Source organism: Arachis hypogaea, chromosome 13 (genome assembly GCF_003086295.3).
Source record: "Arachis hypogaea cultivar Tifrunner chromosome 13, arahy.Tifrunner.gnm2.J5K5, whole genome shotgun sequence".
Classification (NCBI taxonomy): Eukaryota; Viridiplantae; Streptophyta; class Magnoliopsida; order Fabales; family Fabaceae; genus Arachis; species Arachis hypogaea.
This window is the reverse complement of record NC_092048.1, coordinates 37,152,737-37,224,825: the sequence shown is the minus strand read 5'-3', so window position 1 is coordinate 37,224,825 and position 72,089 is coordinate 37,152,737. Positions and strand designations below refer to the sequence as shown.

General features: G+C 32.5%; 4 protein-coding genes and 1 non-coding gene across 6 annotated transcripts; 2 read left to right on the top strand and 3 right to left on the bottom strand.

The window, feature by feature from the left end:
• The first annotated feature begins 2,185 nt into the window (after positions 1-2,185).
• On the top strand, positions 2,186-4,038 carry LOC112738113 (indole-3-pyruvate monooxygenase YUCCA2-like). 2 transcript variants are annotated; one of them, XM_025788406.3, is made up of 3 exons: positions 2,186-3,181; positions 3,251-3,622; positions 3,729-4,038. In XM_025788406.3, the coding sequence occupies exons 1-3, from the start codon at positions 2,513-2,515 to the stop codon at positions 3,924-3,926; spliced, it is 1,239 nt and encodes a 412-aa protein (XP_025644191.1). In that variant the 5' UTR covers positions 2,186-2,512; the 3' UTR covers positions 3,927-4,038. The 2 variants fall into 2 exon arrangements, with proteins under 2 accessions (XP_025644191.1, XP_025644192.1); XM_025788407.3 differs by having other exon boundaries at positions 2,208-3,124.
• A 12,035-nt stretch (positions 4,039-16,073) lies between these two features.
• LOC112739163 (small nucleolar RNA R71) lies at positions 16,074-16,180 on the top strand. The gene has a single exon (XR_003170101.1). It is a non-coding gene; the product is annotated as a small nucleolar RNA R71 (small nucleolar RNA).
• Positions 16,181-37,415: 21,235 nt separating this feature from the next.
• On the bottom strand, positions 37,416-37,889 carry LOC112738112 (uncharacterized). Its single transcript, XM_025788405.3, has one exon. The coding sequence runs from the start codon at positions 37,887-37,889 to the stop codon at positions 37,416-37,418; it is 474 nt and encodes a 157-aa protein (XP_025644190.1).
• An 8,062-nt stretch (positions 37,890-45,951) lies between these two features.
• LOC112738110 (transcription repressor OFP8) lies at positions 45,952-47,171 on the bottom strand. The gene has a single exon (XM_025788404.3). It carries the CDS (start codon positions 47,096-47,098, stop codon positions 46,187-46,189), a length of 912 nt encoding a protein of 303 aa, XP_025644189.1. The 5' UTR covers positions 47,099-47,171; the 3' UTR covers positions 45,952-46,186.
• Positions 47,172-53,362: 6,191 nt separating this feature from the next.
• On the bottom strand, positions 53,363-55,354 carry LOC112738109 (probable polyol transporter 6). The gene is made up of 2 exons (XM_025788403.3): positions 54,861-55,354; positions 53,363-54,794 (listed from the first exon to the last, which is right to left on the bottom strand). The coding sequence occupies exons 1-2, from the start codon at positions 54,979-54,981 to the stop codon at positions 53,368-53,370; spliced, it is 1,548 nt and encodes a 515-aa protein (XP_025644188.1). The 5' UTR covers positions 54,982-55,354; the 3' UTR covers positions 53,363-53,367.
• Positions 55,355-72,089: the final 16,735 nt, after the last annotated feature.

Here is a 72,089-nt window from a genome sequence, read left to right as displayed (position 1 = left end):
TAAACATTTTTCCAAAATCTTAAACTGATTTTGGGGTTCACTTTAATAGTAACACTAATGGTTATATTTCTAATATTCCATAAACCTCCATTATACACATTGTACAAATATTTCATTGGCTCCTCATACTTTCCCTTATAGAATATAGTATAAAGGAATTTCATCTATTCTGTAGAATGTTACTAAATATAGTTACAAATGAATATGCTTATATGCACTTTCTGATTTCCGTCTCATGAGGCTGATGCTTTACTTTTTTTTAGGGAGTTTGAAACTTCAATTCCCTATTGGTATTGACTATGGTCAGTTTATTCCAGCCCTTGAACTCCGTAAACTGAAAGGTAAGAGTTACATTGCGCGAAAGTGCCATGATCAAACATTTTATAGTCACTGATTATTATTCCTTGATTTGTTGTTTCCGTTCTCTGTGCTTTGCTGATAAATGTGCATCACTGAGATCAGTTTATGCTATAATCTAATAATGGACATGTAATATTGAGTGTGATTGACTGTAGTCTTGATAAAGGAATTCCCCTCAAGATCTGGGCATTTGAAAAGTTCCTCGAGGAGAATCCACGTGGTAAAGTTGTCTTGCTGCATAAAATGTTGAAAGTTAACTTGATTAAAGAGAGATGAGTCATCATGAGTAATGAGACACAATTGATGATGAGGTTGCAATCAGATTCATGCATGCATGTATGACTTTTTATGCAAACAAAAGACCGTAGCATGCGCAGTTTAGGAGGTGAGCTATGCTATAGGAGTTATACTAATTAGCTAGCACATTGACAACGTCTAAAAGTTAGAGATACTACTATTGAAGGTCATGCGCGCTATACTATTGTATAATTCCAGAAAATCTATGACACATACGTGACTATATTATTGTCAAATTAAATAACTTGATGATTATGGAGGGATCTTTCTACTACCTTTTAATTAATAAAGCTACACCTGCATAGAATAGCCTTTGCATTTCACATATATGACTATACGAAATCCGCTAAAATTATAAGTAAAAACATTTAATACACCTCTGCCATCCAATTAGATGTGAGATCATAAAATAAAACTGAATATGTTCAATTAAAACTATGAAATTAATGACGGTGCTGATGGCTCCTCTCCATATATAGCTCTTATAATATTCATGATCTCTCTTTCTTTAACCTGAGTTGCGATCAGGGTAGAACTAGATTGAATTTTAGGAAAAGGTCAAAAATTAGTTTTGTAATAAAAAAAAGTAAAATAAAATTTTTAAGAGGAGCTAAACTAAAATTTGTACACAATTTATAAAAAAAAAAATTAAAGTTGTGGGCTTGCCCCCTTTGGTTACATGAGGCTCCGCCCCTAGTTGCGATTTGTTCTTAGTTTTAAGACTCGAAAGAATAATGTACAATTATCATATTACGCTAGATTGGCGTCCATTCCAGTGAAACTTTATTATGGTCATAAGTTCGTGTAGTGTATGTGTAATGCAGCAGCAGTGACTAAAATGATTAAAAAGCAGCTTAATATCTATTAGCACTGATTAACTTTGAATAATTCAATATCGTATCGGATATTATTCACATGTCCGTGGCGGATATTATCCAATTCGCAGAGCCATCAGATCGGATCAGATCCGATCTGTACTAGGATAGAATCGAATTGCGGATTTAATAGTAATATCCGCAGATCCGATCCGTAAATTCGCATATTCATACGTCTCATATAAATAACATAATTTAAGAAAGTAAACCTTAATGTGATATGAATTTTAGTATGTTATTTTATAAATTTTATAATATCTTGTTTTTAATTTTTTATGTTATACTTCAACTTAGAATAATTAAACTTAAATCTTGTGTTATTATTATTTTTTTTTTTGTTATTCAAGAGAACTTTTATTGATAATATTTTAAAAGTAAATAGACTCAAACAGGTAAAAAATGAATTTTATGGATATTTTTTGTAAAAATAGCTAAATAGAATCTTAAAATTTTTTTTTTAATTATGCGGATATACCCAATATTCGATCCGATCCGGCCTAAAAAAATGCGGATATCGTATCCGATCCGATCCGATGAGTACATTGCGGATCGGATAAAATTTTAGACTATATCCGATCCGATCCATATCGGCCTAGGCATCTCCATAGTCCATACAATATATACATAGTTAAATAATAAATACTAGCTAGATAGTCTAATTAAGCTAGAATGCGTGAGACGAGAGGGATGAAATGTTAGTTGTTGCCTTGTTGGTTAATTTTAGTTGTTATTTAACATAAAAGATATAGATGTCCCACGGCCACCACATAACCAAACTCCTTTAATTTGAGGCTTTTATTAACACATACACATCTTTAATTAATTAGCACTGGTCGATCATCATCAATACTCAGTACCCACAACACAACATACACTAGTACTACATACTAGTTCATAATCTCACTCTCTCTATATATATATTGGAACCCAGTAAGAGAGAGAGTGAGTGAGTACAATATAATATCCCTTTAACTTTAGAAATGAAGTACATGAAGGAAGTAGAAGGAAAAAGCATCCATGATTGGAGAATGAGGAGGAGAAGAAAGGAAAGTATATGGATTCCGGGAGCAGTGATAGTGGGAGGAGGGCCATCAGGGGTGGCAGCAGCGGCATGTCTGAAGCAGAAAGGTATCCCATCGGTGATTCTGGAAAGGGCTGATTGCTTGGCATCAATGTGGCAGCTCAAGACCTACGACCGCATGCGCCTTCATCTTCCTAAGCACTTGTGCCAGCTCCCTCTCATGCCATTCCCCTCCAACTTCCCCTCTTATCCAACCAAACACCAGTTTGTTTCTTACCTCAAGGCCTACGCTGATCATTTCGACATCAAGCCGTGCTTTGGAAAGACTGTGGTGAGTGCTGAGCTTGATGACAGAATTGGGCACTGGAGAGTGAAGACGGAGACGCAAGACGAGTACGTCAGCAAGTGGCTCATAGTGGCCAGCGGAGAGAACGCGGAGGAGGTGGTGCCTGAGGTCGAAGGGATGGATGAGTTTTCAGGACCCATACTTCACACAAGCTCGTATAAGAGCGGAGCCATGTTCAGTGGGAACAATGTTTTGGTGGTTGGTTGTGGAAACTCAGGAATGGAGGTTTGTTTGGATCTATGCGAACATAATGCTCGCCCATCCCTTGTCGTTAGAGATTCGGTAACTAATTAACTAACTAAATAACTACTATTCATAATTTGGATTTGCTAATTATATATGTATGTGCAGGTGCATATCTTGCCGCAGCAGATGTTTGGGAGATCAACATTTGGAGTGTCCATGGGGTTACTGAAATGGTTCCCAATAAACGTTGTGGATAAGTTCTTGCTTGTAATGTCGCACATCATGCTTGGGGACACTGCCCGATTCGGACTTCAACGTCCCAAACTTGGCCCTCTCCAGCTCAAGAACTTATGTGGAAAGACACCAGTCTTGGATGTTGGAACACTTGCTCACATCAAATCTCGAAAAATTAAGGTTTGCCGTGGAATCAAACGACTAACACGCCATGCGGTGGAGTTCGTTGATGGCAAAATAGAGAATTTTGACGCCATTATTCTCGCAACGGGATACAAAAGCAACGTACCCTTATGGTTAAAGGTGCTCAATTAATTAATTAAATTCATCTATCTGTTGCGTATGTATGTATATATGCTAATAACTAACTAGTTAAGTAATTAATTTAGCCTTAGTTTTTTATGATCAGGGAAGCGACATGTTTTGTGAGAAAGACGGGTTTCCGAGGAAGCCATTCCCAAATGGATGGAAAGGTGAAAATGGACTTTATGCCGTGGGTTTCACCAAACGTGGCCTTCTTGGTGCATCCATTGACGCTATCAGAATTGCACAGGATATTGCACATTCCTGGAAAAAAGAAGGATATTGTACCCTCCCAATTCCATGATTAATCTTGAATGTTTCACGCTCGGCTAGCTAGCAAGACAAAAATCATGTATATATATATATATTCCCACTTTCTATTTATACAAAATTAAATATACAGTTTTGTCTCCGTATACTATAGTCCAATTTCAACGTATACCGTAACTGCAGGCGCAGAAGAAAAGAAAAAGGCACAAATAAAATGCGTGCGCCACAGATCAGATCCCTTTGTACGTTGATCCATTCAAGAAAACATTGATTAGGGTTAAGTTAATTACTATTTACGTACTCTTAATTTGGTGGGTTGAGATTAAGTTAAATTAAGTCGGTGTTTAATTAACATATTACAATCAGTAGTTAGCTATTAGCTTGAATTCCATACATGTACATTATGATTGTCATATCTACCTAGCTGCTAGCTACTAACTAGCTAGGTTGGTAGTTGAATTTTTAATTAGGACAGAGGGGCTGCTATATAAGCTAGCTTCCTATATATGGTTCTCAATAGCCTCTGCTCATTGGTGCTTGCATGTATATACATTTTTTTTTTTTATTCCGTCATGAGAGACACACATCAATTTGACCTTCTTCTGCAAAATTTCTGGTTATAAATAATAATTCCGTGATTTGGTATATATCCTTGTAGTTAACTTGGAAGAGGTCGAGGGTGAGGGGGGGGGGGACCAAGAATGAAAAAGCTATTGTTGAAAACAATGATAAAGGTGGCAATTCGATCTATAAAATTGAATTAGGCATGTATGCTAATCTTGTCAATGGCATTTTACATGTTTGATGAAATAATTAATCGAATATATACTAACTTTAATAATATTATTGGGTGTCTTTTCCATCGTGCGTGGTCAGGAACTCGGACCACCTTGGTTTCTTCAAGGTCTACAACAAAATATGATTCAACTTTGCATTGCCAACGTACACTTGCATATTGGATGGATATAGATTGATATAAATAAATGATTGATAAGTTAGGGTTGAAAATTGAAGTTCATTGCACATGTATATGGATGCTGTGTAATTAGGACATCGATTTCAAACTTGAAGTGAAGTATAATTCAAAAATTAAGATAATCAAATTCAATGATGTAGGAGGACGAATCAAAGTTTTCAACTGGATTTGCTAGGACGATCGAGAAAACTGGACAAATACACACATTACTAGTTAACTAGCTAGGCATGCAAATTTTGACCCAAGTTGTCACACGCCGGGTGCTAATAAGTAAACATTCTCCTAACGAGATAATGTGGGGATTGTGAAAAATCTAATTGCTGATGACAGAATCTTCAAATATTGATAGTATTTGGAAAAACTAATCTCATAATAATGTTAAACGAAATTGTCTTAATCAATTATCCAATTATATTTTATTATATCAGTAGTTAAGATAGTTCTAGAAATATGATGTTAAAAATGCAGTGTAAATGTGTGAAATAATAGTAGATTAGTAGGTGCTAATTACTCTTTTATTCGTTATAGTTTAAAAATAATTAATATGTGAAATTAGTTAAATGATGAGTGTTTCAGTTTCATAATTAATGTTCTTAAGTTTAAATTTGTTAATAAAAAAAATTATCTAAAAAAATACATTTTTTATGAGATATCTAAATATATAGTATTCATTCTCCTCTATTTATAAAATTTACATTCTTCATTTCTATAAGATCAAAATAACATATTTTAGTATATTTGATCAAAATGCCATTTAATAATAATAATAATAATAATAATAATAATAATAATAATAAATATTATTATTATTATTATTATTATTATTATTATTATTATTATTATTATTATTATTATTATTATTATTATTATTATTATTATTATTATTTGATTGATTCAAATGATAATAATATTATAATATATATTTATTATATATTAATGTATTAGACTTTATTTATTTTTAATATTTTATTATTGATCATGAAATATACAAAAAAAATTAAATTAAATTTGACTAGCAAGTTAAAATACTTTATATTATATGACAAAATATTAAAATAAATAAAAATTATTACAAAATAGTAAATATATTATTATTTAATCTAATTAAATAATTATCATTAATTTATATATATATGATTCTAATGTTTATTGATAGTAATTTGATTAAATAGATTATAATGTATGTTATTTTAATTTTTAAAAAAAAAAAGAGTGCATATTTTATAAATAAAAATAAAAATATTATTTAAATATCTTACAAAAGAGAGGTGTTCTTTCTAAAAATAAAAAAGAAAATAAATCAAAGGAAAGAGGCGTTAGTGACCAAAACATGAATAATATATTAGAGAACAAAAGAACATTAAAATTACTATATGTATATATATGTTAGTTTGAATGAAATGTTATTAATTTCAGTATTAATAAGTACTAACAATGAGGTCCTGTAAAAAAATTGAAATCGTTGGCCTAAAATATTCTCGACCAAGAAAATTAAAGAGTTAGAAGAATTTTGAGCAAAGTTGACAAAATTCTCTTTAAACTTACAGAGTTGGGTAGTGAAATAGTGAAGTAAAAAGGAGATAGTTGAGGAATAAAATCACATTTTTTTGTTATTACGATACCATTATATATATATATATATATATTGAGTCTTAAACACCTATTCTCTAACAAACTTACCTTAATAATTTGTACACCAAAATCAGTCACTAAAATTAACCACCAATGTATTTATGTATAAATACATATGTGATTTAATTTATTTTTAATATGTATTTATATTCTAACATGTATTTTATACTGATGGTTGATTTTAGTGTACATGTAGCATAAGTGCATAACCCAATAAATTATATATATTAATTAATGAGACCAAATTTGTTATTGTAAGAGAAGAAATTTTTAGGTAAAGGTGACTTGATTAGGACATCAGCAATTTAGTTTGCTGAAGAAAGAAATTGGAAGGAACTTAATCGATCCTCCTGAATTCTATCACACAACTAGTATAAGAGTTAATCTCTATATGCTTAATCCTTTCGTAAAAGATTGTATTAGCAGTGATATAGAAAGTGGACTGATTGTCACAGTACATAACAATAGAACGAGAGAGAGGTATTCTAAAGTCCTTCAACAAGTAAAAAAGTCACATTCCCTTACAAGTGGACAAGAACTATTGCTTTCTATTCAATTTCAACCGAAAAACGAACTACAGTGTTACTTCTTACTTGGCCAAAAAATTGACGACTTCCCAAGAAAAAACCTAATTTCTAGATAGGCTCCATAATTTGAGTCAGAAAAAACCGTGAATGTGAGATTGCTGGAGTGAAAAATAAGATTTCTTTAGTCGAAACACCTTTAAGATGATGGACAATTCACCTTGCTTTGTGTTGAACAGATCCTCCTTAAGTTTAGCGATCTGAAATAGATCACCCTCATAGAATTAATGTTTGAGGTCCTCCCACAGTTCGTTTGTATTATCACACCACATACACTTTGCAAAATTTCTGGACTCAATTATCTATGTAGCCATGATAACACGAACGTGTTGCAATGGTCCTAGACATTATACGGATCAACTATTGGAGCTGGTTTGAGCAGTGTGCCATCAATGAATCTAATTTTTTCTGATTTCAGACAGATCCACACAGATCTGGACTAGATATAGTAGTTCAGGCATGGTCAGTTAATGCGTTCACAATGGAGGTTGCTGCATTTGTAATGGACGTGCATGTGGCGGAGGGAGGACACTACAGTCGCGAAGGGAAGGCACTGCGTTCACGAAGGAGGTTTGCGTGCAAGGGTGACGAAAAGAAGCAGGCATCCTTGGAAGAAACTAAGAAACTAATCAACGCCGGATTCATTAAAGAAATTCGGTTCACCACATGGTTGGCAAACGTCATAATGGTAAAGAAACACAACGGTAAATGGCGCATGTGCGTCAATTTCACAGATCTCAACAAGGCATGCCCAAAAGATGCATACCCACTGCCCTCAATTGACTGTCTTGTAGACAATGCTTCTGGTTATAAAATTTTGAGTTTCATGGATGCCTACTCTGGCTATAATCAGATTCTGATGCACCCCTCTGACCAAAATAAAACTGTTTTCATTACTACTTATGAAAATTACTGCTATAAGGTTGTACCTTTTGGACTTAAGAATGCAGAGGCAACATATCAATGGCTTATGGACAAAATGTTCGCATGCCAAATCGGCAAGAACTTGGAGGTTTATGTCGACGATATGGTAGCAAAGACTAAGCTCAGCGACAACCATCTTGAAGACCTCTTGGAGATCTTCAACCAACTCAAACAATACAATATGCGGTTAAACCCAGAAAAATGTGCTTTCGGAGTTCAAGGAGGAAAATTCCTTGGATTTATGCTTACAAACCGAGGAATTAAGGATAATCTAGAAAAGTGCCGAGTTATATTAGACATGGCCAGTCCACAGACAATCAAAGAAGTCCAAAGACTAACAGGGAGACTTGTTGTCCTATCCAGATTCTTACCATGCCTTGCTTCTAAATCATTCTGCTTTTTTCAAATGTTAAAAAAGAAAAACAATTTTATTTGGACTGATGAATGTGAAAAGGCCTTTTTGGAAATCAAAATGAATCTTTCAAAATCGTCAATTTTACAAAAACCCTTCCTTGGGAAAGAGCTTTATTTATATTTATCTGTTACTGACTGGGCAGTAAGTTCTGTCCTTGTTACAGAAAGGCAGAAAGCACAACAACCAATTTATTTCATTAGTAATTTCTTGCAGAACGCCGAGCTCTGTTACCCAAAAATTGAGAAGCTAGCACTGGCCTTGATCTTTTCAACTCGGCGCCTTCAGCCGTACTTTCAAAGTCATACCATCTACATCACAACCGATCAACCTTTGAGAGAAGTGCTACATAAACTAGAGTTGGCAGGCCGACTCATAAAGTGGTATGTCGAACTCTCCGAGTTCGATCTTAAGTACCAGAGCAGAGGCCCAATCAAGTCACAATACCTGGCAGATTTTAAAGCCGAGTTTACAAATCCAGGCTCAACAAGTCAATCAACTGAATGGACATTTTATGTGGACAGAGCTTCCAACCCTCAAGGGTGCGGAGCCGGAGTCATACTTGAAGATGGCAATGGTTTCATCTTGGAATAATTTCTACACCTATCATTCAAAGCCAGCAACAATCAAACTGAATACGAAGCTCGAATTGCCGGCCTAAAACTTGCAGCCGACCTAAATATTATCGAACTAAAGGTATATTATGACTCCTTACTAGTCGTGCAACAGGTAAATAACTTCTATCAGGTAAAAGATTCTTTATTATCAAAATACCTTGATATTGTCAAAAAATTAATTTCAAAATTTTCTAAGTTTGAAATACATCACATACATCGGCAAAATAATTACCGAACTGATATCTTGTCAAAACTTGCAAGCTCACAAACGCCTACTTCTTCTCTTTATCAATCTACAATTCTTACTCCAAGTGTAACTCTAACCGACATTTTAAGCTTAGCACAGGGCGAAGATTGGCGCACTCCTTACATAGAATATATCAAATTTGGAACCATCCCAGATGGAGTTCAAAATGTTCAGAAATTCCGACGTCAAGCGTCCTTTTTCACTGTCTACAATAACTTTTTATATAGACGAGGTTCTTCTTGTCCATTATTAAATTGTCTTTCCAGAGCTGAGGCCGACCTCGTACTCACTGAAGCTCATGAAGGCATATGTGGTTGGTGCGCAGAAATCGTGACTGTTCCATTCCTTAGTAACGGCGCTAAAAACTCAATACGCACGTTCATAATCTTAGTTCTTTGTCACAACTTCGCACAACTAACCAGCAAGTGCACTGGGTCGTCCAAGTAATAAACCTTACGTGAGTAAGGGTTGATCCCACGGAGATTGTCGGCTTGAAGCAAGCTATGGTCACCTTGTAAATCTCAGTCAAGCGGATTCAATTGATTATGGAGATTTAATAATAAAAAATATAAATAAAACGTAAAATAAAGATAGTGATACTTATGTAATTCATTGGTGAGAATTTCAGATAAGCGTATAGAGATGCGTTCGTTCCTCCTGAACCTCTGCTTTCCTATTGTCTTCATCCAATCATTCATACTCCTCTCTATGGCAACCTGTATGTTAGGCATCACCGTTGTCAATGGCTACATCCTGTCCTCTCAGTGAAAATGGTCCAATGCGTTGTCACTGCATGGCTAATCATCTGTCGGTTCTCGATCATGCTGGAATAGGATCCATTGATCCTTTTGCGTCTGTCACTACGCCCAGCACTCGCGAGTATGAAGCTTGTCGCAGCCATCCCTTCCCAAATCCTACTCGGAATACCACAGACAAGGTTTAGACTTTTCGGATCTCAAGAATGGCCGTCCATGGATTTTAACTTATACCACGAAGATTCTGATTAAGAAATCCCAGAGATACTCATTCAATCTAAGGTAGAACTGAAGTGGTTGTCAGGCATGCGTTCATAGGTTGGGAATGATGATGACTGTCACGATCATCACATTCATATTCAAGTGCGAATGAATATCTTAGAATCGGAATAAGCTTGAATTGAATAGAAAAACAATAGTACTTTGTATTAATTCGTGAGGAACAGCAGAGCTCCACACCTTAATCTATGGTGTGTAGAAACTCTACCGTTGAAAATACATAAGTGATGAAGGTTCAGGCATGGCCGAATGGCCAGCCCCCAAACATGATCAAAGGATCAAAAGATGTTCCAAAAGATGATCCAAAGATGCAAATACAATAGTAAAAAGTCCTATTTATACTAAACTAGTTACTAGGGTTTACAGAAATGAGTAAATGATGCAGAAATCTACTTCCGGGGCCTACTTGGTGTGTGCTTGGGCTAAGCATTGAGCTTTACACGTGTAGAGGCTTCTACTGGAGTTGAACGCCAGTTTGTAACCTGTTTCTGGCGTTTAACTCCACTTTGCAACCTGTTTCTGGCGTTTAACTCCAGAATGCAGCATAGAACTAGCGTTGAACGCCAGTTTGCATCATCTAAACTCGGGCAAAGTATAAAATATTATATATTGCTGGAAAGCCCTGGATGTCTACTTTCCAACGTAATTGAGAGCGCGCCATTTGGAGTTCTGTAGCTCTAGAAAATCCACTTTGAGTGCAGGGAGGTCAGAATCCAGCAGCATCTACAGTCCTTCTTCAACCTCTGAATCTGATTTTTGCTCAAGTCCCTCAATTTCAGCCAGAAAATATCTGAAATCACAGAAAAACACACAAACTCATAGTAAAGTCCAGAAATGTGATTTTTATTTAAAAACTAATAAAAATATACTAAAAACTAACTAAATCATACTAAAAACTATGTAAAAATAATGCCAAAAAGCGTATAAATTATCCACTCATCACAACACCAAACTTAAATTGTTGCTTGTCCCCAAGCAACTGAAAATCAAATAAGATAAAAAGAAGAGAATATACTATAAATTCCAAAATATCAATGAAACTTAGCTCCAATCAGATGAGCGGGACTAGTAGCTTTTTGCCTCTTGAATAGTTTTGGCATCTCACTTTATCCATTGAAGTTCAGAATGATTGGCATCTATAGGAACTCAGAATTCAGATAGTGTTATTGATTCTCCTAGTTCAGTATGTTGATTCTTGAACACAGCTACTTTATGAGTCTTGGCCATAGCCCTAAGCACTTTGTTTTCCAGTATTACCACCGGATACATAAATGCCACAGACACATAACTGGGTGAACCTTTTCAGATTGTGACTCAGCTTTGCTAGAGTCCCCAATTAGAGGTGTCCAGGGTTCTTAAGCACACTCTTCTTTTTGCTTTGGATCTCGACTTTAACCGCTCAGTCTCAAGTTTTCACTTGACACCTTCACGCCACAAGCACATGGTTAGGGACAGCTTGGTTTAGCCGCTTAGGCCATGATTTTATTCCTTTAGGCCCTTCTATCCACTGATGCTCAAAGTCTTGGATCCTTTATTATTACCCTTGCCTTTTGGTTTTAAGGGATATTGGCTTTTTGCTCTTGCCTTTTGGTTTAAAGAGCTTTTGGCTTTTTCTGCTTGCTTTTTCTTTCTCTTTCTCTTTTTTTTCGCCATTTTTCTTTTTTTTTTCTGCAAGCTTTTGTATTCACTGCTTTTTCTTGCTTCAAGAATCATTTTTATGATTTTTCAGATTATCAAATAACATTTCTCCTTTTTTCTTATTTTTCAAGAGCCAACATATTTAACATTCATAAACATCAAATTCAAAAGACACATGCACTGTTCAAGCATTCATTCAGAAAACAAAAAGTATTGTCACCACATCAAAATAATTAAACTAGTTTCAATGATGAATTCGAAACCATGTACTTCTTGTTCTTTTGTTTTTAGAACATTTTTATTTAAGAGAGGTGATGGATTCATAGGACATTCATAGCTTTAAGACATAGACACTTAAACACTAGTGATCATCTAGTAAAGACACAAACATAATTAAACATGAAGCATGGAAATCGAAAACAGAAAATAAGTAGACAAGGAGATTAAGGAATGAGTCCACCTTAGTGAGGGTGGCGTCTTCCTCTTCTTGAAGGACCAATGGTGCTTTTGAGCTCCTCTATGTCTCTTCCTTGTCTTTGTTGCTCCTCCCTTCATAGCTCTTTGATCTTCTCTAATTTCATGGAAGATGATGGAATGCTCTTGGTGTTCCACCCTTAGTTGTCCCATATTGGAACTTAATTCTCCTAGGGAGGTGTTGATTTGCTCCCAATAGTTTTGTGGAGGAAAGTGCATTCCTTGAGGTATCTCAGGAATTTCATGGTGAGGAATTTCCTCATGCTCTTGCTGAGGTCCATGATCTCTTATTTGCTCCATCCTTTTCTTAGTGATGGGCTTGTCCTCTTCAACGAGGATGTCTCCCTCTATGTCAATTCCAGCCGAATTGCAGAGGTGGCATATGAGGTGAGGAAAGGCTAACCTTGCCCAAGTGGAGGACTTGTCAGCTACCTTGTAAAGTTTTTGAGGTATAATCTCATGAACTTCCACCTCCTTTCCAATCACGATACTATAGATCATGATGGCCCGGTCTATAGTAACTTCAGACCGGTTACTAGTAGGAATGATTGAGCATTGAATGAACTCTAACCATCCCCTAGCCACTGGTTTGAGGTCATGCCTTCTTAATTGAACCGGCTTGCCTCTTGAGTCAGAGCTCCTTCCTCACATATGTCTATGAGGACTTGGTCCAACCTTTGATCAAAGTTGACCCTTCTTATGTAGGGGTGTGCGTTCTCTTCCATCATTGGCAAGTTGAACGCTAGCCTTACATTTTCCGGACTGAAATCTAAGTATTTCCCCCGAACCATGGTGAGCCAATGCTTTGGATTCGGGTTCAAACTTTGATCATGGTTCCTAGTGATCCATGCGTTTGCATAGAACTCTTGAACCATTAGGATCCCGACTTGTTGAATAGGGTTAGTGAGAACTTCCCAACCTCTTCTTTGGATCTCAAGTCGGATCTTCGGATACTCATTCTTTTTGAGCTTGAAAGGAACCTCAGGGATCACTTTCTTCTTGGCCACAACTTCATAGAAGTGGTCTTGATGGACCTTTGAGATGAATCTCTCCATCTCCCATGACTCAGAGGTGGAAGCAATTGCCTTCCCTTTCCTCTTTCTAGAGGTTTCTCTGGCCTTAGGTGCCATAAATGGTTATGGAAAAACAAAAAGCTATGCTTTTACCACACCAAACTTAAAATGTTTGCTCGTCCCCGAGCAAAAGAAGAAAGAAAGTAGTAGAAGAAGAAGAAAATGGAGGAGATGGGGGAAGAAGATGTATTCGGCCAAGGAGAAGAAGAGAGGGTTGTATTGTGTGAAAATGAAGAAGGAGTGAGGGGTTTATATAGGAGTGAGGGGGGTGTAGGGTTCGGCCATTAGGGTTGGGTTTGGGAGGGAAATTAGTTTGAATTTTAAAGGTAGGTGGGGTTTATGGGGAAGAGAGGATGGATATGAGTGGTGAAGAGGTGATGGTAATGAGTGATTGAGGTGATTGGTGAAGGGTATTTGGGGAAGAGAGTTATGAAAAGGTGTGAAGAGGAGAGAAGAAAAAGTTGGGGATCCTGTGGGATCCACAGATCAAGTGGGGTCAAGGACTTAACATCCCTGCTCCAATTAGGCGTGTAAAACGCCCTTGCTGTGCAATCCTGGCGTTTAACGCCAGACTGCTACCTGTTTCTGGCGTTAAACACCAGCTTGGTGCCTGTTTCTGGCGTTAAACGCCAGACAGATGCTTGTTTCTGGCGTTTAAACGCCAGACTGCTCTCCTCCAGGGTGTGCTATTTTCAATGCTGTTTTTCATTCTATTTTTGATTTTTCAGTAGTTTTTGTGACATCACATGATCATCAACCTAATAAAACACGAAATAACAAAAAGAAAATAAAATAAATATGATTAAATAACATTGGGTTTCCTCCCAACAAGCGCTTTTTTAATGTCAATAGCTTGACAGTGAGCTCTCATGGAGCCTCACAAATAATCAGAGCAAGGTTGGAACCTTCCAACACCAAACTTAGAGTTTGAATGTGGGGGTTCAACACCAAACTTAGAGTTTGGTTGTGGCCTCCCAACACCAAACTTAGAGTTTGACTGTGGGGGCTTTGGTTGACTCTGCAGTGAGAGAAGCTTTTCATGCTTCCTCTCCATGGTTACAGAAGGAGATCCTTGAGTTTCAAACACAAGGTTGTCCTCATTCAGTTGGAGGACCAACTCTCCTCTGTCCACATCAATCACAGCTCTTGCTGTGGCTAGGAAGGGTCTTCCAAGGATGATGGATTCATCCTCATCCTTCCCAGTGTCTAGGATTATGAAATCAGCAGGGATGTAAAGGCTTTCAACCTTCACTAACACATTGTCTACTTGTCCATAAGCCTATTTTCTTGAGTTGTCTGCCATCTCTAATGAGATTCTAGTAGCTTGCACCTCAAAGATCCCTAGTTTCTCCATTACAGAGAGTGGCATTAAGTTTATTCCTGACCCCAGGTCACACAGAGCCTTCTCAAAGGTCATGGTGCCTATGGTACAGGAAATTAGGAATTTACCAGGATCCTGTTTATTTTGAGATAATTTCTGCCTATCCAATGCATTCAGTTCATTGGTGAGCAAGGGAGGTTCATCTTTCCAAGTCTCATTACCAAATAATTTGGCATTCAGCTTCATGATTGCACCAAGGTACTTAGCAACTTGCTCTTCAGTAATGTCTTCATCCTCTTCAGAGGAAGAATACTCATCAGAGCTCATGAAGGGTAGAAGGAGGTTCAATGGAATCTTTATGGTCTCTAGATGAGCCTCAGATTCCTTCGGTTCCTCAAAGGGATACTCCTTATTGGTCACTGAACGTCCCAGGAGGTCTTCCTCACTAGGATTCACGTTCTCCTCCTCCTCTTTGGGTTCGGCCACATCATGTAAGGCTATGGCCTTGCACTCTCTTTTTGGATTTTCTTCTGTATTGCTTGGGAGAGTACTTGGAGGGATTTCAGTGACTCTTTTACTCAGCTGGCCCACTTCTGCCTCCAAATTTCTAATGGAGGACCTTGTTTCATTCATAAAACTCACAGTGGCCTTAGATAGATCAGAGACTATATTTGCTAAGCTAGATGGATTCTGCTCAGAATTCTCTATCTGTTGCTGAGTGGATGATGGAAAAGGTTTGCTATTGCTAAACCTGTTTCTTCCACCATTATTAAAGCCTTGTTGAGACTTTTGTTGATCCTTCCATGAGAGATTTGGATGATTTCTCCATGAGGGATTATAGGTGTTTCCATAGGGTTCACCCATGTAATTCACCTCTGCTATTGCAGGGTTCTCGGGATCATAAGCTTCTTCTTCAGAAGATGCCTCTTTAGTACTGTTGGATGATTCCTTCAATCCATTCAGACTCTGAGAGATCATATTGACTTACTGAGTCAATATTTTATTCTGAGCCAATATGACATTCAGAGTATCAATTTCAAGAACTCCCTTCTTTTGAGGCATCCCATTACTCACAGGATTCCTTTCAGAAGTGTACATGAACTAGTTATTTGCAACCATGTCAATGAGTTCTTGAGCTTCTGCAGGCGTTTTCTTTAGGTGAATGGATCCACCTACAGAATGGTCCAATGACATCTTTGATAATTCAGATAGACCATCATAGAATATATCCAGGATGGTCCATTCTGAAAGCATGTCAGAAGGACACTTTTTGGTCAGTTTCTTGTATCTCTCCCAAGCTTCATAGAGGGATTCACCTTCCTTTTGTCTGAAGGTTTGAACATCCAATCTAATCTTGCTAAGCTTTTGAGGAGGAAAGAACTTGGCTAAGAAAGCCGTGACCAGCTTATCCCAAGAGTTCAGGCTATCTTTAGGTTGAGAGTCCAACCATATTCTAGCTCTGTCTCTTACAGCAAATGGGAAAAGCATGAGCCTGTAGACCTCGGGATCAACCCCATTGGTCTTCACAGTATCACAGATTTGCAAGAATTCAGTTAAAAACTAAAAAGGATCTTCGGATGGAAGTCCATAGAACTTGCAATTCTGTTGCATCAGAGAAACTAATTGAGGTTTCAGCTCAAAATTGTTTGCTCCAATGGCAGGGATTGAGATGCTTCTTCCATGTAAATTGGAATTAGGTGCAGTAAAGTCACCAAGCATCTTCTTTGCATTGTTATTATTTTCGGCCATTCCTCCTTCTTTTTCAAAAATTTCTGTCAGATTTTCTCCAGAGAGTTGTGCTTTAGCTTCCCTTAGCTTCCTCTTCAGAGTCCTTTCAGGTTCAGGATCGGCTTCAACAAGAATGTTCTTATCCTTGTTCCTGCTCATATGAAAAAGAAGAGAACAAAAAAGAAAATATGGAATCCTCTATGTCACAGTATAGAGATTCCTTTATGTGAGTAGAAGAATAGAAGAGTAGAATGGAGAAGAGAGAAGATGAAGAATTCGAATATTAATTAAAATAAAAAAATAATTTTTTTGTTTTTAAATTAAAATCAAAGTTATAATTCAAAAATTAAAAAGAAAAATGAAATTAAATTAAATTAAATTTAAAACAACTAGTTAATTTAAAAAGAAATTTTGAAAAAGAGGAAGGTGATTTTCGAAAATTAGAAAGAGAATCAGTTACGTAGTTTTGAAACAAAAAGATAGGATTAGTTTGAAAAAGATTTGAAAATCAATTTTAAAAAGATAAGAAGTTAGAAAAGAAGTTAGGAAAGATTTTGAAATTGAATTTTTTTTAAAAGATGTGATTGAAATTTATTTTGAAAAAGATTTGAAAAAGAAATTTAAAAAGATTTGATTTTTGAAATCAAAGTTGATTACTTGACTAACAAGAAACTAAAAAGATATGATTCTAGAGTTTAAAGATTGAACCTTTCTTACTAGGCAAGTAACAAATTTAAAAATTTTGAATCAATCACATTAATTGTTAGCATTAATTTCGAAAATATGAAATAAAAATAAGAAAAAGATTTTGAAAATAATTTTGAAAGGTTCGAAATTATGAAAGGAAAAAAATTGAAAAAAAATTTGATTTTTGAAAAAGATTTGAAAAAGATAAAATTTTTAAATTGAAAATTTGATTTGACTCATAAGAAACAACTAGATTTTAAAAATTTTTGAAAAAAGTCAACTCAAATTTTCGAATTTGATGAGAAGAAAAAGGGAAAGATATTTTTTTATTTTTGAATTTTTAATGATGAAAGAGAAAAACATCAAAAAGACTCAAAACATGAAAATTATGAATCACAACAAGAAAAATATGCAAGAACACTTTGAATGCAAAGATGAACACCAAAAACACTTTGAAGATCATGATGAACATCTAGTATGTATTTTTGAAAAATTTTCGATAAAAGAAAACATGCAAGACACCAAACTTAGAAATTTTTAATATTTAGACACTAAGAAATTAAAAATGCATATGAAAAACAAGAAAAGACACAAAACAAGAAAATATGAAGATCAAACAAGAAGACTTGTCAAGAACAACTTGAAGATCATGAAGAACACATGCATGAGTTTTCGAAAAATGCACAAATTTTAAAAACATGCAATTGACACCAAACTTAAAAATTGACTCAAGACTCAAACAAGCAACACAAAAATATTTTTGATTTTATGATTTTATAATTTTTTTTGGATTTTCGAAAATTAATTGGAAGAAGAAAAATAAGGATTTCAAAATTTTTAATAAGAATTCCAGGAATCTGCAATGTTAGTCTAAAGCTCTAGTCCAGGAATTAGACATGGCTTACTAGCCAGCCAAGCTTTCAGTGAAAGCTCCGGTCCAAAACACTAGACATGGACAATGGCCAGCCAAGCTTCAGCAGATATTGCCTACCTCCCATGTATACAACAACTATGTGTGTAACTGTCAAATGGGTGAAGATCAACAAGCTCTTGTGATGATAAGTTGAAACCCTGGTCCAAAGGATTAGACATGGCTTACAGCCAGCCAGGATTCAACAAATCATCATGAAACACTAGAATTCATTCTTAAAAATTCTGAAGAAAAATATATTTTCGAAAATATTTTTTTTTAAATTAAGACTAATAAAAACAAAAAGGTTAAAATTAAAATAAAATTACCTAATCTGAGCAACAAGATGAACCGTCACTACGCCCAGCACTCGCGAGTTTGAAGCTCGTCGCAGCCATCCCTTCCCAGATCCTACTCGGAATACCACAGACAAGGTTTAGACTTTTCGAATATCAAGAATGGCCGTCCATGGATTCTAACTTATACCACGAAGATTCTGATTAAGGAATCCCAGAGATACTCATTCAATCTAAGGTAGAACTGAAGTGGTTGTCAGGCACGTGTTCATAGGTTGGGAATGATGATGATTGTCACGATCATCACATTCATATTGAAGTGCGAATGAATATCTTAGAATCGGAATAAGCTTGAATTGAATAGAAAAACAATAGTACTTTGTATTAATTTGTGAGGAACAGCAGAGCTCCACACCTTAATCTATGGTGTGTAGAAACTCTACCGTTGAAAATACATAAGTGATGAAGGTTCAGGCATGGCCGAATGGCCAGCCCCCAAACGTGATCAAAGGATCAAAAGATGTTCCAAAAGATGATCCAAAGATGTAAATACAATAGTAAAAAGTCCTATTTATACTAAACTAGTTACGAGGGTTTACAGAAATGAGTAAATGATGCATAAATCCACTTCCGGAGCCCGCTTGGTGTGTGCTTGGGCTGAGCATTGAGATTTACACGTGTAGAGGCTTCTCTTGGAGTTGAACGCCAGTTTGTAACCTGTTTCTGGCGTTTAACTCCACTTTGCAACCTGTTTCTGGCGTTTAACTCCAGAATGCAGCATGGAACTGGCGTTGAACGCCAGTTTGCGTCGTCTAAACCCGGGAAAAGTATGCAATATTATATATTGCTGGAAAGCCCTGGATGTCTACTTTCCAACGCAATTGAGAGCGCGCCATTTGGAGTTCTGTAGCTCTAGAAAATCTACTTTGAGTGCAGGGAGGTCAGAATCCAGCAGCATCTACAGTCCTTCTTCAACCTCTGAATCTGATTTTTGCTCAAGTCTCTCAATTTCAGCCAGAAAATACCTGAAATCACAGAAAAACACACAAACTCATATTAAAGTCTAGAAATGTAATTTTTATTTAAAAACTAATAAAAATATACTAAAAACTAACTAAATCATACTAAAAACTATGTAAAAATAATGCCAAAAAGCGTATAAATTATCCGCTCATCAGTGGTACACACGTCGGCGCTAGAAGTTTGTCATCCAAAATACTCCGAGTAGGATTCTTTTGGCCAACACTGCAGAAAGACAGCATTGAAAGAATCAAAATATGTACAAACTGCCAAAAGCATGGACCACTCATACACTTACCCGTCAAGGTCCTGCACAATTTCGAGGTAACTTAGCCATTCAATCAATGGGGACTAGATATACTCGGCTCCTTCCCATTAGCACCTGGACAGGTAAAATTTTTAATCGTCGCCATTGATTACTTTTCCAAATGGATAGAAGCTTAACCCTTGGCAAAAATTACATCTCAGCATATGATTTCTTTTGTGTGGAAGCATATTATCTGTCGATTCGGCATACCTCGGCACATTATCACTAATAATGGTCGCCAATTTGCTGATAACAAATTCACCTCTTTTTTTTTTTGCAGAATTTAAGAATCAAACAACATTTTTCGTCGGTAGAACATCCACAAACAAACGGCTTGGCAGAAGCCGCCAAAAAATTCATCTTACACACTTTGCGAAAAAAGCTCGATGATGCTAAGCGGCTTTGGTCGGAATTAATTCCATAAGTAATTTGGGGATACAACACTACTGTGCATTCAACAACAAAAGAAACACCATTTCACTTAGTATATGGTTCTGAAGCAATGATACCTGTAGAAATCTCTCAATCCTCACTCAGAACTCAACTTGCTGATCTTGAGAATCATGATGATGCTCGAAGACAAGATCTAGACACAATTGAAGAAATCCGACTCTTGACAGAAATTCGCCACCGAGCTATGCAGTAGCATATAGCTCGGCGACATGACAAACAACTTCAACCAATATCATTTCACGTCAATGACTTGGTGCTAAGGAAAACAGAACAAGCTAGAAGACCCCCAGCCCATGGCAAATTAGCAGCAAACTGGGAAGGTCCTTTCTGAGTTATTGAAGTACTCAACAACGGGGCCTACCGATTACAATCATTAGATGGTAATACTCTGCCAAATACCTGGAATGTCTCATCCTTAAAGTTATATTACAGTTAAAAGTCAGGGCCAGGCAAGTACTCTTTTTCCTACTCACAAGATTTTTCCCAAAAAGGATTTTGCTTGGAGAGGTTTTAACGAGGCTTGCCTACTTGCACCTTTGTAATCAAAGGTCTATGAATACATGTACAATACTATATTTTTCATTTACTCTATCTTGTTGTAATATTTTTTCATTCTTGCTCTGACCTCTATTCAATCATAGTATACGGATCTCAAATATTATATTCAAAATTCCGATCTAAGCTAAACAATCCTATCTTCTCAATTATATCTTTTTAAGATATAACCATCAAACAACTATTGACTAAGGTCAAGCAAACACAAATACCATAAAACATATTACTATCAAACAAATGATGCAAACGCCTTTACCAATTAAACAGAAATCAAAGGCTATTCTGACATACACATCTAAACATTCATACTGTTTTTAGATGTCCAAATAATATAAAGTTCAAGAAAAGCTCAATAAAGAGCAAACCAAATCCTAAACAAAACACAAAACGTTCGCAAAACACACAAGTCCCATTACAATTTAACTATTCGACATTCTCATCCTCCTTTTCAGCTACACCATCATCCTCCAACATGGTTCCATCTCGAACTATCTTTCCTAGATCCATCTGAGAAAAATCAAACTCAGGAGCCAGAAACTTTGCTTGCAATAAAGCCCGTTCAAAAACCTTCAACAAACAAATCTAGGATCTCTACCTGCTTATTTTTCTCCATCTCTTTCAACTTTGCCGTCACCTCAATCATCTGAGCACTCATGGTGGAAAGGTCGGTCTCTTTTTTCTTAAAATCCTCTATCTCCTTTGCATAATTTTCTTTCATCAGCTTCAACTCCTTCTCGCTCTCAGACAATTTTATTTCCAATTCGGCTACTTTGGCATTCCTTAAAGCCAATTCCACTTTTAAATTAGGATTTTGCTTCTGCCTAGCAAGCTTGCGATGCTTATTTTCGTGGCTACGCTCTAAGCTCACCAACCAAAAACCAAGCACCTTGCACAGCCAAACAAAAGTCATTAACAATATATATATATATATATATATATATATATATATATATATATATATATATATATATATATAACTGCGTATATTGATCAATGGCGATGTCTCCAACCTCGTTCGCCAAAGACACATCTGTCGACGACTGACAAACTTTGTCGGCAGTGATCATATAAGGAAAATTCTTACCCCATAGCGACGAGCCTTCACTCTGGTCGGCAACTTCATGCAATTTCTTTTGATTCTCAAAAAAAGCATGAATTTCTTCAATCAGAACCTCATCCATATCTTCCTCAGAACCCTCCGACAGATCCACCACATCAGTTTTTCTCTTTTCAAAATTACCTTTTTCCTTTTCGGCTTGGGCTGATTCACCTCGCCAGCACCAAAAGCTTTATCCGCTTTGGACGTCAACCCCTCCTTCTCGAGGTTTTTACTTTTAACTCGGGCTCTTAGGGTGGCAGCAGATACCCCGGGATATTTTTCCCCTGAAACAAAATCAAATCAAACAGTCAAGCGCATATCCAAATTTTGAAAACACCACAATATTTCAGAAACTTACCTAAATAGTCTATCACTGCTTGTCTATTCTCATCCCATTGCAGTAGATCAAACACCGAGATTAATTCTTTTTGGTCGACAACTTTGACCAAGTACTCAATAATACATTCATTTCTTGGATTTATCCCTTCAAACCCAAGAATATTCTGCGGTTTCGAGCACCACCACAAAGAAAATTTTTCTCCTAAATCCTTATCTAAATAGAACAGGAAGTCGTCCTCAACACTTCTAACCTTTAGATACATTTTCTTAAAGTCCTTAAATAAGGACTTATACAACTTAAAAATAGCAAAATCTGGAGAACTATTTAGGTTAATCCATCCCCCTTTCCATACACCTTTAGCGTGGAACATGGAGAAGAAAAGCTCCAATGAAGGTTTCTCTTCCAGATAATCCATCAACACTTCAAAGCTTCCCAATAAGTCCCATCCATTAGGATAAAGCTGAGAGGGGGGCACAATTCAACTGCCTCAACACTTGATACTGAGATTCTGAAAATGGAAGCTTTACCCTCAGTTCCTCCAAGACACGGCCATGCATGAAGAAAAATTCAAAATCCTCTCCTCTATGATACACGCAGTCAACACTAGAACACGGTAACAACTCAACACGAACCTCAGAACCTACCTTCACTATCTTCTTCACATCTATCTCTCTCACAGCTTCCACATCTGTGAACAAAGATGTACGCATTTTAGCATCTTCACTAACCAATCATATGACCAGTCAACTTTTTTCTTCTTCTCTTTTTCTTTCTCAAAACCCATATTCATCAACAAAATTCAAAAGTTGCAGAAAAAATACACAGAAAGAAGAAAGCTAGCACGTACCTCTTTTACTCATCTCTTTCCCAGCAACCTTCAAAAGCATTTCCTAACCCAAATGAAATAATGATTTGGGAAAAACTATTTGAATTCCAATGCAGTTAAGCAAAAATAATCGGTTAAGTTCCACCACACCCATTCCATCAATCAAATCAACCGTTCAGATGCATTGAAAAAGAAAAACTCTTTAATGCCATCATTACTTATCTCTCTCTCTTCATTTAAAACTGTAACTTTTCCAAAGCAACCATTTAATATTATTTTTAATAAAGTATGTTGAACTGGGAGCTCCATAACTATCCTATTTGCCGAGTTATAGCTCATCAAAAGCTCAAACTACTTCATTAAAAATATCGTCAGACTAAACTTGGGGGCTATGATATAACTGCTACAATCCGAAGATACAATCCAAAGATATAACTCGGCGCTGTACTTTACAGATCGGCTTAATGAGCCATAACTCGTCCTAACGGCACAATTTATAACAAAACACCTAGCCGAGTATTATAACGGTTGAATGCAATATGATTACCTTTTAATATGTATAATCATGACCAATGAAACGCAAAAAACACCTCTTCCTATATAAAGAAGATAAAGTATTTTCTCTAGATGGATTGAATTTCGAATACTAATTTAAGCATCGGAGTGCCTTTGCAGGTACTCACTCCACGGTGAGTGCCAATTGTTCTTGTTGAGATTAGCCAGTGTATAGCTCGTCCGCCGATAAATGACTTCAAGCTTTTCATCGAGATGAGTTATACGTCGGCAAAGAGAGAACAAGGGGTGAGTAACTACAAAAGACACTCCGACGCTCAAGTCAGTAAGTGTTTAAGAGGTATAAGAATTCTATGATTATAGAATGTTAAACGTGAAATAGAACTTATCACGTGTGTATCCTTATAATAATTCTATGAATATAGAATGTAAGACATGAAATAGAATTTATCATGTGTTTTGTTTATAATAATTCTATGAATATAGAATATAAGACATGAAAATAGAACTTATCATAAAACTTATCATATGTTTTGTTTATAATAATTTTATGAATATAGAATATAAGACATAAAAATAAAATTTATCATATATTGTGTGTGTTGAGATATAAAAATATAATTGGTGTCTTTTATAGACATAGAATTGATTAATAGAGTTGATGGTATGACCCTTAGTAAGTCAGAATAATGGTCATTAAGATGAAAATGATGGTCATTAAGTTAATAATAAAAGTGTCAGTTACAAGCAAAGAATGAATGATAATTTAGGTCGAATTATAATACATCATAAACAATAACCGAGTTATAAAGCAATGGATGAATAAGTATTGAGAATGACATAATTATTTTCACAAATAATAATTTTGGTAGTTCACTTATTATTATTACTACTCTAAAATCTTATCTCTTATATATAAACATGATACATCCCACATCCACCCTTAAGAATAGCATCACTATCGCGAGTGACCACTACACCGTTCTTACTCTCAAACGCTTTCGATGGATAGACAATCAGCATCAAAAGGTTTCCATTTTTTCTTTCTCTAAATGCTACAATCCCAGCCAGAGAGAGAGGACCATAACCATTAGTGTTTGTACCTACTATTTGGCTAGCCAGTAATTATGGCCTCACCTAGACATTTCTTGATCACACATATTACATCTATATCCTAAATCAACATATAACTTCCCCTTAATTATTTGCCCAACGGTTTTCATGTTTTTTGACCTTTAAATTTATCATTCTACCCTCAAATCATTATTCATTCGTTATTTCCTTAATAATAAGGGAATGGCAGCCCTGAGCTGAGTTTTGACTTAAGCTCATAGGTCTGTTGTACGAAGTAACTGAATTATAAACTTATATTCAATCAACGAGTCACCAATCTAGTCATGATTAACTATAATTATTTAAATCTAACATGAATTAAAATAATATCTTAATCATTTTTTTTATTAAATACAGTTCTAATCCGATATACTTGGGAAGCAAAAAGATTCTAGTGAAATTCAAGGCTAATACCAAATTCATAAGTTATAACTCATAGGTCTAGTTTGGGTAAACAACTTAACTAAGTTCTTTTTGAAAAAATAATTTAAACAATAAATGATTATATTAAAAGTAGTTTATAAATTAGTTATTTTGTATTTAGATTTTTAGTTCTAAAAGTACTTATTTTATAAAAATGTGATAAAAATTAGTAGTATTATGAGAGAAGTCATTTTTTTTAACTTCTCTATAAATTTTTAAATATTTTCTTAGAAAGCCGTAATTTGGTTTTAAAAATTGCACCCGACATTAATATTATTACTTTTCATAAATCAAAAGCTAAAAAAAAGTGACTTTTGAAACTTGCCAAACAGATCCATAGTCTATTAGACTGAACAAGATATAATATTAAAAACACAAAAAATATAAATATAAAAATTAGTGTTTTTATATTTTATTTTGTGATAAATTAAATATAAAAAAATAAAATATAATAATAATAAATATAATTATAAAAAATAAATAAAATAATAAAAAATAAAAAAATAAGTTATATTTTAATCAATATTTTTGTGTCTTTTCTCTTAAAAAATATAAAATATACTAATTTAATATTTCAGAATGTAATATTTGTATTTATATTTTATTTGTCAAATATAATTTTGTGTCTCTGTATTTATTTTTATTTCAATAACTCGTGCCTATAAAGAAACTCAGTTTTATAACTTTTTGTAGGCTTATAATTCGATTTATGAACTAATAAATAAGCTTATGAAAGCCTAAACCATTTTTTTTTTTAATAAATGGTTAAGTCGAATTAAGCCTAATATCGGTGGAGCCATGAATTCCTCTACCGGATATCCGGCATTTCCACCCTAGCTACTCAACAAAATACATATGAACAAATATAGACACTAGTTAAGGATATATATAGGGTAACCATTTCATCTCTTTTTGCCTTTAAGCATGCTTCACATCTCAGCTTGCTATAGCACCTATTTTCTCTAACTTACGCCAATCGCTTTTCTCATCACAATCTTTTTTTTTTTTTTTTCACGGAGAACGCAAGAAGTTATCGAGTACGTTTGAGGTCAAAACAAACTTGCCATACAAGTTGATTTAATTTGGTAAGCTTAGTGATATACTGATATTGTTTAATTTTGAAACATATGGTTGCCGAGATGATTTTTTATCCATCCCTCAAATTATAATTAATTGATTAGTACAATTAATTTTTTGTAATTAATTTGATATGTTTGATATATTTAGGATAGATATTAATTTTATCTAAAATATTAGAGACAAAATTAAAAACGTTTATAGATAATTTTGATATAAATCGAAAATATTAATAATAAAATTGAATTAATTAAAAATATTAAAAATAAAATTAAATATTTAAAATATTTAAAAAATATCGTAAATATGAGAGAAAAAAACATACTTTATTAATAAACACATACCTAACTAACTAGAGGGCTATGACGCGACTACAACGTTAGGGTAACATCCTATTCAGTTTCTTGAAGAAAGAACCGGCTGATATTTTGTTATATTGATCAATCCAAAGCATCTAATATTAGCCTTAAAGTTAAACTAAGCCATCTTAGTCATTTTGGTATTTTTAGATAGATTAAGGCCTTGATGGAAATAGATACAGCTAATTTTTGCGGCACCTTGCATCCAGCTATATGGTGGATTGAAAAGTGACGGACTGCTAGTGAAGCTAAAACTAATACATTGATTTATTGTTTTTTTTTTTTTAAATAAAACAAAAGAGAGGGACATAACCTAATCTTTCCCCCTAGTCTTTTGATAGTGATATTGATATAAAATCAGATAACGAAATGATCGATAGTGTAGTGATTGCGATTAAGGACGTTGAAAACAAAAACGGTTGAAGAATCAAACAATCATTTTAATTATACTAAATTCGAAAATTTTCTTTTGGCGATGGGATGAATTGAAATAAAATAAATAATAAAAGAATTAGGCCGTAGGAGGAAAGAAAATGCATAAATAATTAAATATATAACAATATTAATTTTAGGTTGAACTTTTCTGGATATATACAAGAATATTAGACACTTTAAAATATGCGAATCCTTGTGTAATAATGGAGATTATTTGCGCAACCTATCTATTCATATATATTTAAAGGAATCCTTGTGTAATAATGGAGATTATTTGCGCAACCTATCTATTCATATATATTTAAAGATAACATTAATTATACTTTTGAAAGACTAATATCCATACGAAGAACACTAGAAAATTATTAGAATTTATTATTTTTAATTATTAGTTAGTTATTAATGTTTATTATAAAAAAAATATTGAATATCATTAAATTTATAGTCAAAAAAATAAATAAAATTCGATGATAATTTAATTATAATTGAATTTACTGTCAAAATAATCAGACGTTATAAACATCGCCGATAAATATTTACCGACAAAATTTTTTTATCTGATGATAATTATCGTTGGAATTTGCAACAATTATCAGTTCAAAAAACTAATTTGTTACCAGCAAATTTTTTCGACGGTATTGTTGGCGCCAAAAAATGTTGTTTCGCACACTATTGCCGTTGGATTATTCCTACGGTAATATAATTCCGACGGTAATGTTAATTTTTTTAATTTGAAATAAATGATCAATTTTAAATTTAAATTTTTTTTCAAACAATTAGTAGTCCATTCATAAATAATGAAAAACTTTTATTTGAAATAAATAATACAATGTTCAAATAAATTAAAACTCAAGTACATCAAATAAATACAATGAAACAATAAAAGGAAAAATTAATAACTACAGATCCAGGTAGTCATCGTCGTCGTCGGTCCTGTGGTCCTGAGTTGACGGTGCATAAGGCGGGGATGTCCGTCTACCACCAGCAGGACTACTGCCACCAGCAGCACCACCAACGGTGCTGCCACCAGCAAGGTCGATGCCAGCGGCGCGCATCTGGACCCGTTACACCTCCATCTGAGTCTCCATACACTGCATCCGCTCCAGCGACTCCCTCCACTCCAACTTGATCTCATCTGTAGATGTCACGCAGTTGAGGATTTTCTGATACCTCTTCCGATAATCGTTAAGCTTCTGAGCTTGCTGCTGAAGGCTGCATTGGAGCTCCTGCACCTGCAGCCTCAAATCTATGCCTTCCTCGGACTCAACGGCTCGACTGGTGGCGGAGCTTGATGACCCTATCCCGTATACACAATTCTTGTACGGCGCTGAGGTAGTTCGTACCAAACCGCATCGGGATCGACGAATGCAGGTGCAAAGCCATCGGTAGCGTCCTCCCCACCTTGCCAAGACTGCTAAGTCGCGGTCTCTAGTCTGTGTGTAGGACTCCTGTGTAATTGACATAAGTTATTGTGATTAGTACGAAAGATATACAGTTGATTTCTAATAATTTTATAGCAGAACATAATCAGATTTATATTTACTCACATAATGGTCCTGAGGCTGTTGATCAATAAATGTCTCTTTGTTCTCCTTCAGTATGTGAGTGTACTTGAACGTCTCTCCCAATATTGCCTCGCAATCCAATGACTTCGACTACACATGTTGTATTGAACAATATGATTATGATACCTAGAAATGATATATAGAAGAATATAACTAAGTTATTAACAAAATTAAAGTCACTTTACATACCAGCCTGGCCTTCGTCTTCATGAAGGTTGCTGAGCTGCCAGCATACTTGAATGACCTAGTCGAGGCCCTGTTAGCTCTGTTGGTGAGACGTCAATACCCAAACCCTCATCGGTCTCCCAATGAACAAACAGATCCTTCTTTATGTCAGGTTGGAGCCACTACGTCCGATGGTCCCGTCCCTGGCGAACATTATCCAACATCTGCTGGAGCCGCCGACCCATTCTATGGTCGAATATCTTTCAGATGGTCAGATCGTGCTCAGCATCCCACCTAAAATGCAGTTGCAACAAAGAAACTTTAAAATTAGTTAAGCAAGATATAAGATATAAACTAGCTAAAAAGGTTTGAACATAAAAAAAATATTAATTACCGCCCATTTCTGAAACCATCACTCCTTGGTCTCAGCGGGGATCTTCATATAACTGGGCCAAGGGTGGTCGTACATCAGCTTAATAACATTAGTCATCTCCTGAGTACACGCGTTGTTGTTCGGTGCAAACCTAACAACTCACAAACAAAAATCAACCTAAATCCATTATACAAGAATCAATTTGATACTTACTATGTGCCGCCATCAGGCCAAATCTTCAATTGTATGATGAGAGATGGTGGTGGGACATTAGCTGCTGCCTCACTGCCATGGCTGGACTCTGGGCCCACGGCATCCGTCGCTGAAGGCAGTGTCAACGTGGATGCGGGTTGCTGAGTGGTAGGAGGCGGCATCGTCGCCATAGACGGAGGCACGTAGTTGGGGTTAAGGACCTTGATGAACGGCTAGTCTACTAAACCCGCAACCTGTGGTGTTATCAGGGTGGTTGAAGTAGAGGGAGAGGAGTCAAAAGTCCCAGGCGTACCAGAAGAAACCCTCCCTCTACCCCGACCACGGCTATGACCATGACTAGTAGCCTGATCCGCAGCACCTCTACCTGTCGACATGTCTGCAAATATCAAATTATCAAACAATCTCATCAATAATTTCTCAACAAAATAGTTATCAACGCATCAATTAACATAATTAGGAAATTCCAAACACTTCAATAATTCAAAACCTAATGTGTATTGAATCTAACCTAACTTAATCAACTTAAATCTACTAAGATTAGAAAATTAAACTGAACTAACTTTGAAACTGATTGAAAATAAAAGTTGAAATTCTAATCAAATCCTAAACTAAATTAAACTAAAATTAAACAAATCAAATTTTATAGGGTTAAAGTGTATAAACTTGCAATATTAGGTAAGAAACCTCAAACATTCAAAATTCAAAAATATCGGTTAATGAAAAAATAAATCAAATTCTATCAATGCAAATAGTTAAATAAGAGGAGAAAAATCAATGATTTCAAGGGATTAACCAAAATTTTCAATAAAAAGGTTTATGAGACATATTTACAAACATTTGGCACGTAAAGTCGTAAACAATATAATTTAGCATTAACAAGTAATCTATGCAACACTAATTCACAAAATTCAACATTAATGACACCAAAAAAAAGTTAGTAGCATTAATCATAAATTCATTAGACAGCAATCTAATTAATTTAAAATAGCAAAACAATAAACATCAATTGACACAGTGAATGAGCAGAATCAAACAATTAACCAAATAAACTCAGCAGCAATTTCTCTATTAATTCAATCAGTAAATTCAGAATAGTTCCAGATACTTTCAGCAACAATTTAGAACCTATAAATCTAAATTAAACTATCCTAACCACCTAAATCCACTTAAACAGAAAATTAAACTAACTAAAATAATTAAACCAATCTAATGAACGAAATTTAACTAATAGGATTTGAAAAAAAATAGAGTTCAAACAAAAAATCTTGAATGCAGGGTACAGAAAGAAACGAAGAAGGAGGGAGGAAGGCGACAACACTATGTTATTGCCAGCGCTACTGCCGAAGTAAGGAGTTAGACTACAGTTTCCTTGTTCTGCTTGGTCCTGACTCAGAGAGGAGAGGGCGACCTAGAAGCTATGGGATGAGAAGGGTGAAAGGAGAAGGAGGAAAGGACCGCAGCAGCGCTGAGAGGGAGGGGAAGAAGGAGAAGAAGGAGGCGTCGGTGGTGGCGGTTGACGGCGACGGTGGTGGTCTCGGTAGCGGCGGCAGAGGACAGTGACGGCAGCAGGAACGAGAGAGAGAGAGAGAGAGAGAGAGAGAGAGAGAGAGAGAGAGAGAGAGGATGGTGGTGAGGATTCGAATGAGGGGAAATGGGTTCGTGATTTGAATTTACACCACTTTTACCATCGGATTTACTGTCGAAATTTTTCGGCAGTAAACCATTGCGGGTCACCAAAACGCATCGTTTCACTAAATTGAGTTATCCTCAGATTAATATGACGGTAAACTGATGATAAAGGACGCGCTAATTTAATTTATTTTCCCTCTCAAACTTACTGACGAATTTAATGTCAGAAAACAGAATCCGCCGGTAATTAAGAAACCTTACGAATTCAATGTAGTTACGGTAATTCTGACGGTAAATTCATCGTTACTTTGTGATGCTAAATTTGACGGTACTCAACGTTTTTCTTGTAGTGGTTTAAAAGTATAGAATAAAGTATGTTGTTGGATTACTAGATTAAATAAACTAAACTAAAAAAATTGAGTTAATTAATGGCTAAGTGATGATAAAAAATAATAAATTTTGATAGCTCCATAATATTTTTCTATCAATGTCAATATTTTCTGTTATGCACTTAATTAGACTAAACCTAACTATATACCATACATATACATGATAATAAAATAAACAGTTTTGTTAGAGAATTAATTAAGAGTATAATCAACTAGAACCAATTAGTTAAAAAAATAGGTCAGTTATAAAAAAAATTAATTTTTTAAATTTTAAAATTAAAAATAAAAAAAAGTTGATTTAAGTTAGTTTATATTGTAGTTTGCTTTCTAGACTTTTTCTAAAATAAAATAAAGGGCAAATCACAATAATAAGTTAAGGGGAGCAAAATTTTACACGAATCAGCCAAAACAAAAACTGCTTTATGAATCCACCAATGCACGTTTATATGTAGTTCGAACCAGCTAAATTCGAACTCAATTTCTACATAATTCGAACCAGCTGGGTTCGAATTATACACAAACACACGTACACACTAATTCGAACCAGGTGGGTTTGAATTATACACAAACACACGCACACACTAATTCAAAACAGTTGGGTTTGAATTACACACACATTAATTCCTACATCCACGCACGCGTTTTCAAGTAATTCGAATGTGACTGATTCGAATTATTCATGATATAATTCGAATTATGCTGTTAAAAAATTGATAATTTATTAAAAAAAATTATTAAAAAATTTATTAAAAAATTAATAATTAAAAAATTAAAAAAATATATATTTTATTTCATACATTAAAAAAAGCTAACAAAATATTTAATTACGAGACTTCTTTAAAATATTTGTGATCTATCAATTCGAATTCCATATTATACTCTTTTGTCCATTTTTAATAGTTCATGAATATTTTTTAATAAATTATTTTAATAAATTTATTTAAATTATACTACAAAAAATATTTTATCCTATGCAAAATAATTTTAAAAAAATAGCTTAAAAAATGTTAGGAGTACTATAAAAATTTGTAATGTTCTAACAACTTAGGTAAATACATGCATGTACTCAAATTTTAAATAAAATACTCTGCATAGTCAATAATAATTTAGAAATGAAAGAAAATATTTTATTCTATACAAAATAATTAAAAAATATATTTTATTCTAATACAAAATAATTTTAAAAAAAATGGCTTAAAAGATGTTATGAGTACTATAAAAGTTTGTAATATTCTAGTGATTTAGGTAAATATATAATAAAAATATTTTTTCTTTAATTTCTAAATTATTATTGACTATGTAAAGTATTTTTTTAATGTCCTAAGTCATTAGGATATTACAAATTTTGATAGTACTCCTAAATTATATGGTGATTCGAATTATACTCTACATAAAAATTTGTAATATCCTAATGAATTAGGACATTAAAGAAATACTCTACATAGTGAATAATAATTTAGAAATTAAAGAAAAAATATTCTTATCATGTATTTACCTAAATCACTAGAATATTACAAACTTTTATAGTACCCATAACATCTTTTAAGCCATTATTTTAAAATTATTTTGTATTAGAATAAAATATTTTTTTAGGTATTTTGTATGGAATAAAATATTTTCTTTCATTTCTAAATTATTATTGACTATGTAGAGTATTTTATTTAGAATTTGAGTACATGCATATATTTACCTAAGTTATTAGAATATTACAAATTTTTATAGTACTGCTAACAGTAGCCATTTTTTTAAATTGTTTTGCATAGGATAAAATATTTTTTGTAGTATAATTTAAATAAATTTATTTAAAAAATTTATTAAAAAATATTCATGAACTATTAAAAATGGACAAAAAGTATTGTATGGAATTCGAATTAATAGATCACAAATATTTTAAAGAAGTCTCTTAATTAAATATTTTGTTAGCTTTTTTTTAATGTATGAAATAAAATATATATTTTTTTAATTTTTAAATTATTAATTTTTTAACAGCATAATTCGAATTATACCATGAATAATTCGAATCAGTCAAATTCGAATTACTTGAATCGTGCGTGGGTGTAGGAATTACTGTGTGTGTAATTCGAACCCAACTGGTTCGAATTAGTGTGTGCGGGTGGCAACACTACCCGAACCTGCGGGTACCCACCCCGCCCCTACCCGCTCGGGGCGGGTTTTAACGGGGCGGGTTCTTGGACGGGGCGGGTAGGGGCGGGTTTAAACCCGCCCCTACCCGCCCCGGTATATATAATATATATATAAATATATATATTTTTAATATATAATATATGTTACATATATAAATAATTAGTAAAATGATTAATAATATTATATCATATATAAATTTTTACTTTAATTTATGTTATGTATGTAAATGGTGGTTATATAATTTTTAAAATTTTATTTTATTTGTTGAATTTAATAATTATAGGGGCGGGTAGGGGCGGGGCGGGTATCCGCAGGGGCGGGTTAGGATTTTACATTTTACTACCCGCGGGTAGGGCGGGGCGGGTTTCATGCGGGTTTTTTGTAGGGCGGGGCGGGGTCGGGTAGAGCAAAAACCCGCCCCGTTGCCACCCCTATGTGTGCGTGTGTTTGTGTATAATTCGAACCCAACTGGTTCGAATTATGTAAAAATGGAGTTTGAATTTAGCTGGTTCGAACTACATATAAACATGCATTGGTAGATTCATGAAGCAGTTTTCGTTTCGGCTGATTCGTGTAAAATTTTGCTCCCCTTGGTTTATTACTGTGATTTGCCCTAAAATAAAGATATATAAAGTCTATAGTTAGCTGCGACCCCATATATGTCAACCTCTCGAAAGGTGAAGGAGTTGCCCTACGATTGTACATGTATGTATATAGGAAATAGTAGTAATACTACAATGGTCCAGAACGCACGTGAAAATCACCAGCTGGTGCAGCTATATGCATATGCTCATTATTCAGGACCATTCCTATTCGTTAATTTGTATTTACTGTCTTAAATATTCGTGGTCCTCAAACTTTAATTCTAATAACCGTGTGATTGGATTTCTATATCTTTCTGCTTCAAATGCAGGACCAATGCATGCATCACCACTCACGCGCACTCACCCTGCATCAGTGCATCTCACTTTGGGTTATATTATACTCATATTGCCTAAATACCTAACAATTTCATCGACACATGGGTAAACCCTTATTCCTTGCAAACATCAGGTTTCTGCCATATAAAGTAGCTTAGGCCTTCATTATTGTTTAGTGTCAACACCTTTTATTGGCTTGACCAAGTTTTTCTTTTTACTATTTTTTTTCATTAAGAAAACCTATAACTAATTAAGAATAGTTAAAGAAAATTACACAAAAATGAAAACTTTGATTTTGCATAAAAAAAAAGTGTAAAATCAAAGAAGGTAACTGATTTTCTTTAAATAGTAAATAATGTACACAAATAGAATTATGTTAGTAATTAAGGTGAAGGATCTATATATATGTACGGGAAAAACAAGTTTAAGAGAGTATATATGTCTATTTTAATAAAATAATTATATATTAAATGTTTAAAAATAGGAGACCATCATCAATGCAATTGATGAGTGGTTGATATTTCGCAATTCTTTCAATATTAGGGTAGTGATAATGTAATATTGAATGTAAATAGAAAGAAGAGAGAGATGTGAGAGTGGAAACATGACAAATTGATGAAGTGTGACAACTACTGAGAATGAATGAGAAGGTTTGGGACGTAATGTAGCTTTCAAGGATGTGACTAACAATGATTGGTTCATTTTAAGAGATAGATAGCTGGTGGAGAGGTTTGGCGGCTTAAGCAACTATACATGTTTGCATTAAGCAGGCCCAAAAACACCGTTGTAATATGATGATTTTCGTTTGCTTTATTATAATTGATTTTATTAGCCTTATATATATATCACAGCTAAAATGATATATGCTGAATTATTAGTCATTACACATTCAATTATATATTCTTATCCTAAAAATAATATATGTACACAAAAATTAGTCATAGGTATAAATATATATTATTTAATTTATTTTTAATATATTTTTTTAGTAAAATTATATAGTTAGTAAATATTATTATCATTCGTCAATATTTAATTAATAATAATTTATATTTATATTTATTAAAATTTTATACACATAAATCAATATAGTTTGTACACATATATTTTAAAATTTATACATATAAATTAATAAATTTTTTTTTGTTAAAAATAATTTAGTGTTTATACAAATACAGACTTAGTGGCGTGTATATATGACACATTTGCATGTACATAGAATAGCTTAGCAGTAAAGAGAAGGTTTAAAAGAAATACTTATATTTGCGTATTGTGTTTTTGATGATTGATCAAGAGTTTTACAGGTAGATGAGTAGATATATGAAAAGGGCAAGACAAGCATGGTGGTAAGCATGAGTAGCATGACAGAGAGATGCATTAGCTCGTGTGGTCATGTATACGTAGGTATATATTTAGAGATGAGGACGACATAGACATTATTAGAAAAGAATTTGAAGATGGCAACTTGTCATCTTTAATTTGTACTCTATCCTAACACTTTCTACTCGCTCCGATCGACCACCGGACCTTTCTATTTCTTGGACCACCACTTACTTGCATTGCAACTTCTTCTTCAATAATCATTTACACCAATCTTCTTTCACTCGGGGAACCCTTCCCTTCAATATTAAAACAAAACAACTCTGCTTCATACACTCATCAACTCATTTTAATTATTTTGATCGATAACAGTTAAACTTAGCTAACGCTATACTCATGGACCTGGACCAGAATGGGATCGGACGACATTTAATCATTATGTTGATCCATTCAATTCGTGACCACTGTAATTATTAGTATTATTATTACATTTTAAGTTGTACGAAAATCTATTAGAAAAGAAGAATGAGAAATATAAATGCATGTTAATCGGATGGGAATCAAGAGTCGGTCCGGTCAATTCAGAATCGGTCACCAAACTTCTTCCATGTATGATAAAACTGGTTAGTAATGAACCGGTTAAAAACTAAAATAATCAGTCAAAAACTTGATTAGTCTATTAGTTTGATTTTTTAACAATTAATCGGTTTAAAATAAATATAAAAGATTATTTTTTATATTCTATTCAATTCTAGTTAAATTTTGGTTGAACTTTCAATTTTTAAAATTTTAGTTCTATTATAATTCAACCTTATTTAGGTAGCTTAGCTAGCTCGCTCTTCAATGAAGCAGCCATGAAAGAGTGGTGCGGTAAATTTATTTGTGAATTCATTCATGAAATGCAACTATATGATGATTGGCGGGTCACTGGGATTCCTTAACTTATTGGCTTGAATGAGATGGGATCCACTTCTCATTTATATATATTTTTTTGTCAGATGAATGAGACAATTTTTAATTTTAGGTATTTCAACAATTTTTAATTTTAGGTATTTTAAATGGATCGGACAACTATCAATTTTAAATACACAGTATATTCACACACTCTTCATATATTTATCAAAATTTTTTTTTTTTTCGATTGCAATTGATAAAATTTGAACTCGAAATATTTGAGGTGAGAAGGGAGAGATATAGGATACGAGCTAAGAGCCTAAGACTAATTGGCTCACTTCTCATATCTGAAAACCCTAGCACGTTTCTTCGGACCCCACTTACGTTTCATCATCTAGTGCTATGCAATCATGAGCCCAAATGGAAAATGGGCTCCATGTCTAGAACTCTCCATTTTAAATACACATGGGCTTTGGACCCTCAGAAGTATCACCCTTACATCCTCTGCACATCTTACTCTTGCCTGGTCGCTTTGTTTTTGTTTTTGTTGAGTTGTCTTGGGTTCTCAACTTTCAGGCCTAGATCTGAACTAGTAGCTTATTTTGGTCCAAAATGTACAATGCATTGAAAATGGAAGCCCAACAAACCATGGGGCACCAACTTTTAATTTAGTGTTGGGGTTCCATTGGCCCATGAACATATTAACGCATAATTTTTCTTTTGGTAATCACACAAACAAAAAGAGAAAAAGATTGCAATGTAAATATGTAACTGGTTCCCGATGCAGAAGAAAGTGATGATTGATCCCGAGTTACAGAGAAGGTGAGCGTGAAAAGCTTAAGGAAGTTGGTTGGGCTTATTAGAGTTAACAATGCATGGTGGTGAATTAACATGCGAAGCAAAGAAGTCTGTGTAAATTTCCATGAAGAACTTGTCGACAATTTCAATATAGAAGGGGCATTTAAGGCGAGAATAGTAATGGAGAACCTCTTCAATGTCCAACACATGTTCCACACGATCCTTCGTCTCCAACATCTCCAACTCCCTCAGCTTCTTCTCCAACATACCCTCATTGTTGTGTTGCTTCTGATGAGATGATGACAAAGGCTGCTTCTTCTTGAGCTTACTGGGGGCCAATGAATCGCAATGGCGGGTGAAGTCACTGTCATAATTGACAGTAGAAAAGGAAAATTCAGTATTGCGGGTGCGGGGTGGCGGATTCTTGGGAAGTTTTTGATAGCCTGGACAGAAGAAGAAAGACTTGAAGTTCCTCAGAGCCTTTTGGAACAATTCCTTCGTTTGCGCCACCATTATTATTGCTGTTGGGTGACAATTATAGATAGTGTTGCAGTGAAGAACAGAACGTAGTTGGATATGATCTGAATTCTGATGATCAGTGAAAGGTTTTTCTTTTCTTTATAGAAAATGAGACACAAGATAAAAGCAGCATTGTAGCCACCAAAGATTCTCTACTTTTGTTTTCTTTATGCTTCTGTGGGAGGCGGACCCCATGGCTAATATAGTATTGTGACTTTGTTCCCCCATTAACGACTTTGATTGATGCCGGTGGAGGGAGTAATTGGCATATGTGGCCTTTATGGTTTTTTTTTTTTTTTTTTTTTTTTGGTTTGGGGGGGAGCGGGATCAGTGCTGTGCTGCTTCAATATTTTTAGGATAATTTATGCTGATAAATGGAATTTAAAATGTAGATGTTCTACATCATACGTCTTGTCTTGTTCTATATATTTGTATATGAATCGAATTAAATTGATTCGATTTACGTTAATATATAAGCAGTATACATAATTGAGATAACATTTTCCTCTCTTATATTTATAAAATATATATTCTTTTTTCTTATAACTTTTAAAAAACCTCCTCTTTAATCCATTTTAAATTTTTTGTATTAACTAATGTTAACTTTATTATTTTTTAAGAAAAAAATAAATTATTTTTTACAAAAGAATCCTTTAGCAAAAATTTTATTTTTTTCATTAAATTTTGCTTATCAAAATATCTTTTAATAAATTATTTTTTATTGATTAAATTATATTTTTACTAAAATATTTTTAGAAAAATTTAATAATTAAATTATTTTTTACTAAGATACCTTTCAATAATTTTTTAATTATTAAATTATGATTTTACCAAAATTTTTGTTAATAATTTTTTTTATATTTTATTATTAATTTTTCGATATCAATATATATTATTTTAATATTAAAAAAATCTTAATAAAATTATTTTTCAATATCAATATATATTAATTGTTATACATATTAACAATGGTAAGATTTTTTTATATAATATTTAAATAATATACATTGATATCGAAAAATTAATAGTAAACTATAAAAAATTGTTAATAAAAATTTTGGTAAAATCATAATTTAATAATTAAAAAATTATTGAAGGGTCTCTTAGAAAAAAATAATTTAATTATTAAATTTTTTTAAAAAATATTTTGATAAAAATATAATTTAATCAATAAAAAATTAATTTATTAAAAAGTATTTTGGTAAGCAAAATTTAATGACAAAAAAATAAAATTTTTGCTAAAGGATATTTTTGTAAAAAATAATTTATTTTTTTTTGAAAAATAGATAAAGTTAACATTAGTTAACACAAAAAATTTAAAATAGATTAAAGAGGAGCTTTTTTAAAAGTGATAAGGGAGGAGAATGTACATTTTATAAATAGAGGAGAGGGGAGTGTCATTTTAGCATTTCGTAGGGAAGGGGAGTGAAATTTTCTCTACATAATTTGATTTATTATGTGTATTTTATACAAATAGTTGATTCAATTTACTATTAATATAGTATATATACAATAAATTGAATCAGCCTAATTTGATTTACTATTTATATAGATTATTCGTATTTTTTACTTTTAAGTTAATGACTTTAAAAATAAATATCAATAAAAAATACATTTCATTTAAATTTAAATAAAATATCAAAAAATCAAAATAAACAAGAATAGAAATTTAACTTTTGTGTTTTAGTTCAAATTTTAAAAAATTTACATTTTTACAAACTTATGAATTTAAAACAGATCAATAAACATGTTATTATAAAATATAGCCCTCCAACGTGATATAAGAATTAAAACTAGGATTTTTTTCAAGTAACAAATAGTTATACAATATAAAAAGATCAACTATATTTATACAATATGTAATTTGAAAAATAATTAAAATATTATATCAATTAAATTATCATTTAATTTGTGAAATTAAGTATAAAACAAACGCTTTGATGATGTTACTTCTAAATCAAATTTGAATTTTTAAGAGCAATATCATCAAAATGTAAGTTTTACACTTAATTTCATAAGTTAAATGATAATTTAATTGATATAATATTTTAATTATTTCTTAAATTACATATTATATAAATATAGTTGATCTTTTTATATTGTATAACTATTTATCATTTTTTACTTTCGAAAAATCCAAGTTCTAATTCTTATGCAACTTTATAATAACTTTTTCAATATCAAAAGTCTTTATACTGATTTTTTAGATACTAACGAGTCAAAAGATGATTTTTAATGAACTTTTAAAAATTATTTATTGTTCCATTTTAAATTTAGAAATTTGTAAAAATATAAATTTTTCTGAACTAAAACACAAAAGTTAAATTTCTATTCTTATTCGTTTTGATTTTTTTATATTTTGTTTGAATCTAAATAATTTTTTTATTATTTATGTTTAAAGTTAATGAAAAATAAGTAAACAATTGGCTTGTCAATAATCTATATAAGTAATAAATCGAATCAACTTCGTTCAATTTACATGTATATAGTGTAAATCGAGTCAATTTAATTCAATTTATATAAAAATATTTAGAATAAGATGTGTAACTACTTCTAATTTAAGACATCTGCGTGATTTTAAATTCTATTTATTTTATTAGTATAAATTATCCATATTTTTATGGCACTTTACTTTTTTTTTTCTCTTTTCTCTCACTTATTACTCATTGTATTTAGAGGTGGTCAAAGTTGATTCGAACCGAATAAAACCAATCAACCAAACCGAAAATCTGAAAATCGAACAAATCGAAAACCAAAAAAATAAAAAAAATCACGTTTTATTATTATTTTTTTTTTTGCGATTCGGTTTTTAGTTTTGAGACTGAAAATTCTAACGAATCGAACTGAACCAATCACCTAAAAAATTTTAAAAAACCAACCCTCGAACCAAAGGCCCAAACACCAAATAACCTTAGTCCCTAGCAGCGCCATTCTCAATCTCTTACAATTTCTCTCTAACGAAGGAAGATCAAACCCCAAATTCCATGTCTCGGTTGCAGCTTTCGGTTTCAAGAGAATTAAGTGGGCACAATATATTTATGTATTGCCTACATTTTTTTTGTGAAAGAGCATATTTTAATTACAAGTTATGAAGTTCTTTGTGCCAACATAGATGTTTTCAACATTTTAAATATATTGACATAATAGTATTAAAAATAAGTTGGAAGAATTTTATTGTTTTTAATATACTTTAGATCTTTCAGCTGTGTTATTTTGTTGCATAATATAATGACACTTTTATTAGTTTTGTGTTATTTTGTGTCATTTCATTAAGTTAGTTCATTTGTTTTACTATATTTAGAAATTTCTTAACATATTTGTTAAAGTGTGATCCTAAGTTTTATTTATTTTAATTTTTTTGTTCGTTAAATTTTATTGAATCAAGATTTTTGTTAGTTATAACGTATTTGTGTTCTATAATTTTAATGTTATGATTTTGTGAAATAATATAACATTTTTTTTAGTTAATTAAAAAAATCGAACAAATCAAACTGCAATTTAATTAAACTATTGGATCGAATAACTTTTTTCTAAAAAACTAAATCAAACCGCATTACAAATACCCTTAATTGCATCTTCTTCCTTCGTTGCCTTAATTTCATTTGCCATGCTGCTTTTTTTTTTTCTTTCCCAATATTGGAATTCTGAAATAACAAATATTATATATACATAAAAAAGTTAATTACTAAATAATCATTATGTATAAAAATACATATTTAATATAATATTATGAACGAATTTGATAAAGCTTGATTTTTTTATTATGACCGATTTGATTATTTAGTTAAATTAATATGTATAAATATATTAATTAATTTAATTGCTGATTTTTAGTGAATATATAATTTTTTTTAGTGATGATTGAAAATTCTAATTCATTCTTTCAATTATCTTCATAATACTTAAATAAGTAAAAATATATTTTATTTTTAAAAAAACATAAAAATGATAAAAAAAATTCAAAATTTTTTTATTTAAAAATTAGGAGAATGAGTTAAAATTTCTAATCATTTTTTTATTTTCTTTTATCAATTATATTAGGATTATAGGTGTATACCAAAATCAATTAGTATAAAATACACGTTAAAATATAAAGTATACAAAAAAAATTAACAATTAAAAGACAAAAAATATATATATATATATTTTAAAAGATATAATTCATATATTTATATACAATTGTATAGTAACTAATTTTTTATATACACATAATATTTTTATTTCTTTTATAGAACCATAACCAACAATAAAAAGTGATTAACATGTGTGCGTAGACATTTCCTTAGGGCCTCATGTACTTGTTTTTGAGAAGTCCAACATTACTTGATACATATTTATAATAAACTTTTCCTTATTATTTTTTCAAAAGCATTTGGCAATTTGGGTGATGTAAAAACCTTTTGAAAAGTTTCCAAGAACCTCTAATAAGCTGATGAGTCCTTAGGGTGTTGGTATCCCTAACAGTTTGTCCATGAATATATTTTTGGTGGCGAGTTGTAAAAGTTTATAATGATTTTAAATATTTTGAAAAGAATTGGAAGCATTAGGAGGTTATTGTGAATAAATAGTACAGGAGGGAGGACAGTGACAAGTAGAAGCTAGCCCAAGGGAAACCTTGGGTATTAAAGGACAAATAGCATAATAGAGAAGAAGGACAGCCCAATTATGCATCTCTGGTCACCCAATGCATTGGCCCCTTTCTCTCTTTATTAATTGCACTTGGGGGACTCTTATTTGGTTTGTGTGCATTGACAATGAGATTTGGGGCTCAAGGACCCAAAAAATGCGATCATTAATTACAAAGTGGCAAACAAAACAAAGACATAGTGGATTGACCACTACCAGACATTCTTTAATCTGCTTTCCATTTGCGGCACACATCAGATCCCACCCCCACCACTCATAATCAAATTAATATTTATAAACAAATTATAAAGCTAAAACATAAGCAATAAAGCAGGCATTTATCAATATATTGAAAGAATATAGAAATATTCCTCACAGGCTCTCTGTTTCTTGATCTATTTTCAATAATGTGAAGGTGATGTCCTTTGCAATGCATGGGCAGGGTATTTAATTTGATCTTATCTCCTCGTATATCTGAAATAGTATGCGAAATGTGATGTTACATTGCTATCAAAGAAGAGGAGAATGGGTAGGTAGAGTGCCCCCCACAAGGCCACAAGTAATAGAAATGAATGTTTTGGTTTTTAATATTGATATTCTGTCTGCAAAGGCTCATAACAGTTATTTGCTCATTCCCCTGTGCCTTCTCTTTCATGAAGCAATAAGCAGCAGCGCCAACTTCGTTTGACACAGACCAAATTGATGTTTCAGCCTTCCCTTATTGCCACTCCACTGCATAATGGAATGCCACCTGTCCCTCTTCATCCCCCCGCCTCTCACATACACATCACCAATCCCTCCCCCCCCCCCCCCCCCCTCCTTTTTTCTATTATTATTTTTACTAGCTACATCGTGCATAGCTAAAAATCTAAATTTTCTTATATTATAGTGGTAACACATGTTTTCCATTAGTTTGTTGGAGGCATTTTGAAGATGCAGCCTATAGTCCCATCAGAACCCAACATCTAAATCTTTGATTGTCATTGATCAAACTTGTACGTGAATAGGCCAAGATCCTTCTTGGCTAACTACATTTTTTTTTTCCTTTTTTACTTTTGCTTTTAAGTATATAGTGATGAAGACAAACAACACGATCTACATCTATGGGACAATGCTTGCTTGGTGTGTGTATGTATGTATGTATGTATGTCCTTTCTTACTTACTCAAATATAAAAAAAACAAGGTATTTTGTGTATACTAAAATCAGTTATCAAAATCAGTCACTAATATAAAATATATTAATATATTTTAAAATACGAAATATATATAAAAATAAATTAAATAACATACGTATTTATATATATAAATATATAGTAATTGATTTTAGTATATAGATAATATTTTTATAAAACAAATAATTGATACACAAATATGAATTTAGATAGCTATATGTCTTAATTAACTTGCTTTCAATTAAGAACCAAATATATGTGTTTTGTCTTTGGTGTTTGCTAACTGCAAACACAACCAAGAAGCCGATTGTCTTTCTTTTCCCATTTATTTTTGGACACCGATTACAATTGACTTTTAAACTTTGTTGTGTACTGCCATGTGACAACCTTAATGCTACATTATTAATATTACAACTTTAATGACATAAGAAATACTTAGGATATGATTAGTTTGTATTTTCATTTTATGTTTTTATTTTTAGTATTTTTTATTTTTTAAATTTTCTAAAAAAAATAAAATAATAAAAGTAAGAAAATTTTATTTGTTGTTTTTTTTTATAAAGTTTTAAAAATAAAAAATAAAAACGTAAACCAAAAAATCTTTACAAACAAAATGCCTAATTGCTAATAATTGTTCATGTTATCCTGTGAGTCACGAGGCAAGAGACAAAAAAAAAAATGCTATTCAGTCATATATGCGCATCTTTGGTTCTCCAGCTTGACAATGCTTAATTAAACAAGGTGGATGCAAATAAGACATGCGGATACTAGAAATATTTGCATCATGTGAATGCCCTTGTGTCCCATATGAATAGTAGATTAATCAACAGAAATAATAAGGTCAACATTGTACCCTTCAATGTGATTATTATTTTATTTTCCTTTTTAGCTTATACAAGAGGAGAAGAGGAGGGGACATAGGGAACTGGCGAGACTCAATCAAGTCACCCATCAACATAATTTAAAAAACACCCAAATTCTCACCAGGCCAAGGAACAATGGTAAAAAATATCATGCCTGAATCACTCGGTATTGGTTCTTTAAAAATACAGTATCGATTATTATTAGCTATGATCATGATAACATTTTTCAAATCCAAATAGTAGTATATCTTTCTGCCAGCAAGTATATCCATATTTTGTTAACACTTACCAGAGTCAAATGGACACCACACCATCAAAAGAAAGGAAAATCAAATGTAGATCTCACGTACATCTTCACTTTCTTTTTTTAAAATAAAAAAAGGCTATGCTGTTAAAAGTGAGAAGTGGATCTCTGTAGCTTTGTAGCATTCGTTCCAGTAAATGGTTCAAATTAATTTTTAAAAGATCCTCATTTTTTAAATTCGTCTTTAAACAATTTTTTTAATTAAATTCATTTTTTAAAAAATTTAAATTATTTATACTAATCGTTTCGTTAATTCTTTTGATGATATCAAAATTTGTTAAGATGACACATTAAATAATAACACCACATATTTTTATAAATCTTAATTGATTATTAACATAATAAATTTATAAAATTAAATTAAATTAAAATTTAATTGATAGAAGAACTTGAGATATTAAAATCTTTCAATTTAAATTTAATTTAATTTAATTTTATAAATTAATTATATTAATAATCAATTAAAATTATTAAATATATATTGTAATGTTATTTAATGTACCACACCATTAGTAAAATAATAATAAAAAAATTAATATAACTAATTTAAAATTTTTAAAAAATAAATTTAATTAATTTTTTTTCAAAAATTAATTTAAAAAATAAATAATTTTTTAAAAACTAATTTGACGATTTACTCCCCCTTATCTGATGTGGTAGACTGATAGTTTTCTAATGATAACATACTAATTAATTTCAACATGCCTCTTCATTTTCCCCTAATTTTTTATTCATTAAGACTTTTGAACATAGAAGAAATAGTGGTAGTATCTTTTTGTATTGTTTTGGCACAACCAAATGAAAAAGAATTTGAAAAGGTCCAAAAGAACACGGAGAGAGTAAGCCTAAGACAGAGGCTTTTGCATTTTTGAAGCACTTTTCCATGATTCGAATCAAAACAGAGCATCCAATCGGCCATCTTTCAATGATACAACCAAGGCCTCTTGTTTTTCCATTTCCATTGAACAATCTTTTCCCACAGGGCTGCCAACACAAGTACTCTTTTCAAAAGTTTTTATTTTTTAACACCACCTTTCCAAACTTTTATTAACCCGTTCTTGATCATTAAACCAAATAATCTCACAAAAGATAAAAATAAATAAAGTTTGATCAGTTCAGTTCAGTCTCACTTTGTTAACTAAGAGACAAATAATAATGCCTGTCAGGAACATTAGACTAACAGAAATGAAAAGGATGGATATGAATATTATACATGCAAACTAAGTTAGAAGAACTAAGCTAAGTTAAGTGCAGCTAACACATACATACATAGAGAAAGAAGATCAAATTATTATTATTATTATTATTTAATAATAATAATAATATCAAAACCAGTCAGAGAACAACGCTTCCCAAATCTCGGTGAAGACCTCTACAATGAGGTTATGATGATGATAGGAATTCAGAGAAAGAAAACACTGCAACAGATTCTCCAAACCATTTGGTGAAAATATCTGCTTCTCAACGATCATTTCCACCATGGAAGTCCTGAAGTCACTGTATGGATCACTGGATCGCTTCACCACAGCGAAAGTGTCCTTCACCTTCCCTTGCAATGGCATCACGCCCGTATCGGAGCTCCGCCCTCCGCCACGGTTTTTCCGGCGAGAACGGTGGCGCCGGCGAGACCTTGAGGAGTCGGAAGAGAGGCTCTTGGAGGAGAAAAGCGTGTCTGTTTCGTCGTCTTCGTCGCTGCTATACCACCAATAACCTCCAAAGTTTGTGTCTTTGGCGCAAGAATTAAACGGGAACATGTCTCTTTTCTTATGGGCATTAACCATCTTCTTCTTATTCTTCTTCTTTTTCTTCTTGTTCTTGAAGTCTCTCGCTGACGATGAGTTCTTGTTCTTCGTCTTCTCGTGTTCGTAGATTGTGTTGAGGGGTGTGTTTGGTGCCGCAGGGGGGCAGAAACCGCCGCCGTCCACGGCAAAGGGTGATGAGAGCTCGGAGACTCTGGTGCGTCTTGGGAGAGAATCCTTAAACGACAAGATGCAATTGTCGTCGACGGTTTTGAAAGTTTGGGAGGACTTGGGTTTGCAAATGGAGGGAAAGGGACGGGGTCTTGATGGTGGAGGTGGCGGTGGCTCTATCATGATGAGGTGGTGGAAGCCACCGTGGTGGTTGGGTGGTGGGGTGAACACTGCCTTTTCCATAACGTCAGTGATGTTCCGGTTCCGGCAAGACCCGAATGATGACCGAAACATGCGAGAGATTCGCATTTTCAGCCGGTTTTCCATGGCAAAGAGTGAGAGAGAGAGAGAGAAGAGTGGGTGAGAGGTTTTTTGAAGGAAGAAAATGAAGAGGGAGAGATATAAATGCATGAGAAACCCAAAAAGTCGTAATAATAATGCGAACATGAACATGCTATGAGTAAATTAAAATCAATTATTAATATAAAATATATATTAAAAATAAATTAAATTATACATATATTTATACATAAATATATTAATAATTAATTTTAAAAAATAATTTTAATTTATAAATAATATTTTTTGTAATAATGTGTTTATATATATATATATATATATATATATATATATATATATATTGTTTGTGGTGCAACCTTATGCTGTTTTTCCGTTTGGATTAGGTATTGATAACACTTGTAAAAATGCATATTATTTTTTATTAAGAACAAAAATATTTAAAAAAAAAAGTCTAAATCAGTTTAAGTTTATCATATTTTAGGTTTGTTAGAATTATAAACATTAACTTAAATAAAACATCTTTTAATTATTATTTCTTTAGCATTGTCGTATATTAAAATATATAGTGTGGTGTGGTTAAGGTTCCAACTTCCAACTTCATCATATGTGACTAATGATAATGATTAAGTAAAAACTCAGCTGTAGTTGACTTTACATAATTTACCTGAGTTCTAGTGATTAAGGAATCATAATAATTCATAAGTAATAAAGAAAAAATGAATTATCCTACAATTAATATTGAACTTTTCCTATCACTTAATTTATTGAATACGATATACAATTAATTACTTTTGTGGTGTAAAATTTATTGGAGTTTTTTAATTTTGATATGGGAAAGGTGCTGGTGTTTCGCAGCGTTATGGAGTTTTGGGGTGTTTGACGGAGCTGTGACAGCGTTGATGAAGAAATCGGTGACACCGATGGGTGGAACGGAAATCGGTGGGACCGATTAATGCATTCTTAGCTAACGTCTTCCAGCACCCACAAATCGGTGGCACCGATTTAATACCCCTTAGCCTTTCCTTCTCCCTAGCACAAATCGGTGGCACCGATTTAATACCCCTTAGCCTCTCCCTCACACAAATCGGTGGCACCGATTCCTTCCTCCTCAAATCGGTGCCTCCGATTTCTTCCCCCAAAATTCCAAAAAAGCAACGCCGTCATAACAGTGTAAATCACCCGTAATCATCATATCCCAGCATAACTCACACCCTCACATCATATCTAAAAAAATCAGCCATGTCCTTTTTTTTAAAAAAAAAAAGAAAAGAAAAGAATTTGCCCTATAACTTCAAATGGGTAGGAGTGAAAACTGAAAAGCTAAAAACTTCCTGGATAAGTACCAACAGCAGAGCATGGGAGGGACTTACTCGACAAGAACAATTTTTACTTGTTTTAGGCCGCAAGTTAAAGAGAATAAAAATAAAAAATTTCACTTGCTCAGCAAGTAAAAACTACCAAAAGTTTCCAGCTAAAGATGGCATCATGATCAATAATGTCTTTTTGTATCCTAGAAGTTTCGTGGGGTTATGTTTTGATAGTAGGAAGATTACTGTTATTAAAATTAAGGTACTTATTACATAGTACTTGACGTGAGAATTAGTGGGATTTGCATGTCTATTAGAATGTTAATTAATTAACTGTCTAATTATAAGCAAGTAAAGAAGAAATTAAAGTATTAAGTGTGGCATATATTTGCGCTGGGACATATTTTTTATTTTTAATATGGGGGAAGGGTTGGGGTGTAACAGCATTATGGAGAATAGGGGTGCTTTTCATGCATGTGGTGTCAGGAGGCTGAAATCGGACCGAGCGATTTGGAATAAGGAACTCGGACGGTCCGATTAGAGGAGATCTACAAAAAAATAATTTTTTTATAAAATTCGGACGGTCCGTTTTGATTTAAAAAAAAAAAAAAAAAAAAACTAAAAACGGAGGATCCGTTTTGTTTTAAAGGAAAAATTAAAAAAAACACAAATGGAAAACTGAGGGTCCGTTTTCAGTTTTTTTTTTTTTTAAAAAAAAAAAACTGTAAACGGAGGGTCCGATTTCATGTTAAATAAATAAAACAAAAACAAAAACTAATCCGACGGTCCGATTTGTGATTAACGAATTTTTTTACAAAGAATTCGGACGGTCCGATTTCTCCCTGTCCCACACTTGTGTCTAACACCTGTATACACCATAACCAAGCACAACTCACACACTCTTCCAATATAAAAAAAAATTAGCCGTAAGTGGTAGGGGAGGGGACCATTATCAATATCAAGGACGTTAATTATATTGATTGAAGGCGCTTAATGATGTTTGAAATTCAAATGTCAGAAAAAGAAAGGACCTACACAATACCAAAATTAAAATAAAATAATATAATATAAAGTGCTACATTAGCATACATAGCCTTTTCAACAACAGTTTCATAAAAATCTTTACCTAAACTTGATTTCTTCTGTAACTACATTGATTCCGTGATAGAGAAGGGTAACAGTAATATAAAGGATTTAAATTTCAAAGAGAGAAAATCATGAGACTTGTTACTACGACATACATTTTTATTATTATTTTTTAACTCTTATATGTGTGGAAACTGGAAAGTGTATATATATATATCTGCATCATGAATCATGATTGATTCATGAACAAAACCAAATTGAAGTACTCCTCCCACAACTGCAATGATTTAATTTTGTCAGTGTTTTCCTCTTCCTCAATACAAACGTACAAATCAGGAAGGGAGCATTCAAAGCTTTCCACTAGCTTCATCAGTTCTGTGCTTATTTATATATATATTTCAGTTGATTGTTCATATATACACCTGCTAGCTAGCTAGCTCCACAGGGCAGTATTGTAGTATTAGTACAAAATATAGTAGGCTGCTAATTCCTTAATGACAAGCTCACCTAATAGTATAAGGGTCTTAACTCTTAATTAACTAATAATTTATGATTTTATGTTAACAACAAGGGTCACGGATAACCATATATTCATTCACATGATATCTTTAGGGATCTCCGATCAACCAGTGGATTTGATGAGTTGGTTCTTACATAATAGCAAACAGCGCCCCTTTAGATTCTTTTCTGGTCTCTGGTGAATTTTGTGTTCGAGAAATAACGAGATCTTTCATCCTCACGAGCATTGGACCACAGACAAGGTGATTGGTATGGCTTTGTCCTTAGAAAAGGAGCTCCGAAATATTTTTGAGTTGCAACGACTATCTATCCCCTCAACCATTAGTGGCTCTTGGATTCCCCCCTCAGTGGGTACCTTTAAGATTAATTGTGATGCTAGCTATCCTGGCAGTGGTGCTCGAGTTGGTTTTGCTTGTGTTAGCAGAGATTGGAAGGGAAGGTGGCAACGAGGCTGTCTGGGAACAATTGAGAGTCGTAGCATTTTGCAAGGAGAGTTGTTTGCTATTTGGAGAGGCTTTCTTTTAGCATGGGACTCGGGACAAAGAGACATTATATGTGAGACAGACTGTGTGGAGGCTTTTACTATTGTCAATAATTTACAAGATTGCTCTGGGTTTATTGATCCTTTAGTGTTAAAAATCCGAGATATCATGTCTTGGAAATGGCATGCTGATCTTCGGTTGATCTTGAGAGATGCAAATACAGTAGCAGACATCATGGCAAAGACTGCAATGAGGACTATTTCTCCCCAAGTGGAGCTTCCATTGCCTTGGAAGGAGTTTGAGAGTAGTATTCAGCGGGACTGCCTTTCTTAAGCAGTTTCTTGTTTTTTTTTCTTTCTTAGTTTTTGTTTATTTTCTTTTAAGTCACCAAAAAAAATATGAGATATTAATAATGTCTTTAACTAGTAGTTAGTTATTAAATGCAGTTTGAATAAACAGTTTAATTAATTTTTTTTTAAGAAAAATAATTTAAATAATAAATACTTATATTAAAAATAATTTATAAATAAATTATTTTATATTTAATTTTTTAATTTTAAAAATATTTATTTTAAAAAAAATATAATAAAAAAATTTATTATAAAAAAAATTATTTTTTTAATTTTTCTATAAGCACTTGAATGATTTTTTAAAAAGCTACAATTCGATTTTAAAAATTATACTTGACATTAATACTATTACTTTTTATAAGTCAAAAATTTAAAAAAATAACTTTTAAAATTTCGTAAACAGACCTAAATAGTAACATAAATAAGTGATAAATTAATTACTACCTTTTACACAATCTGCCCCTCATCCCTCAAAAAAAAAAAAAAACCTAAAATCCCATTTTATTAAATAAGATTAATTATGTTAGAACGGATGGTGCCAATGTCTTGCTAGCTCAACCACCAGCTTGAGAATATGGCTGAAGAAAAGGAAAGACAAATTAGGCTTATTGATAAGTGATGATAGAGATGGAAATTGGAAGGGTGTCTCACGGGGCAGTGCCTAATAGTACCTAGTATACCCCATATAAATTGAGGGGGAATGACCATTCTCTATAACTAATTTTTTAAGTGATGATCGAGGGACCCTTGACCATATCATATTTGAATAAATATGGTAGGTAGTTTCCATTTCGCTTTTGTTGTACAACTAAAGTCTACATACATTAGCCCTAAACCGAGAAAACGGATTTCAATTAATATACCATGTAGACAGGGATCAACCTATCCTATAATAGCTTTTTTTCCATTTTATATTTTGCCCTTCTTTTTAATTTTTCACTCAATAATAAATTTGGTATAAAAATAGATGGTGGTATATTTATACATAAATAATAAATTTTTTATTTTTTATTTTTTAAAAAAAGCGAGGGGGGAGCCGGGGAGGGGTTACTCTTTTCTGAATTTATTTATAGTCAAATGGACAGAGAAAATAGGAAGAACAAAATAATAATATAATTGATTTTCGATGTTTGAGTTTGGGGGAGTGGAGGACAAAGGTATTATTGTCATTTTTTCCATGTTCCCATCTAAATGTATATTATTAGTGTTTAGTGAATCTGTCAACATGCTCATGTCTTGCTCGACTTGTCCAGTAGTTACAAGACAAGATTAGAGGGTTTTGAAATCTTTGGAAATACCACCGACTTCAATCTTAGCAAGTAAGCCTAACTAGTAATTATCAAATGTTGGATATAGTTAGTTCTATTAATTACCTTTAATTTGATGATGAATTGCACTTTATTCTCATTTAAACGACACTAGCTATATCTCTAAAAAAGTTGTTCCAAGAATCATGAAGTCAAGGCCTTTAGGAGAGAATCTCAAAGTCTTGGAAGCTTCCAAACACATGAAGACACAGGGAAGACAGCAGCACTTACCCTTTACTACTTCAAAGTTCAAATGCCCCACCAAAGGGTAAGAATCAGTGTATGCCATAGTTTTATACTCAGCTTTTCGAATTCAGATGAGCTAGCTAGCTCAACGACAAGAAGAAAACATTGCAATTTTTTTACATGGATTTCTTGGGAGTTGGCAGTGTTGCCCTGATTTGCTATTCTTACGATTTATATAAAAGGCTCTGAAAATCTCATCAGAAACCCCATTTTTTTTTTGTTAGGTAATGTTTTGTCGATGAAACCAAATAAAGGGGGAGTCACTAGAGTTTGACAATTGGATCCAATTTTATTTTCACAAATTCATGAGCTTGTCTTTTGTAATGGCTATACATAAATAACTTGTAGCATCCCACACGTACTATTACTAATATGATTGGGACAGCAGTGTTACATATGTACAAATGATTAGGTCAGTTATTTCAAATCCATAACGTTATATGCCAGTATCAAACATATTACTATATATTCGGCACGAGACAAGGGCATTGGACAAAAAATGACACCGTGACCAAAACTCTTGACACTTGATGCTTCATGAAACACAAGTGGAGATACAATAATTATTCCATGTTTTAAAGTTTTGAAATTGAAATCCCAGCAAGGAAGCAATCAGAGTTGCAGACATATCTCCCACCCTAAGGCTAAGGCTAAGGCTAAGGCTAAGGCTTTTTCGCTCACATAAGGTACAAAACAGTGATTTGAGGTCCATAAGCTAAAACATTATTCTGAGTAACCACTAAAAACTAGTAAATACACAAACACAAGGTAAATTTGTTAGTGCTGTTAGGCATATGAATTGGATTAATGTCAATCCTATACATCATACATGTCGTTGACATTTTGTGATAGTAATAGTATACTACAGTGTGCTTGTCTTTTTAGTTTTTACCTACACACGCAAACACCAATTTTATTTTTATTGTCTATTGTTGTAGTAAAAGAAAATCAGATTAGGTTTGGGGTATATTTGGTGCACAGGCAGCAGGCATCATAATCTTAATCACCAGTCACACTAACCAATTCCAATTCAGTGTTCTTATTACAATTATTATTATTGTTATTACTAGCACTATCCTGAAAGAGTGTTTCCATTTCTTCTAAGCTCTTGCCTTTAGTCTCAGGCATAAATACATAAAAGAAAAGCGTAGCCACCACCATGACCCCTCCCAGCACAAAGAACATCCCTCCAAACGTTATCTTGTTAGAAATGCTGAGGAACGACAACGACACCACCCCGCTCACCAACCTATTCACCGATATCGCAAGGCTTGAACCTTGGGCCCGCAGCCTCATTGGAAATATCTCTGATGAGTACACCCATGTTATGGGCCCAAGCCCAATTGAAAAGAACGACACATCAGCACACGCGGCCACCACACACAACACTATGGCCCAAGCTGGCTTCCTACTTGACTCCCCAAGAAACTTCGACCCAAGGCCCAGACTAAACAAGGAAACCGCCATGCCAAGCGAGCCCAACAATATAAGAGGCCTTCTCCCAAACTTGTCCAAGTAGAGTGCGGAAATCAAAACAAATGAACTCTTGGACAAGCCCATGATCACATTAACTCCAAAGAGCTGTTTCTTCCTTTTAATCCCGGCGGCCTTGAACACCTCCGGGAGGTAATATATGACGGCATCGTTGCCGGAGGCCTGCATGAAAAAGTTGATCCCTATGGCGGAGATCAGCATTCTCCGAACGGGCCAAGAGGGCCTTATTAGAAGTTCCTTCCAAACACCCTGCCCAGCCCAATCTCCTGAAGTAGCAACATGGGCCGAGGTTGGGCTTCCAGTTGGGCCAGTGACCAAGGAAGCAGCCTTGGTTATCTCACGGAGCCTCAATTCAGCTTCGTCAGGATTGGATGAGATCTTGAGCAGAACTTTCTTTGCATCATCCACTCTTCCTTTCATGGCCAACCAACGTGGGGACTCGGGCATGGCTATGACGCCCAAGGCAATGGCAACCGCGGGTACGGCCGCCAGGCCCAACATGAGCCTCCAGCCAATGTTCAATGGGAGGCCCGTGAGAGAATAGTTGATGACGTAGCCTAGGAGGATCCCAAGAGTTATGAAAACTTCGGGGAGGGAGGTGAGGAAGCCACGTTTCATGGCGGGGGATAGCTCGGCCGTGTAGAGAGGTGCAATCATGAGGGCTATGCCGACGCCGATGCCGGCGACAATTCTTCCGGCCAAGATGAAGTGGAAAGATGGGGCGAGACCCATGAAGAGTGCGCCCACTAGGAAGGTTGATGCGGCAAGGACTATGGTGTAGCGCCTTCCAATGAAATCGGAGGTTTTGCCGGAGGCCAGTGAGCCAATTAGGGAGAAGATGTTTAGGGTTCCGACCAAGACTTCCTCCTGCACCGACGATATTTTCAGGTTCTCTTTTATGAGCATGGCTGCCCCACTCATCACACCAATATCTGCATCCAATAATTCAAATCAATTGAAATAATAAATAATATATATAGACTATTACTGACACTGACCGTAGCCTAGGAGGATGGAATTTGTGGAGGCCAGAAGAGCACATAGAAGTGTGAATCTGTTGAGGCCACTCTTGCTTTGCCCACATGATTCTGCCGCCGAACCACCATCTTTGCTTTCCATTAATTCTTTATCGAGAGAGAGAGAGAGAAGTGTGCGTTTTCGAGATTATAGTAAAGAGTTGATTATTGGGGATTGGATCACAGGATGATGTAGCAACAACTAACGAGGGAGGAGATACGGACAAAAAACTGCTTCCTTCAAGCAATAAATGCATGATCCAGATGATGTGGCGAATTCGAACTAGGCCCCATTTCTGTCCAAACATACACACTCATCCCTGCTTTCACGTTCACGGCTTTTGCTTACAAGTACCTATGGCCATCCCCATCGCCATCGCTCACACTGCTTTCCTTGCTCCCTTTTTGTATTTTCGGTGGACGACACATAATTACCAACAGTATGCTGCACTTTCATAAGTTTTTAAAACTTTTGTATTTTGAAAAGAATATACAATTGATACATTTATAATTGTTTAAAAAATTATAAAGGTAGATATTAGATTTATGTATTTAAATAAATTAAAAATGAATTATTTTTATTGACAAAAATATCAGACAATTAATTTTTTTTAACTGAGTTGACCTAAATTAAATTTACTAATTACTACACACCTTTTATGTTTGTTTTGGTTTTGGTTTTTTTTTTCTTTTTTTTTCATCATCATGATCATGTAATGACTATATCTTCCCTCTTCCTCTTCTTCTTTTGTTTACTCAATTTATTTATTTATTTTTTTCATCATCATTATTATTATTTTTTTTATTCAATATTATACTGTTAATTTAACAATATTAAAATTTAAAAGTAACATGAATTTTTTTTATTAAAGATACAAAAAAATTGTTGAAAATAATACAATTTTTTACAAATGGTTCAAAAAATCTTTAAAATATTTTGGTGCCAAAATTAAAAAATCTTTTGTATTATGATTAAAAAATATTAGTGTTATTTTTTTAACAAATTCTACACAATTTAAAATTTTCATTCCTCTTTCATCTCTTTTTCATCATCATCATGATTATCTTCTTATTTTTATTTCACATTTTCATAATTCTTATTTCATCGTTTAACAAAAATTTGTGTCATGATTAAGAAACTTCATATATCATAATTAAAAATTTTGGTGCTATTTTACGGATAAATTCTACACAATTCAAAACTTCTGTTTTTTCTCTTCCACAATTTAAAACTCTCCCTGCACCCCCTTTTTCTCCTCCTTCATCATCATCTTTTTTTTTTTCTCTTTTTTTCGCTTTCTTATTTTACTCTTTTATAGTTCTTCTTATTTTACTATTTTAACAAGAATAAAAATAAAAAAAATAGAAAATAAAAAAATAAATAAAAAGAGGTAATAATTAACCACTTGAAAGAAGAGAATAGCAATAATAACAGCAATAAAAGAAAGAATGATAATAAAAAGAAGACGTATGAAAAAAAATGCAAAAAAAAAAAAAACACGCATGATTCACACTTATACTGTGTGAGTGATTTTTGTTAGATTTACACTAATTTAATTAAATTTAATTGACAAAAATATTTAAATATATAATAAAACCTTAATTTATTGATGTGACAATAATGAACTCCTTCCTATATAATTTTAGGTGAATTTTAGTATACAGATCAAAAAGTCATACAGATTTAAAGATTTGCTTACACCACACTTTCTAAAAGCCACATTTTTTACTTTAAACCATAACTCTTCACAAAGAAAAGTGTCACCTAATGGAAAAAAGTAAATTAGAAGATTTAAGAGAAGAAATAATTAAATTATCAAAATTAATAGATCAAAAATTAATGATTTTAACTAATGTTAACTGTAATGACACCGAATTCTTAAAATCAATACAAAATGATTTTTCTCAAAATCTTTATTTTACTATAAGTTTTATTGAAGGACTTCAAAAACCTGAAAAAACTTATTTTTCACACGGAACTTCTAAAAAATGCTACCATGGAAATGATTCCCCACATCTTTATCATACTTTTAACCCACGATTAAATTCTATAGTAGATATGCTTGAAGAAATATTAATATCCATAAAATTTCAAAGAAATAAGGAAAAAGAGAATCCCAAAGAAAAAAAATTTCAAAATATAATCAACATAACAGACTTAAAAGTAAAACCACCATTGAAATTATGAATATTGAAGAAAAATTAGAAGAAGTTACAATGCTTTTTAAACAATTAAAAATGGCTCAAGAAAATAATATTATGGAACATGGTTTTCAAATAGAAGAAGAATTAGTAAATTCTGACAATATAGAAAATGAAGAACACATTCTAGATTATTCAAGTGACGAAGAACCAGCAATTCCAATACAAGTAAAAAATGAAGCTGGAACATCTAAGGATAATCAATCTCAATTTAAATGGGAAACAGGTTTTGATAATTATGCTTTTAAAAAAGGGTTTACAAATAAAGATTCAAAATATACAAAAACTACAGCTTATGATAAGATATTATATATAATGATGATTCTATATAAAGAATTTTTTGGAAAAAAATATTATAGATCATAGACAAGAAGTTTATAATAAAGAATATCAAGAAGCAAAAAACCATTTAGCTAATATTCAGATATATGATCTATGTAATGTGGAGTCTTATATATGCGAATATAGAATACATTATTACAAATTAAAAGAAGAAGATAAAAATCATTATCTTAGTATGTATATAACAAAACTTCCATATCCTGCTAATGAATTTATAATGGGAAGATTTATAAGAGAAATAAATAGAGAAACAATTGAAAATAACTTTGGTGGAGCAACCTCTGCAATAAGAGAGGAAATAAAAGAACGTTATATGCAAGAAGCAACTCAAAAAAGATTTGCAAACATAATTAGAATTTGCTGTCAAGATAATGAAGAGATACCTAAAAAATATGGTCTTAATAAAAATTTTCAAAGAAAAAGAAAATATCAATTTAGAAAAAGAAAATACTATCCAAACTGGAGAAAAAAGAGATATTTTAGAAAGGAAAATAATAATAAAAACAAAAGACAAAGAAATAACTATTGCCCGAATAAAAAAGAAAATTGTAAATGTTGGTATTGCCAAGAAGAAGGACACTATGCAAATGAATGTCCGAAAAAGAAGGATAAAAAGGATCTTACTAAACAAATAGAAATTGCTAAGTCTTGTTTCATAGATTCTGGAGCAACACAATGCTTTGCTAGTTCAAATATAAAACTTGATTGGAAAAAATTAAAGAAACCATTAAGAGTTAGAATAGCTGACAAATCAATACATAAAATTAACTAAAAAGCAGAGATGGTTGAAATTTTTATTCAAAATTATAGGTTCATTGTTCCATCTATATATATGTTAGATTCTGGAATGGATTTTATCATAGGAAATAATTTTTTAAAGCTATATCATCCATTCATTCAAGAATTAACATATATAGTTTTAAAAGCTCCACACGATTCTTCAATAGATCAAAAATCAAAACGTATAAAAATACCAACTACTACTATAGATAAGATCTTAAAATTTAAAATATTTTCTATATTAGAGACATGTTATTTAAATTTATACTTTCAGATAAATATCCCAAAAAATAATCTTGAAATAAAGATAGAAGAACTTTTGGATGAAATTTGTGCTGAAAATCCTTTAGATATTAAAAATACAAATAACAAATTAGTAAGTATTAAATTAAAAGATCCTACAAAAGAGATAAATGTTCCAAATAAAATTTCTTATTCCGCAAGAGATAGAGAATAGTTTTCACTAGAATGTAGAGATCTTTTGGAAAAAGGAATTATAAGATTAAGTAAAAGTCCTCATGCGGCTCCAGCCTTTTATGTCGAAAACAATAATGAAATTAAAAGGGAAAAACGAAGAATGGTTATTAACTATAAGAAGATGAATGAAGCAACTATTGGTGATGCTCATAAACTTCCAAGAAAAGATTCTATTTTAGAAAAAATCAAAGGAACAACTTGGTTTTCATCTCTTGATGCAAAATCAGGATATTGGCAACTTCGTTTAGACGAAGAAACAAAGAAATTAACTGCTTTTACTTGCCCAACAAAAGAATCAACAAGTGTGTTGCTCTATGAATGGAATGTATTACCATTCGGATTAAAACAAGCCCCAGGTATTTATCAAAGATTTATGGAAGAAAATCTAAAAGAGTTAAATGAATTTGTTTTAGTGTACATTGATGATATACTAATTTTTACAAAACAGGATAGAGAAGATCATCTTCAAAAATTATTAATAGTTTTAGAAAGATGTAAAGAAAAAGGATTCGTTCTTAGTAAAAAGAAAGCAAGAATAGCAAAACAAGAAATAGAGTTTCTTGGATTAATTCTATCCACTCAGGGAAAGCTAAAACTTCAGCCAAATGTCCTAGAAAAGGTAAATTTATTTCCTAATAAAATAGAAGATAGAAAACAATTACAAAGATTTTTAGGGTGTATAAATTATATTTCTGATCAAGGATTTTTAAAAAATATAACAGAATACACTAAAAGCTTATTTCTAAAAATAAGTACTAAAAAAGAATGGAAATTGGATGAAAAAAATAGTATGCAAATTCAAAGGATTAAAGAATTATGTGAAAAACTTCCAAAACTTTATATTCCAGAAGAAAATGACTACTTAATAGTAGAAACAGATGCTTCAGACATAACCTGGTCAGGATGTCTAAAAGTTAAGAAAGCTATAAAAAGTTTGGAACAAGAAAAAGAATCACTAGATTCTAAAGATTCCCCAAAGGAATTACTTTGCAGGTATATTTCAGGGACTTTTACTCCAACAGAACAGAGATATACCACTCATAAAAAGGAAACTCTAGCAGCAATTAAATCTCTTAAGAAATGGAAAATTGATTTACTACCCAGAGAATTTACATTAAGGACAGATTCAAGTTACCTAACAGGTTTCATACGATATAATTTAAAAGTTGATTATAACCATGGACGATTGGTAAGATGGCAATTATTTTTGTTACAATATCCAATAAAAATTGAATATATTAAGGGTGACAAAAATGTTATTGCAGATACATTAACAAGAGAATGGAGTTTGTCTACAATGCATTAGATCAAGAAATTCAAAAATATGAGCAAGAATTCGAAAAATGCAAGCATTGTCAGCAAATAAGGACACAAATCCAATCTCTCAAGAAGGCTATCGAAGCAATGAAATCAACACAACAAGCAAAACCATCAGAGTTCAGCCAGCTAAGCGTGGTGGACAAATCAGGTGAAGAAAAAATTTCAGAAAATAAAACAATTGCTGAAATCATTAAAAAATTCACCCAAGATAAAAAATATTATGTAATTTATAATGGCCCCATGAAAGGAGTATATGATGCCTGGGAAAAAGCAGCACCATTCACACATCAATCAAGGTTAATTCATAAAGGAGGGTTTCTAACACTGGAAGAGGCAAAGGAATCCTTCAGGGAATATGAAGCTCTCCATCCAGAGCAAACCTTAAAAAGAGCAGATAAAGCTCCAGCTCAAACCCAGAGAACAGGGATAATAAGAAACATTCCTACAAGGGCTGAAATCAAGGAAAAGAAAAGGGTCTGTAGATCAAATCTCAGAGAAACCCTTAACATAGTCCTGAATTGGACTGAAGAAAAAAGGGCAATTTTGGAATATTATCCTATTGCCAAAGAACAGCTAACAAAGCTGGTTATATTCCCAGATGCTTCCCCATCTGACACCTATCAGTTTTTTCAATATGGATTAATTGATACAATTTTAATTTTTAATGATCTAAAAATTATTAGTGAGTTTCCTGCAGGATTCGTTGATGCAGTAAAGAGATTTAAAAATATGATTGACAATGTAAATCCAAGGAATATATCCCTAAAATTTACATACAGTCAACCTATTTTTAATGAAGAAGAAGAATACTTGGTTCCAGCACACCAAGTAATATTCATGTCCGTCTTCCCAGAAAATTTTCAACCAATTGATCAGATTCAAGATTTAACGATTTACAGTCATGAAGGAAGGTTAGCCAGCACATTAGCAAGGGTCTTTGAAAGAACTCAAAAAATAACGAAGGAATCTCACACAAGGATTAATTATAAAAGTAGAAATACTCTGCTTGTGTCCAGTAAAAGAAATGAAATTGAAGAAAGAGAGATGAGACTCTTGGTGGAATTTGAATCAGCATTCTACAACTTATCTGGACTTTTAGAAAAGCTCCCTGAAGGGATAAAGAGGAATCTCTGCTATTTAATAAAAGACAGAGAAGACCACAAGTGCCAGCTATGTGCCTCAGAGATATCTGAAGAAAACAATAATGAAACGGAATCAACTCACATGATGAAAGAAGGAGACAATGCATCTGAGGGTCACATGATAAAAGAGGAGGATAGTGCATCTGAAGCATCTCTCAACATTATTGCATAGTGACGTAAGCACTTAGGTCATAGAGCACCAACAATGTAGCTGGTGCAAAAGAACAAACAATGACGTAAGCAATGACGTCATAAGAAGGGTAAGGATGGGAATTGTCCATCAAACCCAACTATTATAAATAGGTTGCTTAGGCAATTGTAGAAGTATCAGACAATAGAAAGTAGGAGGCTAAGAGTACTCATATGCTAGGAGAGCAAGGAGGAAGCTGCCAAGGCGATTCTATAATCTGAGGAAGAATTCCCTTAGGGAAAAATAATTCTAAACTCCCCTCTGGAGTTAGCATCTACAATCTCCCCTCTGGAGATAAAAACACCTTATGTAAAATATACTAAATAAAGGAAGTTTTCTCCAAAAAGGTATATCTTCATCTTAATCTTTAAATTATGAATTATTTAGAAAGTTTAGAATTAACAGAAGAATCTGATTATTATAGATTAACTGCTTTATTAGATAATGAAAAACAAGCTGTTCTAAAAACAGAATTAAATCTCAAATCAAATGAAAACTTTAATAAACAAAATCTCTTAAAAGAAGTTTTTAATAGAAAAAATATAATATACTATGGAAAAATTCAACTTGAAGCACCTATAAAGATAAAATCCGCCAATGGAGAACTTGAAATAGCTTTGATAAATGATGAAGAATTGAGTAAACAGATTGAGAAAATTAAGGATCAACAAAAAAGATCTAAAATTGGATGGATTCATATTAGTACTATACAAGTCTTAATCAAATCTACATATATGAAAGGAATTAATTCACCAATAAGCTTAGCAATCTGTGACAAAAGAATTACTGATGATCCAATAGATCAAATAATTGAAATTGTTCATGGAAACTTGGTAAACGTAAATGTTAAATTCAATGCTCATCTTGGATATGCTATACCTTTATCAACTGAAAATCTTGGAAGATTTATAAGTTTAGCTTATAAATTTCACAGAAAGAATCTAATGGAACAAGACGATGAACCATTTTCAATTACATATGCAATAAATTATACTTTAACAAATAGCCATCATAGTATAATATTTAAAAACAGAGAAAGAATTTATGTCGATGAATTATTTCAGAAAATTGTAAAAACAGAAATACCAAAATATAAAGCTATTGAAAACTCAGTTCTATTATTAAAAGAACCATCAGGAAAATTAGTTTCATCGAATTTCCAAATAAGAGAATCTAAAATTAATAGCCCTTTAAGTTTATCTAAGTTAAAAATTAAAGAAGAAAATTCTGAAATAAAAGAATTAACAAAAAAGGTCGAAAAGTTAAATGAAACCCTAAACACTAAATTATGACAATAAATAAAGAAGAAATATATGTAACTTATCAAGACAAGAAACAAGAGCTCTTTGAAAGAGAAAATCGTTTAAATTATTTACAGTTTTCTGGAATAAATCAAAGGGCATTTGAAGCTCTAAAAATAATTTATGACAAGTTGAAAAGAGAAGTTGAAGAGCTAGAGAAATTAATAGAATCTCTGGAAAATAGTGATGAATCAATGATAGAGTTTGCAGAAATTTTAAAATAAATAATGAAGCATAAAAAGATTGAAAAACCAGAAAATAAAATAAAAAGAAAAAGGGCAGAAAAATTAAAAAGTAAAATAAAGGAATATAAAAGGGAATTAAATAATCTTCAGATCAAAATTGATGACCTTATAATAAAAAGGATAGAAATAAGAATAAATATAAACAAGTTGGAATTAAACTTAAAAAATTTATAAATGCCTGAAAAACCATATCATGACTTAAAAGAATTAAAACTGTTGAAAGAAAAAATGGAGAATGAAGTTGAAAAATTAAAAAGATATTTAGAAACAACAGAAAGTGTAGAAATAAAAGAAGTTCTTGAGGATTTGAGAAATTATATTAAAGAAAAAGACAAACAAATAAAAGATTTTATATACAATAATTCATGCAAAAAAGAATATTATAAACTAAAACAAGATTGAAAAACTATAAAAATCAGAATCAAGGACTAATAATAAATAATCACACAAGAAAAATAATAGAAATGGTCAATACTTTAGATTATAAATTTGCACCACCAATTGAATCTATACAAATTATAATCTTATTTGAAGTAAAATATGAAGAATTAATTTCGAAAAAGAAAGAAAAGTCGAATGTTAAAAATTGGTATCAGAGCCAAGTTAACGATTAAGGGTAACACTTTTTCTCTAAGTAACACTTTTAGTGATACGCTTTTAAATCAATAAACAACCAAATAAAAACAAAAATCTGTAAATATGTACCAAAATGTATCTGTACACTAGATGACCCATAATTTTATGATTCTTACTTTTTACTTCCAGTAATATCTATATAAAAAATTCCTTGTATAAGCAGGTACCATTTATTTAGTTGGTGTCGCAACTCACGAACAAATAAATAGACATTAAATAACAAATGCAAACAAAGAATATTATGTTGTGACTAGGAAAGGATAAGAATAGATGTCCATTTAATGGGCAACCAATTTTCTACGTTGAAAAGAACAAGTTTTTAGGATGAAAGAAATAAATGTAGTTTGAAAAGTAAACTTCTCTTTGCCTATAAAAGCATGATCTGAGGCAAGAGAATATACACAACAATAATAAAATCAAATACTCTCTCTTTATGTTACAATCAAATACTCTTCTCTTTATATTTCTACTACAGTTCTTTCTCTTCTTTTATTTTATAAGTATTTTAAATTCTATTTTCTATTACTCTTTACATATAATATTAATAGCAATATTAATCATCTTTATTATATTGAGATTGTAACAATAAACAAATGCGATTCTCTCTTTCTTTATTTTTAATACTTCTTTCTATCTTTGTATATATATACACAATACAACATATAATATTATTATATATATATAAATTATTATTGAGCTAATTATTTTAATACTAGAGTCTTCTATTTATACATCTTTATTTTATATATCTCTTTTATTTTACAACACGTTATCAGCACGAGACTCTGATCAAATTTTTAGGAAGACTTAGGTAACAAATTTTCATTATGTCGAAACTCTCTCATCTTGAATTCAATGCTCTTGATATATCTGGAAACAATTATTTATCATGGATATTAGATGCTGAAATCCATCTTGATTCAATGGATCTTGAAGATACCATTAAGGCTGAAAATAATGCATCCCAGAAGGATAAAGCTAAAGCCATGATTTTTCTCCGTCGTCATCTTGACGAAGGGTTGAAAAATGAATATCTTACATTAAAAGATCCTGCAGATCATTGGAAAGACCTTGAAGAAAGGTATAATCATCAGAAAACGGTGATACTTCCTCAGGCCCGATATGAATGGACGCATTTGCGTTTACAAGATTTTAAATCTATAAATGAATATAATTCTGCAATGTTTCGGATCACCTCACGAATGAAATTGTGTGGGGAAAAAATAACTGATCATGATATGTTGGAGAAAACTTTCTCAACCTTCCATGCCTCGAATGTGCTCCTGCAGCAGCAGTATCGAGAGAAAGGGTTTAAAAAATATTCTGAGTTAATTTCTTGCCTTCTTGTTGCTGAACGCAACAATGAGTTGTTATTGAAAAATCATGAAGCGCGTCCAGCTGGCGCTGCCCCATTTCCTGAAGTAAATGTGGCAAATTACCCCAGAAGAGGTAAATGGCAAGGTTTTAATAATAAGAAAAATTATGGAAGGAAAAAGAATTATGTTCAAAAGAGAGGATCTCACCAGAAGTGGGACAAAGAAAGGAATATCGGGCAGAATAAATCAACCGAGGAGAAGTGTTTCCGTTGTGGTGGAAAGGGCCATTGGTCACGTACCTGTCATACCCCAAGGCACCTAGTCGATCTTTACCAGGCATCTTTGAAAAAGAACGACAAAGGAAAGGAAACAAATTTTGTTTCAAATGATGCTGAGAACTCCACCACTCATTATGATGTATCTGATTTCTTTGAGGACCCTGAAGGAAATATTAGCCATTTGATCAATGATGGAATAGTTTAATATGTGAAATTGTGAAGTATCTATGTAAATAAATAATGTAAAAAAAAAATTTATTGTTAAAGTTTTATTTTCTATGTATTTAAGTTTCAAATGTGATGTACATAAATAATGAAATATTGATATTTATGAATTTTGAAATTATTAATTGTGTCAAATTTTAAAATAAAATTTTGGTATATGACATTATTTTATGTACAGTGTTTCTTAGAAAATAATTCTGATCAAGTATTCAATTTAACTGTGCATACTACTCATTTTATTATTATTTGTTTTTGAAGAGAATGGCAAGGATATGTAATGAAGATGTATGCCTTGCGGATAGTGCAAGTTCGCACACTATTCTCAAAAGTGATATATATTTTACCCATCTTGTGCCAAAAGAGGAATATGTTAACACTATTATTGGCTCAGGCAATGTGATAGAAGGCTCCGGAAGAGCTATAATTTTGTTTCCTGGAGGAACAAAATTTATAATAAATAATGCACTATTATCTACCAAGTCTCTGAGAAACTTGTTGAGTTTCAAAGATATTCGCCGAAATGGATATCATGTTGAGACGATGAATGAGGGAAATCATGAGTATTTATGTATAACAACTCATGATTCAAATAAGAAAGTTATATTAGAAAAATTACCCTCACTTTCATCTGGGTTGTATTATACCAAGATTAGTGCAACTGAATCACATGCCACTGTAAACCAGAAGTTTACTAGCTCAAATGAGTTCATAACTTGGCACGACCGATTGGGTCATCCGGGAACAACCATGATGAGGAGAATCATTGAAAACTCTCATGGACATTCACTAAAGAACCAGAAGATTCTTAAAACTAGTGAATTTTGTTGTGCTGCATGTTCTCAAGGGAAGTTAATTTTAAGGCCATCACCAGTAAAGATTGGATTTGAGTCTCTTGAATTCCTAGAAAGGATTCAAGGTGATATATGTGGACCTATTCATCCACCATGTGGATCTTTTAGATATTTTATGGTCCTGATAGACGCATCTTCGAGATGGTCACATGTGTGCTTATTATCTTCTCGCAACCTGGCGTTTGCGAGATTACTGGCTCAAATTATTCGATTAAAAGCACAATTTCCAGAAAACCCAATTAAAGCAATTCGTCTTGATAATGCTGGTGAATTTACTTCCCAAGCTTTTGATGCTTATTGTATGGCTAATGGAATAAGTGTTGAACATCCAGTAGCTTATGTTCACACACAAAATGGGTTAGCAGAATCACTTATTAAGCGTCTCCAATTAATTGCTACACCCTTGCTTATGAGAACAAATCTCCCAACCTCGGTTTGGGGGCATGCTATTTTACATGCCGCAGCACTTATTCGTTTGAGGCCAACGAGTTATCATCAATTCTCTCCTATACAATTAGCTTTTGGCCAGCAGCCAAATATTTTCCATTTAAGAATATTTGGGTGTGCAATATATGTTCCCATTGCACCACCTAATCGCACCAAAATGGGACCCCAAAGAAAATTGGGGATATATGTTGGATATGATTCTCCCTCTATAGTGAGGTATCTTGAGATACAAACTGGTGATGTGTTTAAAGCCCGGTTTGCGGATTGTCATTTTGATGAATCAAAATTTCCAACATTAGGGGGAGAGAATAAGCTTCCTGAAAAGGAACTTAATTGGAATGCATCATCGTTGATGCATTTAGATCCTTGATCAGCGCAATGTGAACTAGAAGTTCAAAAGATTATACATTTGCAAAGAATAGCAAATGAATTGCCTGATGCATTTTCCGATACAAAGAGGATAACCAAATCTTATATACCAGCGGAAAATACCCCAATTCAAATTGATGTCCCAGTAGGACAAGTAGCTACTGAAGCGAATTCACGCCAAAAGCGTGGCAGGGCGGAAAATGTCCCAATTCGAATTGATGTCCCAGTAGGACAAATAGCCACTGAAGCAAATACACGCCAGAAGCGTGGCATGCCTGTCGGTTCCAAAGACAAAAATCCTCGAAAGAGAAAAGAGGTAAATATGATTCCTGTTGAAAAAGACATAGTAAAGACACCTGCAGTTGTCCAAAATTCTGATATAACGCCAGAAGACGTTCAGGTACCTGAAAATTGTGAAAATGACGAGATCTCGATAAATTATGTTTTTACAGGAGAGAAATGGGACCGAAATAAGACAATTGTCAATGAAATATTTGCATATAATGTGGCATTAGATATCATGCATGAAAGTAAGGATCTTGAGCCAAGATCAGTCGAAGAATGTCGACAAAGAAATGATTGGCCAAAATGGGAAGCAGCCATGAAGGCTGAATTAGACTCACTTGCAAAACGTGAAGTCTTTGGACCTGTAGTCCGTACACCTGCAGATGTAAAACCTGTTGGATACAAATGGGTATTTGTGAGAAAACGAAATGAGAAAAATGAAGTTGTGCGCTATAAAGCCCGACTTGTGGCACAAGGTTTTTTACAAAGGCCCGGTATAGATTATGAAGAAACGTATTCCCCAGTAGTGGATGCGATAACATTGCGTTATTTGGTCAGTTTATCTGCATATCATAAACTGCATATACATTTAATGGATGTGGTAACAGCCTATTTATACGGCTCATTAGATCGGGATATCTATATGAAAGTCCTCGAAGGACTAAAGATATCTAAACCATCCAATGAATATTCGCAAGGGTTATACTCAGTCAAATTGCAAAGATCTTTATATGGTCTAAAGCAATCTGGACGAATGTGGTATAATCGTCTTACTGAGTATCTGGCCAAAAACGGTTTCAAGAATGATGATATATGCCCGTGTGTTTTCATAAAGAAAACTGCTTCTGGATTCATTATAATTGCTGTGTACGTTGATGATTTAAATATCATTGGGACTCCTGAAGAGATTCCAACAATTATAAAAACTCTAAAGGAAGAGTTTGAGATGAAAGATCTTGGAAGAACTAAATTTTGTCTCGGCCTGCAGATCGAGCATATAAAAAGTGGGATCTTTATTCATCAAACAACATACACAGAAAAGATCTTGAAAAGATTTTACATGGATAAGTCACATCCATTAAGTACCCCAATGATTGTAAGATCTTTAGATGTGAAAAAGGATCAATTCCGTCCTAAAGAAGAAAATGAAGATATCCTTGGTCCTGAAGTACCATATCTTAGTGCCATTGGAGCGCTAATGTATATTGCTAATAATACGCGACCTGACATATCATTTGCTGTGAATTTACTAGCAAGATATAGTTCCTCTCCAACCAGAAGACATTGGAGTGGAATCAAACAAATCTTTCGATATCTTCATGGGACGGTTGATATGGGTTTGTTTTATCCCTATGGATCCAAGTCACAATTAGTTGGCTATGCAGATGCTGAATACTTGTCTGATCCACATAAAGGGAGATCTCAAACAGGATACCTGTTCACATATGGTGGTACAGCTATATCATGGAGGTCCACGAAACAGACGATTGCAGCAACCTCCTCTAATCATGCTGAAATACTGGCGATTCATGAAGCTAGTCGTGAGTGTTTTTGGCTGAGGAGTCTGATTCAATATATTCTGTCATCATGTGGACTGATTGATCATAAGATAGCTCCAACTGTCCTGTTTGAAGATAATACAACATGCATTGCTCAACTTAAGGGTGGATACATCAAAGGTGATAGAACAAAGCATATTTCTCCCAAATTCTTCTTCACTCATGACCTTCAAAATCAAGGGACAATTGATGTCCAACAGATCCGTTCAAGTGACAATCTGGCAGATTTATTTACAAAGTCACTCCCAAAATCCTCCTTTGAAAGATTGGTACATAAGATTGGGATGCGCCGATTTCGAGACATTAAATGATGTCAGCAAGAGGGAGAGACTGTACTCTTTTTCCCTTGGTCAAGTTTTTTTCCCATTGGGTTTTTCTTGACAAGGTTTTTAATGAGGCAGTTCTCATCACAAAGGATTTTGTACTCTTTTTCCTTCACTAAAGTTTTTTTCCCATTGGGTTTTTCTTTAGTAAGGTTTTAACGAGGCATAATCCTAAATGGACATCCAAGGGGGAGTGTTGTGACTAGGAAAGGATAAGAATGGATGTCCATTTAATGGGCAACCCATTTTCTACGTTGAAGAGAACAAGTTCTTAGGATGAAAGAAATAAATGTAGTTTGAAAAGTAAACTTCTCTTTGCCTATAAAAGCATGATCTGAGGCAAGAGAATATACACAACAATAATAAAATCAAATACTCTCTCTTTATGTTACAATCAAATACTCTTCTCTTTATATTTCTACTATAGTTCTTTCTCTTCTTTTATTTTATAAGTATTTTAAATTCTATTTTCTATTACTCTTTACATATAATATTAATAGCAATATTAATCATCTTTATTATATTGAGATTGTAACAATAAACAAATGCGATTCTCTCTGTCTTTATTTTTAATACTTCTTTCTATCTTTGTATATATATACACAATACAACATATAATATTATTATATATATATAAATTATTATTGAGCTAATTATTTTAATACTAGAGTCTTCTATTTATACATCTTTATTTTATATATCTCTTTTATTTTACAACATATTACACATTTACACTTGAATACTAATTGATAGATGGTTGGTTCGTATGGGCAACTAGATAGATATTTGATTTTTTGTGGTGTACATGAAAACAATTTATTGGTAAAGATCTTCCTACTTTAATAATTTACTTAATGCTATGATGGAGAATTACTGAATTAGCCGTAGCAATTACTGGTAATGCTCTCAATAACACTTAATTCAATTTTCTTGTGCGAAGAAATCAAAATCAATTGTGATTTCTCTATGATTTGGAAATAAAGTGGATAAATGGATAGTTATTACTAGAAGAAGAGTGTTATAAAATGTTCTATTTTTTGTCAAAGACAGGGATAAATAGTCAAATATTTTAATTTACTTATAACTTATAAATATTTATAACTTTGTTTATATTATAAAATATTTTGTGTTTTTTTTTTCAATGTTAATTCTTCAAATTTAATTAGGCTTCCGTTTACACGCTTCGTTTTCTAATACTTTGATATTAAATTTTCACTAAATTTAAAATTTTTGTGTTTAGCTATGTTAAAAATTACTTTTATAAAAAAGTATATTTAATGTATTTGTTATATATTTATTGAAATAATATTTTTTATCAATAATAATTTTTGGAAAAATTCTATTTTTTATTTTATAATATTGGTTAGAAAAATACTTTTTAAATTTAATTATCACTTCAATCATTTAGAAACTATTTTTTTAAAATAAAAAATAAAAAATGCACTCCCCAACAGAATCTGAAAAGTGAAAATATTAAAATGTCATTAGATACTGCTGCTAATTTATGGTGTAATAAATGTTTTATCATTCCATTCAGATTTTAACTAATGAATTTAGCTAACATATATTTTTAGGATATATGATAAAATTACAAATTAAAAAAGTCTTTATAAAAAACAATGCAAAATTTAAATTTTAAATATATTTATGGTGTATTTATTAAAATAAAATATTTAAAACTTTTTATTACTAACAACTTTAACTTGTTCTCTTATGGTACAGGTAAGTTAAACCCTTAACTAATATGTGTTTCAAAATTGTTAATTAAAAAATTCGTATAATAAAAATTAAAAGATTTAATTTTTTAATAAATTTATTTTCATTTGTTAAAATAAAAATATAAAACTTTCATTAATAATAATTTTAATATATGTTTTTAGAATTTAAAATTTAGAATATTTATTAATTAAACTCTTTTATACTGACATTTAGAAATAAGGTTTAATTAATATATGTTTTAAAAGTATATGATAAACTTATTATTAATGAAAAGTTTTAAATGTTTTTATTTAATAAATACAGAATAAATGTATTAAAAATTTAAAAATTTTTATATTTTTAATTAATTTTTTTTAATTTATAAATTTAATATATACACTAAAAATACAAAATAGATAAATTCTTAATAATATTAGTTTGTGTATATTAATTAAACTCTTTTTTAATGTACTACAACAAGTGTTACTGAACAGGAGATTCCATATTAGTAAAAATGCAGCGGCAGATTCCAAATTCCAAGCCCCCTTTCCTGTGAGACACCTACTTGAAACTCAGAGAATCAGAATCATTTGGCAGTGTGTGTCCCTCAGGCCTCAACTATGCCTTCTGTAATCCAATACAAATGCATGTGGTATTTATGTATCAACTGTTGCAATCTGTTACTTTCCTTCAGTAAATGCGATTCATGCGCCAATTCCTTTCCAAAAACATTGATTCCTTTTTTCTAACCTAATGCTGGTTAGCAAACACACAAGTAGTAAATAAGTAGACAATAAAATAAAATAAATTTAATTTAATTTATATTTTATTGAATCTTAAAAAGATATGAGATATTTAATCATAATTTCTTTTTTTTTTCCCTCTAAACCCAAAGAAATTAAAAATGTACCGTTTTGTAGTTTAAAAATTTTAAAAGAATAAATCATTATTTTAACTATCAAAGATTTAGAATTTTGGGTACTAACAAAATTAACGATGAAAAAACAAAATTAATATTGTATTTATAAAAACTGAATTTTGCTTGACAAAAATATCAAATAGTTAATTTTTTGTTTACTCTATTAAAAGCAACAAAAAATAGAATAATTTCAGTGACTCTTAAGATTCACCCATAGACTCTTTCGGTGGACACCTGATTTTTCTAGAAGAACTTTAATTTTGAGTTACTTTGTATTAAACATGATTAAAAAAAGCTAATGATAAG

Excerpts from the sequence above, each read along its gene's own strand:
- LOC112738113 (XM_025788406.3), top strand. The coding sequence starts at position 2,513 with ATGAAGTACATGAAGGAAGTAGAAGGAAAAAGCATCCATGATTGGAGA. Across the intron at positions 3,182-3,250 it reads CCCTTGTCGTTAGAGATTCG|GTGCATATCTTGCCGCAGCA; the intron begins GTAACTAATTAA and ends ATGTATGTGCAG. Across the intron at positions 3,623-3,728 it reads ACGTACCCTTATGGTTAAAG|GGAAGCGACATGTTTTGTGA; the intron begins GTGCTCAATTAA and ends TTTTATGATCAG.
- LOC112738112 (XM_025788405.3), bottom strand. The coding sequence starts at position 37,889 with ATGGTGGCGCAAACGAAGGAATTGTTCCAAAAGGCTCTGAGGAACTTC.
- LOC112738110 (XM_025788404.3), bottom strand. The coding sequence starts at position 47,098 with ATGGAAAACCGGCTGAAAATGCGAATCTCTCGCATGTTTCGGTCATCA.
- LOC112738109 (XM_025788403.3), bottom strand. The coding sequence starts at position 54,981 with ATGGAAAGCAAAGATGGTGGTTCGGCGGCAGAATCATGTGGGCAAAGC. Across the intron at positions 54,795-54,860 it reads TTCCATCCTCCTAGGCTACG|ATATTGGTGTGATGAGTGGG; the intron begins GTCAGTGTCAGT and ends TATTGGATGCAG.